The sequence below is a fragment of the Cibotium barometz genome, chromosome 10 (assembly GCF_041138505.1).
Source record: "Cibotium barometz isolate CiBa-2024 chromosome 10, ASM4113850v1, whole genome shotgun sequence".
Classification (NCBI taxonomy): Eukaryota; Viridiplantae; Streptophyta; class Polypodiopsida; order Cyatheales; family Cibotiaceae; genus Cibotium; species Cibotium barometz.
Genome location: NC_141055.1, coordinates 1,306,693 through 1,367,640, shown reverse-complemented (window position 1 = coordinate 1,367,640; position 60,948 = coordinate 1,306,693). Strand labels below are relative to the sequence as shown.

Below are 60,948 nucleotides of genomic sequence, written 5' to 3'. Positions count from 1 at the left end.
ATAGAGAACACACAAGGTGAGAGGCTGAAAATCTTCTTCTTCTCTACTCAACACTCAACACACAATATACAAGATAAGAGTACACATAATATGAAAGGTACTCAACCAATACATACACGGGTTCTCTATAGTGTGAACCCGACTAAATGAGCTGGCGCTATAACTATGCCAGTCTCTAGAATGGCTGTCACACAGCCTGTCATCCCACTGGCCGCATATCTCCCAAGATCTCACCAACCATGCCAGTGGTGTAAGTGTGGGGCCTATCCCCCAGGCGGGTCATCAGTGGCCACCGCCTCACTAGACGAGCTCGATATCTCAACACTCCCCCTCGAGCTCAACTCCATCTCATGTACACCAAGCGAAGCCCTGAATCTGCGGAGCTTCTCTGTACCCAATGCTTTGGTGAAGATGTCAGCTACCTGATCCTCTGTGAGTGCTGACATAAACAAGGTCAAGGTCTCCTGCCAAGACCTTCTCTCTGACGAAGTGGTAGTGGACCTCTATGTGCTTCGTACGAGCATGAAAGACTGGGTTCCTGGCCAACTGTATACTGCTAATGTTGTCACAGAAAATGACAACTTGTCTATCCACTGATAGACCCAAATCTGCAAGTAGCTTCCTCAACCAAGCTACCTCACATGCTGCCATAGCAGCTCCTCTGTACTCGGCCTCTGTACTCGATAGAGCAACCGTAGGCTGCTTCTTGCTGCTCCAAGTCACAGCAGCACTCCCCAAAGAAAACATGAAGCCACTGGTAGATCTTCTATCTAAGATACTACCAGCCCAATCAGCATCTGTGTACCCATGTACACATATCTCTGTCCCAGTCTCATAGAATAGTCCACAATGCAAAAGTAGACCTCACATACCTCAGTATGCGTCTCACTGCATCCAAATGCGGTTTTCGTGGAACCTGCATAAACTGACTCACCAACCCAACAGCATAGCTCAAATCTGGTCTAGTGATCGTCATGTAGATCAAACTTCCTACTATGCTCCTTTACATAGTAGGATCCTCCAAGATCTCTCCTGAATCTGCACTCAACTTGCCATTCTGATCCAATGGCACAAAAATAGGCTTACAGCCTGTCATACCATACTTGGACAACATGTCCAAGCCATACTGTCTCTGCAGTAATCCAATACCATGTGGTGACCTAATCACCTCAATGCCCAAGAAATATCTGAGCTCCCCCAGATCCTTCATCTCAAACTTCTGTCTTAGCAAGATCTTTACATCAAAGATCTCTGCATCATGGTCCCCCGTAATGATCAAGTCATCTACATAGATGACAACAAGCACAACCCCTCTATCACCATGTCTCACATACAATGAGAAGTCTGCATTGGCTACATGAAAGCCAATAGTGACAAGATATTCAGAAATCTTGTCAGACCATGCTCTTGGTGCTTGCTTTAAGCCATACAAGGCTTTCTTCAACCTGCAAACATGCTCGGGGTGACCCACATCCTCATAACCAGGTGGCTGCAACATATACACCTCTTCTTGCAAATCCCCATGCAAGAATGCATTCTGTGCAACCACACTTCCACTCACATCAGCCCCGACAGCTTCTTTTTCAGCAGCATACCAGCTGCTCATCTCATCAAAGACAACATCCCTGCTTACCCTCAACTCACGTGTAGCAGGATTATAACACCTGTATCCCTTTTGCTCAAGGGAGTATCCAATAAACACACATTTTTCAGCTTTCGGATCCAGCTTAGTTCTCAGCTCATCTGGCACATGCACATATGCAATGCATCCAAAAACTTTCAGATGAGACAAATCTGGTTTTCTGCCAGTAAACCTCTCCTCTGGAGTTACATCATGTATGGCTGCAGTTGGAGTCCTGTTCATGATGTATACTAATGTAGAAACAGCCTCAGCCTAATAGCAATGCGGCATATTCTTCTCTTCCATCAATGCTCGCGCAATCTCTGCAATGTGCCTGTTTTTCCGCTCAGCAACTCCATTTTGCTGCGGAGTGTATCTGCATGTAAACTGTCTCCGAATACCATTCTTCTTCAAAAATTCAGAGAACTCATTGGAGAAATATTCTCCCCCTCCATCTGATCTTAGGCACTTGACATATTTCCCTGTTTGCTTTTCAACCAAAACTCTGAAATTCTAAAAGTGAGTGAACACCTCACTCTTCTCTTTCATGAAATATACCCACACTTTCCTTGTGTGGTCATCAATGAAAGTCACATAATACCTACAGCCTCCCATAGATATGGTCTTCGTAGGACCCCATACATCTGAATGCACCACATCTAGTGCATTTCTGCTCACATATCTGTTGCGTGGAAACACATGCTTTGTTTGCTTCCCAAATTGGCATGCTTCACATATTTTCTGCATACCTTCCACTTTAAATTTTGGCAGCCCTGTCACAATTCCTTTTGTCTGCATAGACTTCAATCTCTGCACATTTACATGTCCAATTCTTTTATGCCATATGTCTGTGTCTGCAACAACTCCTGAACCATTTGCAAACATCGCAGCACTCATTTCAGGCATGTCTACATTCAATGTAAACATTCTGCCCACTCTGTTGCCTTTTGCAACCAACCTGCACTTGTCTTTAAAATCTTCAACATAACACCCATCAGGGTTAAACCGAACCTGCAAACCCTGCTCAATCATCTGGCCAACTGAAACCAGATTCTTTGTTATGTTCGGTACATGAAGTACATCTGCAAGGTACTTCACTTTGCCATCCTGCATAGACAATGGCACATCTCCAACGTGGGCAATTGGATGAGCAGTGTCATCCCCTGTTTTCACAAAACCTGGTCTTTCCGGGTTTTTCATCTCCTTGAACCACTCCCCATGACTTGTCATGTGGTTCGAAGCGCCTGAATCCACATACCATACATTATCTTTTTGTGCTACATCAACATTTTCAGACATGGCATTCACAACATGCTGCATAACAAACAACCTTTCATTATCCTCATTATTTCTGCTTGAGGATGCATAGTTGTTTTGCTGCACTTTCCCATTCTGCATGTCAGCCTGCTTCTTATAACATTCTGACTGCACATGTCCAGGCTTACCACAATAATAGCATTCACGTGCATCATTATATTGCCTTTGCCAATTTCCACGGCCTCTTTGACTCCCCCTGCCTCTGAATTTGCCTCTTCCACCTGCGTGTTGTTGTTATTGTTGTTGATTCTGGGACTGTTGTTGCTGCTGCTGCTGACCATAATTCTGATTACCTGTTCGGCCACCTCCTTGACCGCGTCCACGGCCTCCTCTACCTCGTCCTCTTCCTGAACTCGTGTAGAAGGCCTGTTGCTCAGAACTATTTTTGCTTTGTGAAGACTGTTGGTCTTCACCCAAGTTCTTCTCTTCGATAATCAGCATAGACACCAAATCTGTAAAGTTGGGAATGTTTTCCCGAGTCTGAATAGACGTCTTGAACGCCTTGTATTGTGGCCCGAGACCACGTAGACAGACTTCCACCTTGTCATCATCATCTACTGACACACCAATAGATGCAAGGGATTCCACAATACCCTTTATCTTCAATGCATAGTCATTCACAGACATGCACTTTTTCTCCACAGTATGAAGCTCATTCTTCAACTGTATCTTGCGTGCCTTGGTATTTGTTTCATAGAGCTTTACCAAGGTGTCCCACGCCTCCTTGGGGGACTTGGCATCCTGAATATGCCCAATCATGGTGTCCTGTATACTAATGGAAAGCCAATACATAACTTTCCTGGCTCCTTGGTTCCAGTCTTTAAACTCTTTCACATCTGCAGAGCAGTCAGATTTATGTCCGGTATCTCCGGTGCCTCTTCATGCTCACCTTCTATGTAGTCCCAATAGCCTTTTCCCATCAGGAAATTCGTCAACCTGAACCTCCAAGCATGGAAGTTATTCTTATCCAGCTTCTCAGTCACAATCTGTGTTATGCCATCATTAGACATCTTGCCAAACATACAATTTTACCAAAAACTGCACTCTGGTTTTTTCTGCACAACCTGCAGTATTTTCTGCACAGCGGTACTGTAGTACTCTCAAATGTCACAACCAGTGACTTCAATGTGCATACATACACCCAATGGCAACTGTAGATCTCTTTGCAGCACCCACAGTGTCTGCACAGTCAATCTGTCTTCCTACAGTTCTTAAAACAGAGTTCTGCAGAGAATCGATGACTTACCCGCAGTGCTCGAAATCGCCTGCTTTCTGAAAAACGGAGGTCCAGACGCGCCGAAAGGACTGTATAGTTGCCCTATAGCTTTACTCCCGCGAAGAAAGCTCCTCAATCAGAGACCGTTTGTCGATGCCTCCCGTAGAGCTCCCGACAAGGGTGTAGTCACCAACACAATAGGGAAGAGTAGTTGAAGCTCTTACCCTCGTACCGCTTCCTGTGGTTCTCTTGCTTGCAGCTCAGCCCTTAGCACGAACCAGGCTCTGATACCATGAAAAGATGCAGGGGGGAAGAGAGCTTGAGCTCTTGCAAGCACACACACACACTCACAAAACCCTAATAGAGAACACACAAGGTGAGAGGCTGAAAATCTTCTTCTTCTCTACTCAACACTCAACACACAATATACAAGATAAGAGCACACATAATATGAAAGGTACTCAACCAATACATACACGGGTTCTCTATAGTGTGAACCCGACTAAATGAGCTGGCGCTATAACTATGCCAGTCTCTAGAATGGCTGTCACGCAGCCTGTCATCCCACTGGCCGCATATCTCCCAAGATCTCACCAACCATGCCAGTGGTGTAAGTGTGGGGCCTATCCCCCCAAGCGGGTCATCAGTGGCCACCGCCTCACTAGACGAGCTCGATATCTCAACAAAAGGTATCTATGGTGCTCAAAGAGGATCTTGCCCTGCCTTGGGAAAGGGAGAGGGGTGTTCCCTCCATGATATACTTGGCCAAAGAGGTGATCATGCACATCCCTCAAGAAAGGTGTATAGTATACTCGATGAAGATCTCTTTGTTGAAATGGAGGGGTATACTACTCATGAGTACCTTTGGAGTTCGCCATGCACGTCATAAGTGCATCTGGTAAGTCGGAGGACCCGATGGATAGAATATGTCGGAGGGCACCGACATTGATGACAGTGGTTGGAGTGTGGTCACGGAGGTCGAAGGTGATAGTGGGAGGAGTTACTCTTGGTGGAGTGTGGAGGACCTGGCTACCTGTCCACATGTCATCCACTACTACTCAATTCACCGTCTTATGCATGCTATAGAAAAAGAGTGGTTCTCTGGCAAGCTAGATCCTAGGCAAAACATCCGACAGGCAGGCTCCCAGGCATATCCCATACAACTATCTTCCCAGGAAAACCTTTTGGAGAGATACACAAACAAGAAAAGTGATTCAACTAAGCTCTTGGGCATCTTCATCTAGCAAGCTATCCTTGTCTATATTACCACTTCCGCTTGCATCCAGTAAGCTATCTCTGTCTATGTATTACAACTGTCATCGCCCAGGCAAAGCATTCAACACAAAGGTCACTTATACAGCAATAGAAGCACTAAATCAACTAAACAACAATCATTGGCCACTACGTCCGGGAAAACTCCGAGAAAACTTCCGGCACGAAGTCTAGGCTTATAAGAGGATATACTGCAAAATGAAATGTGACCATGGCCAATATATGCCCATAGGCAAACAGAAAAAAGAAAAATACTGAAAGATAAAATCAACCATCCTGAGAGGTGTGGGGGACAAGGCCTCATCCCTAAGCCTTGCACAACTGGTGGTGGATGTGGGGTCAAAAGAACGACGCCGCTCATTGATGAGGTGCTGGAACTCTACAGGGTCATCCTTCGCATGAAGCTTGTTGCGGATGGCTCGAGCTACATATCGGCCCGCTTGCTAATTTGGCGCTACGTGGCATATCAGCCACGCAGGCATCAACAGCCAGCGCACGCTCCAGCCATTAATGCCGCACAGGCTCCAGCCACGCAGGCATCAACAGCCAGCGCACGCTCCAGCCATTAATGCCGCACAGGCTCGAGCGGCGCCAGCCCAGTGGCCCACACACGATACAGGCGCCTTCCAACCCCGTGCATTATTGGCTGGAGCGTGGAGCCCACACCTTGGCGCCTTCTAGCTCCTCCACACGCAGCGGACGAGCAGCAGCTTCAGGCGCCTCTTCCAACCCTACACGCAGCGTGCGCAGTTCAAGCAGCCTGAGACTCCTCTTTGCCCTGATCTTTTGTTATTCTTGTTGCTTTCATTTCCTCTTCGTGGTCAGATCTTCCGATTCCGGTGATGGCCAAACCTGTGCCCCTTCGTCCTGCGCCAATCTTCAGAACGTCTCTTTTCCTTTCGGGGCGTTTGCTCCTTGCGCCGCTTCCCCTAGCTTCCTCTTATCCAACTGCAGCACGTCGCAGGCTCACTGGGATTCTTTCAAGGATGCCTGTCCCGGTGGCTTTGGCACCCTCGGCCCTCCGGCTGTGATGGACATCCACCACGGAGATTTGCATAGCTTCTTCGTGAGCCTCAATTGGCATGCGCAGAAGGGCCCTAGTACGCCAGACGAGCTTTGCACCCCTCCGGCCGCTTCTTACGACGACATAAAATCCTATCTCCCTGGCTCAATCAATCTCACGGCCTTTGCGAGCTCAACCTTCCAAATCTCCCAAAATAAAGTTAGTATTTTTTTCACGGCCTGCCTTTGCAGCATCACAAATGTATTTTTTTCTCATTAGTTTATGCTTTTTATTTAATAATTTTGTAGATTATTTTGTGAAGCATGTATACGTTAGCTTTTTCATGCTTTTGTTCCACCATTTATATAAAGTTGTGGACATGTTTGTTGAAGTCTATTGTAGAATTATTTATATCACTATTAAGGAAATGGAGACATGCCATGCAGTGATGTATGGCATACCTATTTTTCCAAGCCACTAGTCTACATGTTTTCCTCCATTGTGATGGACTCTACATGCTCAGAGTTCTAGTTCCCGTCTACTTGCCATTGGTGTGAAATATCATTGTTGGCATACATATACGATTGCATATGACGGTTTTTTCTTTCTACTTCACCATTTTGTTGCTATGGAATATATGGAGTTCATGGGCACCAATTCTGACAATTCCATGCTTCTTCTATGTGCCAACAATGATACGATTATCCGCTCTTAATCACCTAATCATTGCATTCTACTAAGTATCAAGCTAGGAATGTTTCTTTGATAGTGTCACTCTTTGCATTACCTTTGGTTCAGCAGGTTCAGGTTTTTTAAAGGGTTAATCATGTCTCTCCAAAACTGAAGCTTAGAGAATGCCATGAGTTCTCAAATGCCCCCCATCGGTGTCTTCGATTCGACAGCATTGTGTTGGGTGCACTCATATGACAATCGTTCAAAATACAAATTTGTACGCGAAGCTAACATCCCTTGGAACCGTGTTGTCGATTTTGTAAAAGGAGAAGCCGACAATGCAAAGTTTCCGACTTCTTTCAAAAAATATAGCCACCATCATCGAGATGCCTCCAATCTTACAAAGATTGCACATGAATCATGGATTGAGAAGATAGTGTAAGTGTGTATTTGTTTTAGTTTGTCTAATCCATTCATTAATCATCACACACACACATACAATTAAATGTTTATCGTTACTTCTTTGTTTTGTTTAGCTTTTGGTGTGGTTTTGGTCCTGCTGCTGGCACTGAAGCACCAATGCAATCTAACATTGCGGATGGCAAAGAGGTCGAAACTACCCAGCTCAATGAATGCAAGGACACTGGCAGCGGAGATGTTGAGGTGGAGGAGAATAGTGGTGACGAGTCAAATCGTGAAGATGGTGAGATGGAGGAGCGTAGTGAAGTAAAAGAGTTGCCACAGCCAAGTGCAAAGAAGCCATGTAAGAAAAGGCGTCCTCCCATCACAAAGGGCAAGCGAAAGCGTGGATGTAAATGTCATTTTAGTGTCAAGAGGCTCGCACAAGATCCAGGGGTGGCCATAATCTCTTATATACATCCATACCACACAAATTCAAATGATGAGGTTTGTCATGGTGTAAGATTTGTTGATCCCTCTTTGAAGTTCTCTCCATGGATCTCAATGCAAAAGAAACTATGGGTTTCAAGCATGCTATATCGTGGTTTCTCTCCACATCAAAGTGTTGGAAATGCATGTCCAAGCATTGCATTCAAGCCAAAGTCATGACCCTACAATTACTATGGTTAGGGATGACTTTTTGTCTATTCGTGACATCATGAACATATCTAGCAAGCTGGCTATTGATCAGTACCAGCTACACACAGATGATGCGGAAAGCACCAAGAGATGGTGTCATGAGAATCAATCAAGCACATTTATCTACCAAGAGCAAGATGTGGAACATTCCAAGGAATTTATCCTTGGAATACAATCACCATGGCAAAGGGAGATGTGCAAGAAGTTCGGAAATGGGAACCTTCTTGCGATGGATGCTACCTTTGGCACAAACAAATATAAGGTATGTGGTGTAATGAATTATCATTTTTACTCTTGTTCACATTCTCTTAAGTTATAATAAATGTTCATTTTTTACTCCTTGTTCACATTCTCACTTTCCTTTAAAACACATGAACAGTTTCATTTGTATACAATCCTTGTTTTTGATAGTCATCGCAATGGTGTGCCCATTGCTTGGGTGCTTACATCTTCAGCTACATTTGAGTGTACTTGCACTTGGTTAAGCAAGTTTAGAGATAATATGCTTGACTTTCATAAATCATGGGAGCCCGGAGCCTTTATGGTTGATGATGCCGAAACGGAGATTAATGCGCTCAGGTTAGGACCATATGTTCATATGTCTTGAGTGCAAACTAATGAGAACCGTGTGTTTGAGTTCTATGTGATGTGTCCTTTCTATTTTTCGTAGGGTGGTGTTCAATCAACCCATTTTTCTATGCTTGTGGCATGTCAAACGTTGTTGGCTCTGACACCTTATTAAGAAGGTGAAGGAATGGCCCAAAAGAGCTTCTATGTTTTGGTCTTTGGGAAATATCATGAACATGCAAGGGTCAGTAAATTCTACAGAGCATATAATCAAAGAGGATGCAAAGGCTATGATCTCAACCTTCTACTCCAACTTTAGAGATGAGGGGAGTTTTATTGAGTATTTCAAAACCTATTGGGAGGCTAAACTAGGTAAGGTTGAATTTTAAACTTTATACATACTATTCTTATAGGTAAAATAATGCACACTTGCTCTCCTTCTTGTTCGTACTTCATTTCTTGTTCTTCTAACTTCAATTGTTTTATGTGCAGAAATGTGGGTGCGTGCTTCCCGATTGCTTCCACATTCAGGACAAGACACTAATGGAGCAATAGAGTCATATCATGGGCAGCTCAAATATAAGTTTTCGGGCTCTTCCAAAAGGATGACTTCGAGGCGGGTGGATTGGCTCTTATACAAGTTAACATCATCATGCTTGCCATATTATTGGTATGTTCAGCAGTTGAAGGACAATGGTTTTATGAGAAACAACGCCATTGAAAGAGTAGTGGAGAATTCTTATGAGCGAGCGCTTCAAATACCAGATGCTAATGTCTCATTCCAGGTTGGTGGTGTTGCTATAGTGGAGAGCATGCACACAAAAGCTTCATTTTACACAGTCTACAATTCCGATTGCCAATGGGCATGTTGTACATGTGCATGGGCAGAGCTTGGAAATATTTGTAAGCACCAAATTAAGGTGATGTTATTGCGGGGTGCTTCTAGGTCTACTGTCGATCTTCACTTATGGAGCAATGCCAATATATGTATGAAGCATGGGAAGATGCTTCTAGGTCTACTGTCGATCTTCACTCACATGTTTCTACTATTGATGTGCTTGAACCAAATGGTGATGATGTTGCCGCATTAGGGGGGGGACAATGTATGTAGTGAAGTACTTGAGCCATCGGGAAATGTGAAGACACTTCAATGCTTGTGGCAAGAGTTGTCTTGTTTTGTAGGACAGGACCAGGCTTTGATTGAGGAGGCTTGCAATGGATTGAGGAGAACATTGGGCCATGTGAAGACAATGAAGGCAAGAATGGATGAGCGAACAGAAACACAAGCTAATTTTCAAGTCTTGGAAGATGGATTCGGCAACTCCTTGAAGCGAGCAAAACCATTCTTTGAGAAGGGCAACAAGAAGAAATCAACATCATCAAAGAGTCACCCATTGGCTCACCCCTTCAAGACCCCTGCTCTAAGAAAACCAAAGTGTCAATGCAAAAAAGGCTTGACGAGAAAGCTTCAAAGTAGCCTTTTGAATTTATGTAATGAACTCTCCAATGCTTCAATGGCTTTTTGCATTTCAGTCTTCAACCAATTATTGTGCGTCTTGAGCCGTATTTTATTCGTGTGTTGTCGTGTGTTGTCGTGTTTTGGCTGTCGTTCTAGTTATAGAGCTACGTGTTCGTTTTTCGCACATGGAGGAACGTACAGTTTTTACGTCAACCCGCCAACGATACGTTACTCTCCGGTCACTGTGTCATTTGTGTGACGGAGGAATGGAGGGAATAGCCAGCCAAGGATTGAGTGTGGAGCTTTATTTCACAATTTCTTGTTTCTCAAAATTTTGCATGTGTAAATATATTGCATTTATTGTTTGTGGAACTATAGGTATTGTTAACAATAAAAAGTCGATCATCAAGAGATCTAAGAGTGGAGGTTTGTTTTTATAATTTTGCTGTTGAAAATTTTGGATTTCGTGTAGATATGTTTGATTAGCATTTATTGTTTGTGTAAGTGTAATTATTGTTATAATAAAGACACCACATGGTGGCAGACACCCTTTTGTCCCCTTCTTCCTTTTGCAAAGGGATATTTGCAACTTGTTCGACCAATTAAAATAAAGGATGATGCTTGAAAGTAGTGAGGATTTAGTACTAAAAATAGAGAAAATGCTAGGATTATAACTAAAATGTAGAGATTTCTAGAGAGAGCCACAGTGCACCAAAACATTTTGGCACCATTGCCAGGGAGTGCCATTGTGTTTATGTAGTCTTACTTCTTAATTTGTTCTCTTCTCGAGAAATACATACCCCAGTGTGGTGAGTGGTGTATTCACTTCCCGCATGTGGTTGGTGGGAGAAGAAGAAGATAAAAAGAAAATAAAACTTTTTTCCCCCTATATTTTGCTTTAGATCCTATGTGAATCTATTTCTTTAGTTGCTTTTTTATTTTTAGAGCATGCTAGAAACTAAGAATAGAGATTAGATTTTTTGTTTTTTTCCATTCTTTTTCTTGCAAGGGTAGAGTGGTAGGTTAGCAAGTGATTAAGAAAGGCTAATCAAGCAAAAAGTCATAAGAAACTCTTGGTTTTTGCTAATTTTCACTAATCCCCATTGGTTTTTCAATTAGCACAAGAAAGAGATAAAAAATCCAAAACTTGATTGGGCCTTATTGAGCTTAAAATCATAATCCCCATGATTAGGAAACCCAATCTAGATGCATAGGGCATGAAAAAATCATTTGCAATATCAATAAAAAAACAAATCTATAAGTTGCCTACAATTTCGTGCTCGTAAGTAGAACCTATAATTTCACAATGTGAAAAACATTTTTCATGTCGTGAAAATAATATTGGGATTTTTGTTGGACTGTTGGGTATTATATAGCTAAGAATAAAGCGTTTATATTTATGTCGTGACAAAGAGTTTGCCACGTCAAAATTTTTCAGGGTACGACTAGTCCCCAGTATTGTAGGAGTTTTTCATGTTAAAGTTATGTAGCCATCTTTCACTTCATGAAATACCTCAGCTTTTCACAATATGACCAATTCTATGTATATGAGATTTTCACGTCATGAAAAGCATGATATGGCAAGTTCATGGTGTACGAGTTTTTCATATCATGAAAAACCTAAGACGGATTTAGAAGTGCAAGAGTAAGTGGGGAGAAGCTTTGGAGAACTCTCCACAAGCCTAGAAGATGTGGAGAGGAAAAAGTTGAGACTCAAGTCCCCCCTCAAAGTGGACTTAAAGGTTACCAAAAATCAACTAGTTTTTTTTAAAGACCAATGATAAGAACACTGAATTAATATTCTGCCAAAAATAACGCATTTTACACAACAAAAACTTTAATTCTATAAAAAGAAAAAATAGTACAATAAAAAGAGGACTTCCATTAATGCCAAGGTGTGGGCTGGCGCCGTTCGAGCTGTGCATTACTGGCTGGAGCGTGCGCTGGCTGTTGATGCCTGCGTGGCTGATATGCCACGCAGCGCCAAATCAGCAAGCAGGCCGATTTTTAGCGCGAGCCGTTGTTGCGGATAGCAGCTAACTCAAGCTCATGCTACTAAGATGGAGCTCTGTCAGAGAGGCTCGCGGATAGCAGCTAACTCAAGCTCATGCTACTAAGATGGAGCTCTGTCAGAGAGGGCATATATGCATCCTACAAGATGGTGAGCTCTGTCTCATGCTCCATTTGAAGCACCTGCATCTCAGACTCATGCTGGTGTGCTGGGTCTTTGCCAAAGGGTGCGCTCCTACTATCGACGAATGGCTACCATGGCATCCCATCGAGGATGGGAGATAGATAAAGCTCAAATAGCTCCTTGCGAAGCTCATGGAGCTCTCTATTCTACTGTGTGATGGTCTCCTGTAACTTTTGGTGGGCCTCCTCTGCTCGGACTGTAGCCTCCTGAGCGGCCCTCTCTTCTAGATAAATAAACCGATGCAAGTGCCGGTTGGCATCGCTAAAAGGCAAACAAGATCCGTTGGTGGATGAGACTGATGGAAGTGATCCAACGGGAGGCCTCCATCAACGTGTCAGCGGTCATGAGATAGCACTCAGGAGGAAGCCTTGCCAGATTGCTTGTGGGAGGCTCGGAAAAAGAGACCAACATGGGGGGTGGAGAAAATGGTGGAATGACGCTCGCCCGAACAGTCAGTGTTGCCGAGAGAGAGAGAGAGGGTGGCGGAGGGGATGACGAGGGAGGTAGCACCGAGGAATCATGCCAAGGACTGACCCCTAGAGGTTAAGGAGCTAGTGAGCCTACGAAATCTTGGATTACCCCGTCCCATTGGAGGTGACGCTCACCCGAAGAGTCAGTGTTGCCGAGAGAGAGGGTGGCGAAGGGGATGACGAGGGAGGTAGCACCGAGGAATCATGCCAGGGACTGACACCTAGAGGTTAAGGAGCCAGTGAGCCTACGAAATCTTGGATTACCCCGTCCCATCTGCCTACTATAGGCTTGGGAATGGTGGGAAAATAAAAAATCTCGGCTATGTAGGTGGTGGTGAGGGTGGGGATGCTCTTAGGTCGAATGCGCCCGAGAGAGAGGGTGGGGTGTGTCAGCAAAAGAGAGAGAGAGAGAGAGAGAGAGAGAGTGTGTGTGTGTTTTGTTTGAGAGAGAGAGAGAGGGGGGTGTTGGGTGAGAGAGAGAGAGAGAGAGGGGGGTGTGTCAGCGAGAGAGAGAAAGGGGGAGGGTGGTGGTGGGAGAGAGAGAGAGGGAGAGAGCGAGGGGTGGGAGAGAGACATAGAGAGCACGGGCGGTCAGTGGGGTAGAGAGAGAGAGGGTGTCGGTGGGGGAGAGAGATAGAGAGCGAGGGGATGGGAGAGAGAGAAAGCACAACAGAGGGGTGTCGGTGGGGGGAGAGAGAGAGAGAGAGGGGGGGGTGTCTGGTGAGAGAGAGTGTGGAAGGGGGTCGACGGGCTGGCAGGGAGAGAGAGCAAGCGAGAGAGAGATGAGGGGGGTGTCGACAGGTTGGTGGGGGGGGGAGAGAGAGCAAGCGAGGGAGAGAGATGGGGGAGGTGTCAGTGGGGTGGGTGAGAGAGAGAGAGAGATATAGTGAGGGGTGGGAGAGAGAGGGAGAGCAAAAGGGGGGCGGGGGGTGGTGGTGGTGGCAGTGGGAGAGAGAGAGAGAGTTGTCGGTGGGGGAGAGAGAGTGAGGGGGGGTGGGAGAGAGAGAAAGCACAACAGGGGGTGTAGTGGGGGAGAGAGAGAGAGAGAGAGAGGGGGTGTTGATGAGAGAGAGCATGGGGGGGTCGATGGGTTGGTGAGGAGAGAGAACGAGCGAAAGAGAGAGATGAGGGGGGGTGTCGGTGGGCTGGGAGAGAGAGTGAGCGAGGGAGAGAGATGAGGGTGGATGTCAGTGAGGTGGGTGAGAGAGAGAGAGGGGGGAGGGTGTAGATGGGGTGGGAGAGAGAGAGAGGGGGGGGGGAGGGTGTAGATGGGGTGGGAGAGAGAGAGAGAGAGAGAGAGAGAGATGAGGGGGGGAGGTCAGTGGGAGAGCGCAAGGGGGGTGGGGGAGAGAGAGAGAGCACAGGGGGTGGAAGTGGTGGGAGAGATAGAGAGATGAGGGGGGGGGGTGTCGGGAGAGAGAGAGAGAGAGATTTTTTGTTTTGTTTGTTTTTTTTAAATGTATATACTTAGAGGGGGATTTTTTAATTTTTGTTTAGGTTGTTTTTTGAGTAAAGATTACTTATCAAAGAAAAATCGATACAAGAAATTCTTGTGATTTATAGAGTGCTTAGAAATTAGAAGCGCACACGGGCACTATGAAGGGAGGCGGGGGTTGAGGGTTGATGGGGTGCTTGGTCAGAGAGGAGAGTTAGGATGTCAAGAGAGAGGGGTGAGGGGTGCGTGATGGATGTTGGTTGGTCGGTGAGTGGTAAGAGAAGAGAAGTGAGAGGTGAGGGGGTAGGGTGGTCGACGGAGATGGAAAGCAAAGATGTTACCCAAGAGAAAAAAATGAAATTAGGGTAGCCTAGGAAGAGTCTTCAGACAGGTAAGAGAAAGTTCCTGAGCTAGTTACGACATTAGTGTCGGCTGGTCTATCTCCATTAGCCGAATCAGTATCTGTCAAGACTAGTTGGATTGATGTCAAGGGTTGTTATCATCCTTTTAGATTCAAGGGAAGCTGTTTTGAGTTGAATCTAACAGTTACGAAACTGATAGAAGTCGGCAGTCATCATAGATGCTTAGGTTAGTAGGCTAATTGGTCATTTAGAGTCAACTACGAGATGATTGTGATTAATTGAATGTCTTTAGGGCTGAAATCTTGTGTCTCTTGAGTGTTTAGAGGGACTAGAGTTGTTAGAGGACTAAAAGCTAAGGAAGTTTGATCCAATTGAGTCAGTCAGCAAATCAAAACCAGTAATTAGATCAGTCTCAATAGTAAGTCAGTTGTGGATATCAAAGAGTTTTTGGTATCATATGTCCATAAAATTAGGGAAGCCTAAGGGTTAGGAAGAGTTGGTGGACAAGTAAGAAAAAGTTCCTAAGCCAATTATTACGACATCAGTATCATCTGGTTCTGTCTTCGTTGGCCGAATCACTATCTGTCAAGACCAATCGGATTAATGTCAGTGGAAGATCTATGAAGCATAAGGAAGGTGTTCAATGTGGTTCTAGGATAGAAGGATTGAGGTCAACTTCAGAAACAAGAGGAAAATTAGAGAGCTAGGAGGACCCATTTCGGATCGGATTCTGTGTCAGTCTTCAGAAATAGTTTACAGACAACTAGTTTGTTGACAGGATGTCAGCAAAGGAGGACTGACAGGTTTAGTGTAGTTCTGGGTCAAGTATTTGAGGTTTTCTAACATTGGAAGACTTTTTGGGAGTCAGAAAGACATGTTTCTGACTGGGATATGAGTCTCAGCCATGCTTTCCATATGACGCCTTGCCACCTTCCGTACTCTACCCGATGGTCACCGAATGGTGTGGCTTGTTACCTAGCATTCTCCTATGGTTCTCCTCCATCTCCATGTCATCACCCGCACTTGGTTGTGCCACTACCTCATGAAGACCATATGTCTGGACATGCTCAATTGTTATACAATATTGTCGTATATATTGGCCCTTGCATCGATTATGCATACAATGAGTTTTTCCTCTCATGCCTCAGAACCAACTTCGGACCCTTGATGATCACTGTCAGACATCTTTAACTTGGTCAAAACTAATTTAGGGTTTATATAAAACACACAACATCCAGAACTGTAAATAGAAAATTACCCAGGGTTTCGCTGTTGTTGCACACAGCAAATACATTAGCATTTATTCGCCCGCTGCCCCATGCAGCGAAAATTTGCTACCTAGTAGAGAAATTTTGCTACTCAACAGCAGCAAAGCTCGTAGTGAAATTTAGTTACTGAGCAGTGACCTACAAACTCCCGCCTAAATCGCCCCCCGCCTGACGGGTGTTAATACTTGCCTACTTCCCCTATCCTGCACATGCACAGGCTACACCTACAGCTTGACTATTCCTCCCACCACACCTCTTCTCTCAAAGGTTTTGCATGAATCAACTCTCCCTCTCCAAGGTAAGCCCTCTTTCTTGTTTTCTTCAAGCTTTAATGGAAAGCTTCAATCTTTGCCTTATTCCAAGCTTTCATGGAAAGCTTGTTCATAGCTCAATGTGAGCTTTCTTCCCTTCCTCTCTCTTTCCTTCCCCTTTCTCCCTTCCCCTCTCTTTCCTCTCTTTTGCCCTAACCCTAGCCTAATGCATAGAGCTCTAATAGAGAGCTTTGATGGAGAGCTCTCCATCAAAGCTTTCTATTAAGCACTCTATGCATAGAGCTAGGGTTTAGGCTTAACATAAACTAATTTTTTCATTCACTTATGCATTAAGAGTAGGGTTTAAGGTACTCACATCTTTCTATTCTTGTTCTTCTTTCTTGCTAATGTGTTAATGAGGATTAACTTTTTATTTATTATGTTTCTTTTTTGTAGGTTTATTCAAGTGAACAAGGGAACTTTGGGCATAGCCTCTCATATGGTAAGCCCTCTTTCTTCATTTTGGCTTATGCTTCTTGTCTTTGTGTTTTTACACCCTTGGGTGCCAGGGATTAAGGTTAGGTCAATAGGACTCTTGCAATAGGGTAATGCATATCCCTTATGCATAAGATATATGTAAAAGGTTTATACAATAGGGCTTATGCATAAGCCCTATGCAATAGGTTTATGCATAGGGCTTATGCATAAGCCCTATGCAATAGGTTTATGCATAGTCTTATGCATAGGGCTTATGCATAAGCCCTATTCAATAGGTTTGTGCAGCCTTATACAATAGGGGTTATGCATAAACCTATTGTATAAACCTATATGCATAAGCCCTATTGCATAGGTTTATTGCATAAGACTTATGCATAAACCCTATTACATAATATGTTAAAATGAACAAATTTTATGATAATCTTTTGTAGTTCTATTCAAGCGAACAACCACCAAGGGTTTAGACCACGGGTGACTCATACGGATTCGGCTACAAGAGGTAAGCTCTCTTTTTCCATTCTTTGTTTATGCTTATTCTCTTTGTGTTTTTGCACCCTTGGGTGCCGGGGATTAGGGTATAGTGCCTATGCATACCCTATGTATAGTGCATACCCTATGCATAGGGCTTATGCATAGTGCTTATGCATAGCTTATGCATAGCCTATGCATAGCTTATGCATAGTACTTATGCATAGGTTATGCATAGTGCTTATGCATAGCCTATGCATAATGCTTATGAATAGCCTATGCATAATGCACTATGCATAGCCTTATGCATAGTGCTTATGCATAATGCTTATAAACTAATGAACTAATGTTTTGATTTATTATGATAATTTTTTGTAGATCTATTCAAGAGAGCAATCACCAAGGGTTCTGGCCACGTAGCGGCTTATATGGATTCGGCTAGAAGAGATAAGCCCTCTTTTTCCATTCTTTGTTTATGCTTCTTCTCTTTGTGTTTTTGCACCCTTGGGCAGGGATTAGGTTTAGGTTAAGAGCCTATGGTCCCTATTATGCATAGGCTATGTATAGGGGCTATGCATAAGATTTGCATAGGGTATGCATAGCCTTATGCATAGAGATATGGGGCATTGTTATATGCCATCTAGAATGCTGCTTATGTCAAAGTTAGGAGTGGTTATCCGCGAGTAAGTGGTTATAGTGGAGGGGGGGCCCTCGATCTTCTCACTATCCTTCTCTTGTATAAGAGGAGTTGCCTTTGGATTTAATAGTTGGGGTGCGTGTGGAAAGTCCTCAGAAGGTATCATTCGAAAGTGGCATTGTCCACCTTGCTGGTCTAAGCAGTATTATAGGAGGTGTTAACAATGTTCTAATATCACATGTTGCCTTTATTATCTAAGCTTGTGTTGTTGTTTTCTCTTGGTTGACTTGTCATTGTTGAGATAAGCTCAATTATTCATTCAACCTCATGTTTATTTCACCCTTGGGTGCCGGGTTTAGGATTTAGACTTATGCATAAAGATATGGGGCATTGTTATATACCATCTAGAATGCTGTTTATGTCAAGTTAGGAGTGGTTATCCGCGAGTAGGTGGTTACAGTGAAGGGGGAGCCCTCGATATTCTCACTATATCCTTCTCTTGTAAAAGAGAAGTTTCTTTTGCCTTTAATAGTGTGGAGCGTGTGGAAAGTCCTCATAGGCTATCATCCGAAAGGGACACTATCCACCCTGCTTGTCTAAGCAGTATTGTAGGAGGTCTTAACAATGTTCTAATATCACATGTTGCCTTTAATGTCTAAGCTTGTGTTATTGTTTTCTCTTGGTTGACTTGACATTGTCAAGGTAAGCTCTCTTATTCATTCAACCTCATGTTTATTGCACCCTTGGGTGCCGGGTTTAGGATTTAGACTTATGCATAGAGATATGGGGCATTATTATATGCCATCTAAAATGTTGTTTATGTCAAGTTAGGAGTGGTTATCCGCGCGTAGGTGGTTATAGTGGAGGGGGAGCCCTCGATATTCTCACTATTCTTCTCTTGTAAAAGAGGAGTTGCATTTGCTTTAATAGTGGGGAGCGTGTGGAAAGTCCTTAGAAGCTATCATCCGAAAGGAGCATCGTCCACCCTGCTTGTCTAAGTAGTATTGTAGGAGGTCTTAATAATGTTCTAATATCACATGTTGTATTTTTTGTATAATCTTTAAGCATGGATTTTGTTAGAGAAATTATGTTTTTTTTCCTCATGCATGTATGTATAAGCAATGTCGATCGACCCCTCACAAGACCTTGATGTGGCAAATCTGCTATCTATTATAAATGAATGATATGGGCAGAAAGCTTGGTCTTAGTTTACTCAGACACAAGTATGGTTCCATCAAACCTTTTCACATACACAAAGTTAATCTTTTATGCATTCTATAAGTCTTATTTTTTAATCTTATATGCAGGTGGCGGGCTTACAATCAGGCCAGTCGACGCCATGGGGGCAATCTACCCCACTTGGCTAGTCGACGAGGCAAACCATGCCTTTGATGGGCACGGGGCCGAGTGGTGGTGCAGGCTCATCATGACATGGTTGTGATGAGACTAAACCACCTTCCTCGACTAGACCTACCCTCGCTCCCTCACGTCCATCTTCACACGACGACAACATAGTAGGGAGTCTAGGGAGTAGTAGATGTGCTAGTGGGTGTGGGGAGCATGTTGCTTTTGCTTTGGCAAAAGTAGCACTAGGTCTCCCGACGTATCTCCTCAACAGGGGGCTCTTCATCTACACATTATGAGCCATCCCCCAGGAGACCCATTCCACCATCCATGCACCCTACCATACAAGGTGGATGTGGATGGTGCCCTAGGAAAGCAAGTTATGAACCGCATGCATGTACTTGCAAACCTGGAGTTCATGAACTCCTTCAAAAAGTGAAAAGCACAAGATGAACTTTCAAAGCAATACGTCAGAGTTCCATGTTCCACATGTGGGTCTTTGCTTCTCCGAGGAGTGAATGAAGAGGCGAATCAAGCTTTTGCTCTCTAATAGGAGAGAAAATATTAAGAGAGCAACAAAGAATAACTTGGAGAAGCCCAGCATTTGTACGACCGAGGGGAGTGGAGGAGTGGAGGCACGCATGTAGCTTCTTGAGAAAGCACCCATGTGCTTTTCAACAACAAGTGGCGGTGAGTGCTTTCCGACTACCGAAGCGAGGGGCTTCATACTTTGGCTTTGACGAAAAATCCTCCTTTACTACTCTTTAATTTTGTTTTGAACTATATTGTTTTCCTTAACTAATTATATATTTTCTTAATTGTTTTTTGTAGAGGGAGGTTGTTGGGCATGACCCAACAAAGGAGAAGTACAACTATGGGTACAGAGTCCCTCGTCCGCAATTGTGGGCGCGTGGATGCGTAAGGCGTATGCTTGGATGAGTCTGTTTTGGAAACTTAAGAAGATGAGATAAGTAAGCCTAAACCATTCTCTTTTCTAAGTCTAATTGTATTTTAATGCCCTTGCTTACCTTGCACTTGATGGTATGTTTGTAGGATGAAGAGGAAGATGAAGAGGAGAATCTTGATTATAAGCATAAAGTGATAGAAGCAAGTGAAGAGGATGAGGAAGACAATGATGATAATCACTCGAAATCCAATGAGGATTCTAGTTAGATACCTCTTCATTCGTAAACATTTTATGTATATATGGCCAAAGGCCCAACACTTTGTGAAATATAATAAATTTTGGGCTCAATTGCATTCTCCACAGTCTATGTGTTTCTTATGTTTGTGTTTGTGTCATAAAACAAAACTATGACTCTGTTTTAATAAAAAAAAGACCTGGGACAAACTAGGGAGTCCTATGCAGCCTCCCCAGTATGCCCCAGCTCTTTTTTGATGTGTAGAGCTTTCGCTATGTTGAGTAGCGAACCCGTGGTGTAGCGAAAATAGCAGTATTTCTTGTAGTGAAAATAGCCCGATATCTACCTACCCTTCTAGTTATAAAAACATTGCTATTTTTGCTGCTACACCCTCATTCTGTTGTAGTGTATAAGGCGATTAGAATGGTCACAACCTTGTTGGGGATGTCCCAAATGGCTTTGTAGTGACTTTCTCAAGAAAAGGTGTCATATTACATTATTGAGAACTTATGTGTGAAAATAAAGTAGAATCACTACAAGGAGATTGAATGGTCACAATCTTATTGGATGTCCCAAATCGCTTTGTAGTGACTTTCTCAAGGGTATCAAAGAAATGGTGTCATAGTACATTATGGAGAACTTCTGTGTGAAAATAAAGAAGAATCACTACAAAGAAATTAGATGGTCACAATCTTGTTGGATGTCCCAAATTGCTTTGTAGTGACTTTCTCAAGGGGTGTCAAAGAAATAGTGTTATATTACATTATAGAGAACTTGTGTGAAAATAAAGTAAAATCACTATAAGGCGACTAGATGGTCAAAATCTAGTTGGGGATGTCCCAAATGGCCCTGTATCATATTACATTATTGAGAACTTATGTGTGAAAATAAAGCAGAATCACTTCAAGGCGATTAAATGGTCACAATCTTGTTGGATGTCCTAAGTTGCTTTGTAGTGACTTTCCCAAGGGTGTCAAAGAAATGGTGTCATATTACATTATGGAGAACTTATGTGTAAAAATAAAGCAACATCACTACAAGACACTTAGATGGTCACAATCTTGTTGGATGTCCCAAATCTCTTTGTAGAGACTTTCTCAGGGTGTCAAAAAAATGACCATAACCTTTGATTCGTAACTTGGATTGACGAGCCATAAAAAGCAAAAGTGCATGATTTCTCATGCTCTATTCAAATATGAATCCAAATTCAACTTACTAGGAATAAAAAGTTTGGATGTGTCTCCTCATAAATATATACAATAATGATTTGTCTCCCACATGCCCTGTGTGTGGCTATGACTTAACTGCATGCTATGCATGTATAACAGAGTTAGGTAGGCCGGGGCCTCTATTACAAAATCTCACACACCTCACCAGAAAAACTGCCATGCAATCACATGTCCTTCAACGTAGCCGCTTGGCCTCACTTGCATCCACTGCAACATCTTTAGTTCAGTTCAGTGACCCCTGCATCCACTATATATATATATAGCTGCTGGCACAATTCTCAACCAGCTACCTCCACCAGTAATATACTCCACATGCACTTCGTGCGCTTTACCCACCCCCCCTAGTGACGTAAACCATCCTTGGATGTCTTAAACCATACCTTTCTTTGATCACGTGCATGTCTTGTGAAGGGTTGCACTTGCTACTCCAGCCGATCAGATTAAGAGAAGAGCTGTGAGCGCTTAAGACAAGGAGCTCCGGACTGGACTCCCATCATATGATATTAGTACTACTGTGGTACATACTGCAACTGGAGCAACCAACACCTCATCATTAATTTTAGTACATAATCCTCAACCTGTAGTTGAGAAACTCCAGGCGGCTAGTCTGTAGCAAACAGCCCATTAGCACCCTCGTCCACACTCCCCTACCTCTTCGATGATCTCTCCTTCAAGCTCTCCTTGCACAACCGAGTCAAGCTTCAATAGCGCCCTTGATCTGTTCGTCTTCACAAATCTTTGGCAGCCCACCTCCAGCTACATAACCTCCTCCACTAATGTATTGGCTCACGGCTCTCCTTCAGCCACCATCTTATCGCCCGTCTCCTCTGTGCTCTGCTTCTTCAAGCTTGTTTGTTGCTAGGAGCTGGCTCTTTAATCACGCATCTAAGAGCAGTCCTGCTTTCCTCTAGCACCAATGTCTCACAATAGCCGGCCCAGTTGAGCTCCCCCCACGCATTAGGGCCTACCACGTGGTCGAGCCCCGCTTGGCCACGTGGTAGCCAGTTTCTTAGTGAGTGTCGCACGTGCACGAGCGTGTGTGAGAGAGATATGGTGAGAAGCCCGATGCACACGTGCAGGTGTGTGTGAGATGAGAGAAAGAGAGATGGCGACAAGCCGGATCTGGATACTCATTTCGACTCCTAGTCTCAGGAGCAATCTTCTTGACCCCAACAAGGCCTAAAAAGCTTAAAATTGGTGGGTGTCTTACAATTTCAATTGACATGTAACTTTTATCACTGTTTCATATGAGGTAAAATTTTTAAATGACACTCTTCAAATGACAAGTATTATTTTAAAATGAAAAGTTTTTTTTTTCAATAAAACTATCATAATATATTAACAATATTCAAAGTCAGAGACTTTTTTCACAACAAAATTATCACATAGATTAAAACAAAGTCCAAATATTATCTTAGCTAATGCTACTAATATATTGATTAAAAGAAGCTTTATCCAAGCATGCTATCAAAAAGACCACATTTATTTACTATCATGTACAAATTGAAAAGCATCTTTATTCATCATAGTGTAAATGATAACATAATGATCATCCAAAAATAAATTTTTATACATATGGGAAAAAAATTGAATAGCGAAGTAGATAGGATTCAAGCCTACCTATGATAGGAGAGATGACGTAAGTGGCCTCAAATAAGTACATCTCCAAAATTGTAATCTCCAACGTTGTTGTCAATGGTGAGGGGCCCGCCCCTTTACCACATAAAGAGAGAGAGAGTAGGGGAGTCGAACCCTTCACCACATGGAGTGGATACACCAAGCTCTCTTTGGGAGAAGGGGAGTTGGTTCTCTTCACCATAACCATGGGAGAGAACCAACTCCCCCCCCCCTCCCACACTAGAAAGTTAGTATAAAATAAACAAAAAATCAAACAAAATATAAATATTTAAATTTTGTGATTTAAGATAAAACTTCGGTTTAAACTCTTATGAGCACCTTGAAACTCGCGATACTAAACTAGTCATGATACACATGAATGAATGAGCTTAGAAAAAAGTAGCAACAACACAAGCACCACATGTACATGTTTAAAAGTACTTCCCTTCACAAGCACCACATGTACATACTTCCCTTCATAGATATGCTCGAATGAAATACATGTCGAAGATACTTTTGATACACATGCAATGCTGTAATATACTTTGCTTCATCACCATAAGATAGCCAATACATATGTTAAACATCATGCAATGTTGCAATATACTTTGCTTCACTACCAAAGGATTACCAATGCACCGAGGCACCCCAAACAATGAGCAAGCGTGAGCAAGCCAGAGGAAGACCGAGCAAGTGGAAGGCTGGAGGCCATCATGAAAATTCTATACAATGACAAAACAAATGCTCCTCTCTCTCTCTCTCTCTCTCTCTCTCTCTCTCTCTCACACACACACACACACACACACACACACACACATACACACACACACACACACCCCATGTGCACACACACAAGATTCAAGCCGTGCCCTTGCACGTACTTAAGTATGTCTATTTCCTCTTCGAACACTCATACACACAACAGATAATTATGATGCGCTATGTTATTGGTCTAACTGTAACACAATGACAAAACAAATGCTCCTCTCTCTCTCTCTCTCTCTCTCTCTCTCTCTCTCTCTCTCTCTCTCTCACACACACACACACCCCATGTGCACATACACAAGATCCAAGTCGTGTCATTATGCATACTTAAGTATGTCTATTGTCACTTTGAACACTCATATACACAATAGATAATTATGATCCACTATGACATTGGTCCTTATGCTATACAATGATGAAACAAATGCTTCTCTCTCTCTCTCTCTCTCTCTCTCTCTCTCTCTCTCTCTCTCTCTCTCTCTCTCTCTCACTCACACACACACACACACACACACCCTATGTGCACACAAGCCGTAATACACACAATAGATAATTACGATGCGCTATGACGTTGGTCTATTCGCACAAAGTTACAAAGGTTGTAATGAGGTTCAACTGGTGGCACATCTATATGCGAATGTTAATCAACACAACTTTCATCATCCAAAAATAAGCATCGTCGGTGATGCTCTCCTGTGACCTTGTCATATCGACGATCCCGAGCCATCTCCAAAGCAATCGCCTCAACATAATCTGGCAAGACACTTAACATAGACAAAGAACTTGCTCAACCAATGAAGACCTCGTAATGGCATTACACAAATGTAAACAAAATAGTCACAACCAAATAACAATCTCGGACATAATCTTACTCAATTTGCATCCGCCACATGTGCACACACACCACATATGTGTTCATGCATATAACATCACCAATCAAAGATCTAAAGACGTGAATCTCATCCACTTTAGCATCAACAACTTTTTTGATTACACAACTAAAACATAGTGATAAACGAAACCATAACAAAAGGTAGCAAGCCACAAATAAAATGTTATCTTAAATGCATGAAACCAAATGCCATAGTGTAATTGAAATATGGTGCAACAAAATGAAAAGGCAAGCTACTCACTAGTCATATGTAGAGACCCCTATCGAAACATCCACCTCATCTTCGGCAGTCTCTAATGTGCCTGCCCCAAGACCTAGTTGCCTCTTCTATACATCATCAATGTCAATGGCCACACATAATCGATTGTCCATGCACGCCCAAAGGAGGGTAGCAGTGTCACAACCTAACTCAAGTGCTATCCCATCATGACGACAGAGAAGCTCCAAATAACATGCCACAAAGGTGTGGCTCCTCTCCATGCCCCCTCTTCAATCGCATCCGTCTCTCAGAGGCCCTAGCCCTGCTATCAGAAAGGTAGATGATGGTAGACAATGTTGTCCATAGGGCTCAGCCTCAAACAGAGACTGGCTAGAATCAAGGTAAACAGGAGGATCACAACTGCGTCTTCGAACCAAGAAGATCATAGAAGCTGAACACTACAACAAACACCGAAAGAGTAAAAATTTAGCGATTGGCATTTGGAACAAGTTCAATCATCAAACCGAATAGCATAGGTATTGATTTTCTCTTTGTACCATAGACAAAGAGCCCATACGCTCTATAGAACCATAAGGTGTGTGATGCATGACCACCACACGATGCCAAATGTCCAAGCCACTCACCCTAACATGTCTCTCAATCCAACCAGTGGCTGGCCCTATAGACAAAACAAATGAGGCATCACCATCCAAATGTTGACACTCTAGATGACCTATGAAACTCTACTTGCATACCTGCTTGGGAGCTCATAATCAACAACCATCCACTGTCTGACATGGAGGCAGCAGCCACACATATGCCATAGCGCACATGCTCCTCATCACTGAGAATATCCCACTGTGGGCGAGACACTGGCTTAAAGAGCACTCCACCAAATGGCAAGTCCAAGAAAACAATATCGGCCGCCCAACTGACCGGTCTACCATTGCTGCGGACATACTCTTTACCCTTAGGACAAAATGTCCTGAAGTTATCATGTACCTGAATGAATGTACCTGAAGTTATCATGTACCTGAATGAATGTACATGGAGTTTTTCTATCCACAAAAAAGTCTCTATCTATGGCCACATAGTCCCCCACAATGGCCAGACAATGGTGATCCATGTCTTTTTCCTCGTTGATCCATGTCTTTGGACTGATGCCCTTTGGACAAAACACATAATCCTCAACTAATATGCAAACATTTTAGAATACGACTTAAATGAAACAAAAAGAATTACCATGAATGTTTGAGGTAGAGTCTTTCTCTCTCGTCGGATTCTCCTAAGAGAAAACCACATGCGTCTCTTTCTCTCTCAAGATACTCCCCATGACACATGCGTCTCTTTCTCTCTCTCAAGATACTCCCCATGACACATGTTGATCCACCACGGGGAGTTTTCTAGTTCCCACTTAGAGAAGGGAGTGCATGTCTGGCTATACATGGTAGTAGCGTCATCAAAGATAGAAATCCATGCTCGACAAGCGACTGGAAGAGCGGACATATGACCACCCTCTTTTAAAAACATGAAATATCTGTTACACAAAAAGAATCAAAGAAGACACAACACAAGCAAAAGATGCTTGAGACACAGTAGATAAATACCGCAAGCTATCAAGAAAGAAATCTCCAAGCACATTATACATCTCCAAGCACATTATACGTCCCACAACCTGTAAGCAACCTGTTGTGCAGCCATTTGAATCAAGTCATACTTTCTCAATTTCTTTAACTCCACATTCTTCTCCCTACTCTCTAGTCAGACTATAGTAGGAAAGAGCGGCTTGCGTTTTTCCATCCTAACCTCCTAATAAAATTGTTGCAATGGGTACTCCTTAGCCAAGACTAAACCCCTAGGTCGAAATCTTTGAGCACATCACGTGCTCTTGCAAGAATTCTCTCCAACAACGACTCCCTCTGCATGAAAAGAAGGAAGAAAGAATAATTATATGTTGCAAACAAATTATGACACTCAAAAGAAAGCATTATTATGTATTCACCTTCTGAACTCATGATCCCCTCTTGGAAGACCATAGACTCCGCTGGTTGCTTTATTTGCCTCCAATAGTGACAACCAAAGAACCTTTGTCTCCATTGAAACTTGTGGACAAATAGCTAGTAGATTAATCTTTTCTAGCGTGGCATAGCTTTGTGCATCCCATTTGAGTGAAAGCACTCTTTGCCACCAACCATCACCGAGGTTGGGATCTAAAATATTTAATATCTTTTTGCAAACACACACATGCAATTAATTATACATTAAACAACAAAGTAAACACAACTACGTTGAAGAATTCTCAAGCTTACCTTCCTAATTTTGTCACTATATTTCCTTGTGAGGTCATCAAGCTCTTTTACCTCCTATCTCTTAAACTCTTCTTGAGATAGAGAGGGGCAAAGAGGATCCATCTTTTGATGGAGTTCTTTGTTCATTTGAACCTATGTTATGGCTCACCCTAACCCTCCTCGAAACACATCTAAAAAGAGATTACCTGGTGAACCACAATTGTCGTGAGGATCTTTCCAATGGCCGAGCTCATAACCCTCGAGGTCTCCAAGCTCTGCAACTCCTTGAGATGCAATTCCACTATGCCTCCCACGAGCGTTGTCACACCGTCGTGTTGCACTATGGGTACTCGTCCCTCCTCTCACCTCACTTCACTCACACACACTCACTAGCATGCATTAGGGAGATAGATTAGCAAGAGGGTTAGCAAGAGCAAGACTCAATTGCACAATGGGAGAGTATCTTGTATTATGAGAGATATTCTATTCACTTATATACATGGCCATGTAAGTGTTCACACTCACTTAAACTATGGCCGGTTGGGCACTTTAGGCTCATAAGGGACCTAAAGTGCCGGTTGGACATATACATGGCCATGTAAGTGTTCACACTCACTTAAACTATGGCCGGTTGGGCACTTTAGGCTCATAAGGGGCCGGTTGGGCACTTTAGGCTCATAAGGGGCCTAATGCTATTACAATGACTACTCTCATAATATATCCATAAAGTACATCACTTAGGACTTCATCCTTACTTGCTACCACACGCACTTGAAGCGGGAATCACCATAAATACTCCGTCACACCATTACGGGCGTCTGTCCAAGTTGTAGTTTTGGACACTATTGCTTCATATCTTGAATGTATGACGCTTTGGTATATCTATCGTGACTCCTTGATGCAAGATAATCGCGGTAGATCTTGTTAACCCTAGAATTAGTTTAACATCCCCCCCTTCCTTATGGCGATCGCTTCCTCGTGATCGCGTTAAAGCCCTTTGTGTGGGGAGAATGGACAAGCTTTGTCGATGGCTTTGAAGTTGATTGACGCTCAATGGCCATTTTCCCTCTGGAAGAAATAAGAAAAGCTAGTTAGTGAATGAAAAGGTTAGTGGTTTATTGGGAATTCCTAACGGGGTGGGAGGTGGGGTTTTTTGGCAAATGATTACATATTTGTGTGAGCATGTTTTTTTTAAAGCTTTTTGCAAGCTCACTTTGTTTTTGGCAATCATAAGCAATGTTACATGTGATTTGTGTTTAGTGGGGATGCTAAGAGATGTTAATAAGGGGAGAGAAGAGAGGGAAGGATCCGGAGGAACGTAAACTAAATCATCAAAATGAGATGGTGATTCTTAGTTCCTCAAGTAGTGTACCTAAATTAACCTAGAACTTTAATGTTTTGTTCATTGGCTCCTTTTGCAAGACTATTTCTTGTAGGGATGAGTTTGAGTTGTCCCATTGACACCCAAGTGTCTATTGTCATAATGTTATGACTAGCTCAAGGGCTAATCAATGCGTATTTGCACTTAACATCATTGTCTGTGTAGGGAAATCCAATCATACCACGATAGAATCTTCCAAAGGAACCATGGATGTTTTAGTTTTTATTTCAACTTTAGATCCTGTTTGTGTTTCATATTCCCATTCACTTTCATCCTTTGTTTGGCTCTCAATTTTTTCAAGAGTACCCAATATGTACACTAGCACACTTGGCCCTCTCTGACAATTCTTAATGAGGTTTGTTTGGAAACTTGTGAATCTTGACAACCTTGTTCTATGGAGTTCTTTATGTCTTTGTATAACTTAGGTTGAGCCCTTAATGGTGCAAGCGCGGATGTTATGCTGGCTTCACCATAAGAGAAGAGCATTCCTCCAAATGAGGTTTTGAGAGACTGTCTTAATCTTGTAAGGAAATTATCAAATTCCTCACGTGCTTTCTCAAGCGTATAGTTCGTACAATCTGTTTCAAATGACTCTTCTATAGAGAGTATGTCTTCCTCTTGAAAGGGGAAGCGATACTCCTCTGGGCTTTGTATTTTGGTTGCTTTTTTAGGATTGGCATTATGAGGCTCAATCACAACTGGTGACCCTGTAAGACATTCAACCAAGCTAAGAATGCTCTCCTAAGCTTGCTTTTTGCATTCCGCATATGTCATATGATCATTATTATCCATTTGGGGTGGTTGGGTGGGTTCTATTTTCTTGATTGTTCTATGTGGGTGCACTGAGTGAAGAGTAAGAACTTGTTTCATCCTCACTCAGTGACATACTAGAACTTGTTTCATTTTCTGACTTTCTTTAGTTTATCAGTTTTTCATTATGTTTACCTGTGCAATGAGATCGAATTTTCTTTTGGGATTTTGTATCCTGTGTTGCACGTATGGGCTTTCTAGTTTGTGTGGTGGCTTTGAGGTGGATGCTTCTACATCATGTATAGCTTTTGGCTCTTTTGTATTTACGTCCCCTTTTGGGTTTATGTCCTCTATAGGCTCCTTTTCCCTATCTTTTAATTCGACCTTGGTTTTGATAGTTTGTAGTCCCTTGTTTTTCTTGGGTTTAGAAGGTTTCACTTTTTCTTTTGGGTTCTGCTTTAAAGCATGTTCTTCTACCCATGTTGAGGTATTGTCTTTTGTATTCTTTTTTACTGTTTCTCATGCCTTGGCTTGTAAACGTGTAAGCACATTCAAGGGCACTGTGGACAATTGCCCGTTTTGTACACTTAAGATGTTAAGAGTTGTATTTTGTGAGACGAGTTGCATTGACACAACTCGTCTTGGGTAATCTTGGAATAGTATTCAATGCCACATCGTTCACACATGGGTCGCAAGGGGTCAGTGACTATGGGCATGGAAGTATTCCAAACTGTGCAATATGCCACCTTGTGAGGTCCACGAGACAATAGAAACACTGAAGTGTTCGATTAACTGCTTCTTGAGCAGTTTCTACTTTTTGGACTATTTCTGTTTGGTGCACGAGAGATGGAGGTTTTGAGTCAATTTTGGATGAAGCGGGATACTATTTAGTATCATGGATCAAAGGTCTTACAGTATATGCAGTATAGAAGAACAGGTACCTTGTATGTACAATGGAGATTGGGATGGTCGTAGCGATTGCACTCAACACAAGGCATTTTGTTCCTCACTTGTAGAGGCATTAAGAATGTCTTGTTTTGAAGGTTTTCATCCTCTCTTAGAGATGTCGATTGGAAGGTTGTAAGCAAGGCTGCATAGACTTCGAGGAATGTCAATTATGAGATCAATTTTTCTTTTTCCATTACTTCACTTGGTTTAGATGAGGACCAGCTCATAGCATGATCATGTTCTAGCATGTTATCATCTAAACATATTACTTCTTTATAACATTGATCAAATATTTTCGGATTGGATACAATGATCAAGGTGTGTAAGCTGTTATTCTTCAAGCCTATCATGAAACATCTCTTCAGTTGAACATCGTTTAATTTTTCCCATGACTCACAACCTGAGTCCAAGAGTTTTATCCAAAGGATAAAATCTCTAATGGATTCATCTGGTTGACGCTGAATTGAATAGAGTTCTGTTGCTGCACTCCACCGATCACCTTGTCTGGAAAAGCCATGTATAAAGGTTGATTTCAAGGTTTTGAAGTTGGTCTTGATTGCAGGCATCAATGTAACGCATGTACCGTGGTGGGACAGTTGGGATTTTGATTTCCAAAGGCTTCACATCTCTGTTCAAATATTTGAATGAATTAAACAGGGTTTGTTGTTTCGTCGTATTTGTCCATAATTTTGAAAATTTATACGGCCGTATTTCTGTATGAGTCACTAAGGCCATATGTGAGTGCTCTTGTTTTGGGAGAGACTCATTGAATCCTTGGGCTACCCCCCTTCCTAGAATAGTCAGTATGTCTAGGGTGTGGGCATCTAAGAAAGGGTTGGTACTTATAGGATTTGCGGGAATGTTAGGTAAACGGACCAAAGCCTGGTGGGATCAAAGTGATAGGGGGTGTAAAACCCGATGACATGCTTGTTATAGGCATAGCCAATGGTATCGGGAGGTGCATTTGCGGCATAGATCTCAATGGCTCGAAGATGTCAGCCATTGAGTTCAGTCCTTGTGTAATCCCTGGCAATCCCTCCCTTATTGTGGCCATGTCGAAGTGCCTAAATACTGCTTAATGAGCAAACACAATTTTTTTCTTTTTATATTCTCCCATAGTCCGTTGTAGCCTTAAGAGGCTTAGCGTAATCTTCATTGGGTCAAACGGGTGTCCGTTCATCCTAAATAGCTTAGGTGCTATATGCATATGAACCTCTGAGATAATTTTTCAAAAAAAGCGTATGCTAGTAACTTCCCAGATGAAAGAGGAGGTCCTAAAACCTATTTTCCATCACTATCTCAAGATGGGAAAATTTTTTGAGAATTTTTTTCCCTGTTTCGCAGCATGTTTTTGAGGGTGTTCCAAAAGGAAATTTGAAAAACTCTATTGAGGGAGTTGTAGTATTTTTGGAGTACTACAACTTTGTTTCCCTGAGTCGTCCATGATTTTATCATTTGGACCCTCAAAAAATAGCCCGAATATGGCTCGTCGTCATTTTTGCGCTGTTTTTTGTGATTTTTCATGGTTTTTGGACTATTTTTGCCTCGATTTCCGAGTCAAGTTTTGAGGCTACTGGTTGGAGGCCAAAATGATTGATTTTGACTTCGAACATCCAAGTTCAAAGTTGAAGAGCTCGATGTCAACTTTTCGATGAGCCCTAGAGCGTCTTCATCGGATATACAGTTTAGGCCAAGCAAGGGTGTTTTCCAGAGTCTTGTTGACGGACCCCTGTTCATGCCGTGAAGCAAAATTCATGGGTATAAATGTTAATTGATTTTTTTTTGTTCTCGTGAACGAAGGGTCTCACGTCGTGAACCTTTATCAGTTCACGTCGTCGTGAACCGGACTTCACGAAAATGTTAAATTCATTTTTTTTTTGCACGGTTCTGGAGGGCGTGAACCCTTTGGCCCGTGAAGTTGCAGAAAATGGTTCACGCCCCTGAACCGAACTTCACGAGATTTTTTTTTTTGGAGTCTAGTGGGAAATACGAATTTTTTTTGGGAGAATATTTTTTTAATTTAAAATGAAGGAGATATGGGCATTTTCCCAAAAAGGTAAGTGTGAATTTTAAAAAATAACCTTTTAAATGACACCCCTTACACCCTTCATAAATGACCCCCAAAATGGACAATTTGACAACTCATGAGCATCTACTCATTGAATTCCCATTAGCCTTAATTAGTTATGTAAAAATATGATTAAGAATTAATTTAAGATTAATTCTTACACTAATCTTTCTCTTTTACACTAATTAAGGACTCTAATTAACCACTAATCCCTAATTAATTCACACAATTGAGCACATCATTGGATAGAGCAAGGGGATGCTAATCTTTGTGCATCAACAAATGTGTAAATCAATCTAAAATAGAAGATTAATTAGAATCTTAATTATGGTATCCTCTTTTAAGGTAAAATTAAGCAAAGAGTCAAATTTCTCCAATTAATGAAAAAATTGATGTAATTAGGTGTTTTCATGCATCTAGATGCTCTCAAAACACTCAAAAATACTAATTGCGACTACTCATATGATCAATTTAGATCCCAATTAACACATTTTCTAAAATTTTTTCTCTTTAGCAAGATTAATCACCCTTAATGACAAAAACCAGTCTATTAAGAGAAATTAGTCAAATTCAAGGATTTTTTGATGGTTTTAAGATTTTTTTGAAATATTAAGCTACTACTAATGCTCGCTAACACTCTAATCCAAACAATTTCAACAACAACCACACAATAAAACTAAAATTAATGATCTTAGTTCTATGTTTAACACTAAAGAGAGCTAACATTCACTAAAAAAATGTATTCTATTACATTGTTTGATGCAATGGATGTAAACTAAGTCTAATACAAACTATGTGCAAGCCCTAAGAACATGAAAAACCAAAATAACAACAAATTAAGCTAAAAATTAAGCAAAAGACATTCTTTTCAAAAAAAAAGGAGCTATTCTACACCAAATCTCACACAAATCACCAATCAAATCCATATATTTTTCATAGAAAACCATTTATCAAGATACTGGGCAATGGTTTATACGTAGATTAGAGGAAAAACGAAGGGAAAATACAAGGGATGGCTCCCCCCGGCAGTGGCACCAAAAATGTTATGGCTCACCCTAACCCTCCCTGAAACACATCCAAAAAGAGATTACCTAGTGAACCGTAATTGTCGTGAGGATCTTTCCAATGGCCGAGCTCGTAACGCTAGAGGTCTCCAAGCTCTACAACTCATTGAGAAGCAATTCCATCGCACCTTCCATGAGCGTTGTCACACCGTTGCGTTGCACTACGGGTACTCGTCCCTCCTCTCACCTCACTTCACTCACACTCACTCTCACTAGCATGCATTAGGGAGAGAGATTAGCAAGAGAGTAAGACTCAATTGCACAATGGGAGAGTATCTTGTTTTATGAGAGATATTTACTTATATATATGGCCATAAGTGTTCACACTCACTTAAACTATGGTGGCCGGCCAGGCACTTTAAGCTCATAAAAGGCCTAATACTATTGCAATGACTATTCTCATAATATATCCATGAAGTACATCACTTAGGACTTCATCCTTACTTGCTACCACACGCACTTGAAGCAGGAATCGCCATAAATACTCCATCACACCATTACAAGCGCCTGTCCAAGTTGTAGCTTTGGACACTATTGTTGAAATTTGAGCATAATGATGCGCTATGGTGGATCAAACACTAGAATCAACATCATTAACAAAGTGATTAGTAAATGATTAAGATGAATAATTAACAAATAGATTAATGTAGGCATGGATACTTAAAAACCAGCAAATTCTCATTAGGGCTATGCCTCAATTTATAGAGTTTACATCAAGCATCAAATCCCATTGATTTCTCCATGATTCACTCCCAGAATATCTCCACCTCTTTCTTGATTCTCTCCACCTCTTCTCTTTTCCCTGAATATCTCCCAAAATATCTCCACACTCCTAAATTCTCTCATGCTACCCTTTATTCTCTCCCAGTAGATTCTTCTCACCTTTTCACAGGTTCTTTCACAATTACATCTCCTCTTTTATAGCCTCTATCCAAGAGCTTGTTCCCACACACACCCTATTCACTTGTATATTTCAACACCTTCCCTCAAGTGAATAATCCTAGCACACCTGGACCCTATACCAAGTTTCCCTCTTACTTGATAGTCCGCGACCAGTGCCTCAAGTCCCTAAACTCCATAGTCCTTGACACACTCTCTCTCTATGCGTCCAAGGCTACTATAAGTGCCCGTGACCTTGACTAAAGTGCTCACACATACATCTACCACGTGGCCTACATCATCGGTGGCTCAAAGGTGGTTTTACTTTGTTGGGGCAGGTTACATTGGGTTGTGGGGTCTCTCTCTCTCTCTCTCTCTCTCTCTCTCTCTCTCTCTCTCTCTCTCTCTCTCAGAAAAGATGATCCGACTCCACTTCCTTTAGAGCCTCCATGAAGTTTGCCGATGTCGTTCCTTCTTCACTGGGTTTGCTATAACAGTCTCTCGCCATGTGTCCTGGCTTTCCACATTTGTGGCAAGTGAAGGTCCTCCCTCCTACTCTGCCTCTTCCTCGTCCTCGTCCTCGAGAGAATCCTCCTCGGGTGAAGAATGCTTTTTCCTCTCCTGCTATTTAGTCGAGCCCTTTCTTCTCTTTGCCTCTGCTCTCTTGCTCTAGTAGAGCTGCTTCTATCTCGTGTATCTTCAATTCAGGTACATTCTTTAGTGTTGCTACGATGTTTTCATAATCTCCTTTGTCCACACTCTTCAGAAGTACAGCTAATGCTTCATCATCTTCTACCTTTTTGCCAATAGTAGCTGCCAGCTGTTGCTTAATGCTTTTATATTTATTCAAGTGTGTGATTAAAGGTTCACTTTTCTTCATGTTCAATTTGTAGAATTGCATTAACAGATTTATCTTTGAATTTTTTGCTTGTGTACCAAATAATTTATTGAGTTCATCCCATGCATCTTTTGCCCACTGTATCCCTATGATGTGATGAATTCATCATTTAAACTGAGTGCAATAAGTCCCAATGTTTTTTCATTCGTGCTCTTCCACTCATTTTCCCCTCTCTCTGGGCATTCATCTCTCCCTTCAACTAATCCCCACAGATTTTTCCTCATCAGCAAATACATGGTTTTTGTCTGCCATGTATAAAACTGTTCCCCATTAAATTTGGCTATTTCCTGTGTGCTGAACTCATGGTGATGTGAAGGGGGTCTTACCTCTTGATCCAATTTCAAGATTCAAGGGTAGTGTCTACCCTTTTACAACTCAATCTGGTGTTTAATAGATGATTACAATAATTTTATCAGCATAAAATCACCAGAAATTACATTAAATTAAGGGTAACCAATTTGTACGGGATGGTTGGAGTATCAAACCAACTCTGATTTGCAATCTGAAGCTTTAGGGATCTGTATCAGATACCTAATGGTTAATTTGAACCCTCAATATTGCACCAAAATACAGTGATTAGTACTGATTAATCACTGATTAACAAATTAATGCTCTGTTTTGTGTGCAGAAAATAGAGTATGCGGATCTGGTGCCTTCCACTTCAAATGAGCTCAAATGCTTTCAAAGGCATCAATAGCAATGAGTCTAGTAGAGGATTAAGCCAAGAAACATAAGATTTGACCAAATATTGAAAGCTTAATCTCTATTTTACCAAAGTCACCTGCAGATTTGATGAAGAGCTTGGATCTCACTGTAGACTTGATGAAACTCAATTCTGTCTTCACCAGCTTGTAGAGCATGCTTGATTACCCCTTGGGCTAGGAGGAATTGAAGCAATTTGATTTGAGCAAGGAGAAATCTGCAGTTTACTCAGAAAAAAACGCGCTAGAAAAAACGTCGAATTCTCCTGAATGCGCCGGCGATTTGCTGCGTTTTCTTGATGGGCTTGTAGCCAAAGATGTTAGCTACCATGTGCTAGAAGCTTGTGCCCTAATTCTATGTGTGCAAGGTGCTAGAGATCCTCCACTGGCTAGGGGTGAAGGGGGAAGTGAAAAACTAACTAAAAATTTGATTTTTTGCTAATTATCTACTAATCTAGATTAATTAACTAATGGGCTCATAAACTTGATGGATTCTAGGCATGGCTCTAATACCATGTTGAAATTTGAGCATAATGATGAGCTATGGTGGATCAAACACTAGAATCAACATCATTAACAAAGTGATTAGCAAATGATTAAGACGTAATTAGTGAATAATTAGCAAATAGATTAATGTAGGCATGGATACTCAAAAACCAGAAAATTCTCATTAGGGCTATGCCTCAATTTATAGAGTTTACATCAAGCATCAAATCCCATTGATTTCTCCATGATTCACTCCTAGAATATCTCCACCTCTTGCCTGATTCTCTCCACCTCTTCTCTTTTCCCTGAATATCTCCTAGAATATCTCCACACTCCTAAATTCTCTCATGCTACCCTTTATTCTCTCCCAGTAGATTCTTCTCACCTTTTCACAGGTTCTTTCACAATTACATCTCCTCTTTTACAGCCTCTATCCAAGAGCTTGTTCCCACACACACCCTATTCACTTGTATATTTCAACAACTATTGCTTTATATCTTACATGTATGACCCTTTGGTGTATCTATCATGACTCCTTGATGTAAGATAATGGGGTAGATCTTGTTAACCCTAGAATTGGGTTAACAACCTAGAGGAAAAGTGTGAAGAACATTCAACGTGAAACCCAAAAAACATCCAATGGCTTGTGACAATAGTCTAAAGAACCATACATTATAAACTAGTCGAGCTAGGTATCTCCTTGTTAAGGGAAACCAAGGCTCTGCACCCTTAGTATTCTTTCTCCTAATTCTCATGATCAAATCCACATCTTCGAGAGACAACTCCTTAAGATAATCCTCCGAATTAGCAGTGCATATATTAAACGTATTCACCAACTCATCTCGAAGAGATGCAGCAACCAAAGCATGTGTGCTAAGACTACATGCAAAATCTCAAGTTAGTCCAAATTGCAAAATCAACATAATTTTCAATAATCAACAAGAAAGATTTGAGTAATTAGACACTTATACAAATTCATGCATTGGAAGCAAGAAAGGAGAGCAATCTCGCTCACTTTCCTTGGATCAATGACTGTAGAAAGCACACGCACATGCTTCTCACACGAGACGATGAAGGAACCTCTCCGGAAATGGCCTCCATCCAAGCCACAGTTCAATGATTACCCTCCCAAACATAAAATATCTGATTAGACAAATGTTTCAAGCAAGGTCGCAAGCTCTCAACTCATCTTCAAACTCCATGTTCACATCTAGCTAAATGGGATTCCAAGTAGCCATAATCTCGACAGCCACTAAACTAACCTCACCCTGGTTAGTGCAAATGGAAACTATGAAAACCCCCTTCTCAGGCACATATCCCTCCTTAAGCAGACACAATATTTAACCCAGATAGATCATCCCTAAGTCCTCTCACCTTTGCATAAGGAAGCATGGGACACAATGGAATGGGTGGACACTCAAAGCAACTGAGCACCCTAGTTTTTTAAAGAATATCCTCCCCCTCAACCATGGACATACCACTCTCATCATTCACAACACTATCACTCAAAGCTTTTGGTCACTAAACATACGGTACGATCTAGAGTTGAGCTTCATTCTCATCAACAATGTGGTCATCCTCACCATCTCTACCCAACCCATCGTTACCCTCATGCACCTAAATAGTAGACTCATCATGTGGCTCTTCCATCACTGTCTCAAGTGTTGATCTCCCACCTCTTCTTCCTCTTAGGGAGCTAGTCCCATGGCTTGATGCCACACTAAAATAACATTAGAGATGAGCACACAAGAAAAAAGACAAAGGTCACTTCACATTGCATAAGCATGTCATGAAAGGCATGTAAAAACACTGTTCAAGAGGTTTCACCTCTTTCGGGGGGTTCAAGGCATTTTGCAAAACACGAATCTCCACTGCAAAAACCATAGAATTACATGTTCATCATACAATCCCCAAAACATTCTCTCTCTCACTATGTCCCTCTCTCTTTCTCTCTCTTTCTCTCTCTCACCTGGAATCCAACCTCTCTCTCTATCTCTCACACACATGCTCTCTCCCTCTCTCTCCCTCTCTCTCAGTCTCTCTCTCTCCCTCTCCCTCTCCCTCTTTCAAGCAGGCAAAGAGAGTGAGAGGGAGAGAGAGACAAGGAGAGAGAGAGCATATGTGAGAGATAGAGAGAGATATTGGATGCCAGGTGAGAGAGAGCAGAGGAAGAGGGCTATCTATCTCTTTGCCTGCTCGAAAGAGCCCGCGCCCCGGCATGGAGAGAGATTACTCAGCATTAGTAGACCCGCGCATTGCAAATGAAGCAGATATGGATGAGGTGAAGAGAGCAGTTCAAGTGGCATTTTGGTGTATTCAAGATGATCCTGCGCTCACTAGCCCAAAATGAGCATAGTGGTCATCAAAATAGCCCTTCTCTCTCTCTCTCTCTCTCTCTCTCTCTCTCTCTCTCTCTCTCTCTCTCTCTCTCTCTCTCTCTCTCTCTCTCTCTCTCTCTCTCTGCCTGCTCCTCGAAAGAGCAGTGCCTTGACCGAACCTTAACTCACACATGATGACACACCCACAAGTGCTCATAGAAGTCGTCCTTAGCTAGGAATTACCTGTGATAAAATTCTTATCAATCTTTGAGGGGAAGGTTTCGAGCAGGCAAAGAGAGAGAGAGAGAGAGAGAGAGAGAGAGAGAGAGAGAGAGAGAGAGAGAAGAAAACATAGAGAGATTGAGAGAGATATTGAAAGATCCCATGCAAGCACGGGCTCTTTCGAGCAGGTAGAGAGAGAGAGAGAAGGAGACATAGAGAGATTGAGCGAGAGGAAGAGAGAGAGAGATTGAGAGAGGCTCTTTCGGCGGCTCTTCCATAGCCTCTCTCTCTCTCTCCTCTTCCATAGCCTCTCTCTCTCTCTCTGCCTGTTCGAAAGAGCTTGTGCCGGCATGGGATATTTCGAGTAGGTAGAGAGAGAGAGAGAGAGAGAGAGAGAGAGATAACACAGTAGCACTACAACTTCAGACACCAACAATTACCCGGGACCGACTGAGCTGCAGATGTACAGGTAGAAGACCGACGAATGCAGAGGAGGCGAACCGACAGAGTACAGGTAGAAGACCAACGAATGTAGAGGTGGACCGATAGAGTTCAACGAGCAGAAATGCATGGCACGGACAAGCAGAGTTGGACGAGCAAAGAGGGAGGGAGAATAGAGAGTAGAAGAGTTTCTAGGGTTCCCAATAGAGAGGGAGGGAGAATAGAGAGTAGAAGAGTTTCTAGGGTTCCCAATAGAGAGGGAGGGAGAATAGAGAGTAGAATAGTTGCTAGTGATAGTGCTAGGCATAAAAAATTCAAGTGACCATCACCCTCGGCGGCCAGCCAAGTGTGACATGGCATCAGTTTGATTGAGAACAAAGCATGGTGGTCCACACAAAATGTTGTATTAGGTCACCTTTCCATGAAGAGCACAAGATGTTATGTGGAAAATGGAGAAATGCTTGTTCAGAAGTGGTAGCTTACAAATTGTAAATATGCCTTACAATAGTGGTGGAGGAAGGGACATGCTATTGAGAGCGAATCGGCATCACTTGAAACATGGATTGCTTGGTGGGAGGTCCGAGCAAGCAGCACATTGGAGTTCATGGTTTCTGACTCAGGAACAAAATGGCCTTGCCAAAAACAAATCTTGCAGAGATCAAACACTCGAGCATGAGGGCTGTTGTTGGAAATAGAAAACAATTATCATTGTACGAAGCAACTGCAGGCAGTGGATCTTACTCTATGACTGTGCTTTAGAGTGCCCATAGTAACGCTCACTTGGTGGGAGGGAACACAAGAAGTGGACCTGGATTGCAAGAGATCAAGGATCGATTTCTCTAGAGACAAGCAAGGTCATCCTCTGCAAAAAGAGATTGATTGACTTCACACATGCTGCAATGGATGAAGCTGGTATTCAAGGTGAGAAGGCTATGCAAGAGCAGAGGTTAGTGCGACATAAATGGCCTGCTTTGACAATGATAGCCATAGGCCGGAGTATGTGACATGCATGGTGAACAAAAGACAGAGCATAAGTGTGAATGTGCCAGAAAGCCCAGTAACCATTATCAAGGAGAGAGCAATAGCAAAGACATTGTGGGCTATTCGTAGAGTGGATGCCAAGTCCAAGGTAGTGGGTTTTGGCCTGCTAGAAGAAACAAAACAACAATGTGGTGCATTAATTAATCATTCAGGAGAGCGACTCCTGAGAGAGGTGTACCAGCACTGTGCTTCTCGAGGCGTTGTGTCTACCCTGAATCCACAATTGCACCTGGTGGAGTGTATGATGGGTTTGTATGGTTTTGTGCTTCTACAAGCACACATTGCTAGAATGTGGACACAACATGGGTCATAGCTCTCCCTAGTCCAACACCTAGAGTGTGGCCTATTGCTGAAGGAACAAATCTCTCATTGGTTGAGGTGGTCGGTCTCTTGAAAGGGCTGGATTCTTGTTGGAATCAGATAAAGCCACTACCAAAATGAGTACAAGGGTGACATCGAGCATGGGATAGACACCAAAGGTCCTAAGCTCATTTTAACCTAAGTATCGACGAGTGCAAAGGTGGTGCATTGGCATTCAAAGCTTACTAAAGAATTTCAAGAGAATGTGCAAAAGGGACGCTCACTTGTACCAGTGCAAGAGAAGATATTGTCATATGTAATGAGTTTCACATGTTTCATGTGAGCATTGAGGGGTCCTGTACAGTTGGGGTGTATCATGTGGGTGGTGACACACAAAGTTTCCAGCCTAGCCTGCTCATGTCCTAATTTTCAGAAGAGGGAAGCAAAACATGAGGCGTACCTCCCTTGAAAACACATGTATCATGTGTACTTGAAGGTTTTGAATCTAGATGCATCTGTCCTTGAATTCATGCACCAAGCAGCATTGACAAAGGTAGAGTTATTCTTGTCGTTATCGTGCAAACCTCAGTGCGCCATGAGATATTGTCCCTTGATTGCAAGCTCTGACTAGATTAGGAGATGCCATATAACCTTATGCCTCCATAATTTTCTTCTGCCTGGGCATGGAACGTGGGGGGTGCCTAAAAGTTTCGGTTGGTATTGTTTGCTATCTAGGGTTGCAGCTTTATCGTATGTAAAGCAAATTTTTTTGCGAGCTTTATTTGGCGAGCTTTTTGGAGATAAGATAGTTTTATTGGAGCTTGTAAGAAAAATGATACATTTTGGTGAGCTTTTATATAGTAAGTATTTATGAAAGAGAAATAAATACATTCACATACATACATACATACATACATATATACATGCATATTCTCAAACATACCTACCTACGTACCTTCCTACATATATACATACATATATACATACATACATATATACACACATGTGTACAATACATACATACATACATGCATGCATACTCCCAAACATATACATGCATGCATACATACATACCTACCTGCCTTCCTACATATAAACACACATTTTATGTCAAAGAAACTTAAATATAGGCACAAACATACAATTTATGACAAGGATACTTCAACTTTTCATGCATACTCAAAGACCAATATTTATTTCAACACAGGTAAAAACAAGTATACCCGGTTCATATTTTCTTACAAAAAGATTGAGTTCACATTTTCCTTACAAGAAGATATATGGTTGGTACAACTCCTTTACCATAGCATCGCAAGAAACCTACAATAAGACTTTAGAGTACGTGACAGTATGCTCCATCCCAAAGCAAGACAAAAATATTGGGTTCAAATTTTCTTACAAAAAGATTGACTTCACATTTCCTTACAAGCTTAAGTAGGCACAAACATGAGAGGCTTGATTAAAGCTTACGTATAGGCACAAACATGAGAGGCTTGATTAAAGCTTACGTATAGGCACAAACATCCTTGCTTCGAGGACGTGATAGTATATTGCCCACATCCTCTGGTGATAGTGTCGATTGATGCATTACCATATTCTCATTCTTATGTAATCCCAAAACTCGCAAGAAGACAAAATAGATATGCTTACATGCAACGTAAGACTTTCCTCTAGATTCTCTTTGCATGAAATCAGGACATGTACACCAAGGTTGTACCTTGATGTGTATAAAATAGTCCTCTCCACTCTCACATGCCAAATGAAAAATAGAGTAGGGGGATGGCTGCATTGCACTCTCATTAAGGACGTCGCTGTCATGGCCTCGGCACTACCAATCCTCTTTTCTGCTTCTTTGGAAATCCAATGCCGCCACTTGGTTTATCTCTTTGTATTCTGTGTAGCATCATGTGGCCTCTTGTCACTTTCTTTGTTGCCCGCTGCTTGTGTGGACGTTTCTCCCACCCCTTACACAAAAGGTTCTTCATGAGAGTAACATCTAACTTGAACCGTGCCTTTACTAATTTCTCTAACTCTTGGCTGGTTATGTTGGTCCCAACATCCACTTTGGCTTGTATATTATGTTTGGATCTACATGCCATGTGTGTGAAACATCTGAAGGACAAAACCACATCATTTGAGCCTTTGGCCCTCCCGGACACTAGGATGTCGTCGCTCTGAGTAGTAGAAGCTAGGGGCAACAACTCCAATAGAGCTTCCCTGTATGTATGAGTTGTGCTTAAGTCTTCCATCAATACCTCCCAAACATTTGACTTTTGAGTTCAATGGGGTTCGTCTAATGGCCCACATTGTGCATCCAACATTGTGCGTCCAACGGCCTCTTCCTTTACATGCAGTTGTCCTCCGCTCATTGTGCCATAATGTTGTTTAGGCTCTTCATGTCCTACATCTTTGTTTCCTCCACCCAGTCATTAGACTTTTTGGTCCTCCCCTTGAAGCGTGACTTGCTGCACTATTTGTTCTAGATCTATTTCCAAAACTTACTCTTCTTGTTGTTCCCCGGTTTTGACAATGTCTGCTCTGCATGACATAACCTGGACGATGTGAGCATTGGTCTACTTCCATTATCCTCACCCTCTTCCGTTGAATAGTCTCCTTATCTCCATGTAGAGGCCTTGATTCCTCATACATAGGAGTATTAGCTACTGTTTCATGGACCATGCGAGCCACTTGTGGTGGTGTCGGTCTTGACCTTGCTGCCACCTTGTCTAGCAACTTGCTCAACCTTGGTCCCTCACCTTTGTGCTTCCCGATTTGATATGCATATTGCTTTGCACTTTGTACTAAAGCGTTTGCCATATCTGAAATGCACGCATCATACAAGCTAACCTTTTCCTTATATCCTTCACCAGCAAGCCAACTCCCATGTACACTTTTAGATAAGTTTGTTCGAGGGGTTTGTGCTAAATCCACTGAGCTTAAGACCACCTGCACACAAGAGGTTTCATACATGAATTCGGAAAATTGACTCCAATATGCAAATACATCTATACAACATATCATTTTTCCATAAAATTTCTCACCCCCCTTGACATGAGGTTGCCCCAATGTGCTATTCGTACTTCCCACCAACTCATCCACGTATCTATTACTAATAGTTTTCCCTCATGAACATGTCCATTTATCCACCACTCACGAATCTCTTTACTTTTTAAGAAAGCTGACTCCTTATTGGTTGCCAATCTCCATTCTTCACACAAGTCAATATGGTGTTGTCGACTTTCTGCCTTCACGCATTGTTTAGCATGCTTCATCAAACTTTGTTTCTAATGGAATAAGCACGTTCACTCCCTGTCCTCCATAATGTTGTGCGGACCCCCACCACCATTGAAAACGGTCCTAACTGCACACCAATTTGACCTTGCTTCATCAACCCCATAAACCCATAGAAGTGTGCGGGCGCATAACTGCATTGCTCCATTGTGCTATTCAGCATTTCCCAAAATAGTACTTGGCTTTTTGTATCCTCCTCCTTCATTTCGCATGTGGCAATTGTCAACAACTCTTGAACACTATAGGATTTTGGAGAGATTTTTTTTCAATCAGTAATCATTCAAGGTAAATGAAAGAAAGGAAAAAATAGAAGAGTCTCACCTTGGGTCGTAAACATAACAAGCCATTGTTGACCAACCAAAAACTCGATGAGTGTGATCAAACAAAACCCAGGACTTTGCCAAGTCACCTCCACTATCACACCGCATGCGATTCACCAAGTCCACGCCCTGATGCTGGTCCTCTCTCGCAAAGACATCTTAAAGATAACATTTATCATCAGGGCCACCTTGTCCTGGGAAACGGCTACCTTGTATAAATGAATAGCGAGATCTTCTCTGTATAAGAAGGATGCTATCAAAGCCCTCTCCTGTCGGCATCAATTTTCTTTTCTCCTGGGATACAATGCGTCTAAACCTAAAAAACATAATTTCACAATAAAGAGAGGACCGAATGTAGAAAAATACATCCAAATATAATTAAGTTACAGAATGAATACTCACCTCTGGTTTTCCACAAGAGAACTCAACTCCTCCAAAAAATTACAGAGCTCATGATCCCCAATACTTGTAGGTAGCTCATCATTTTGATTCATCATGGAGGAAAACAGCATATCCTTCACAATATCCATCTGTATTTTTCGAGGACCTGCACTTCTCTGGGCTTTCAACACTTGAGAAACAAACATTTTCACGCGCTCCAACATTGACCTTGAAGTTCCTGGCTGAACTGGATGTTCATGCAGCCCAATGTGGAGCATCATTCTTGTAATAGTTGTGTCATGAGGCATTACGTAATACACAACACATCTACACACTTGCACACAGTGTGCAGTTTTGCGAGACAAAAGTGACAAACTATTTTAGTTTTCTCATCCTCTGTCAGAAGTCCAACTGCAATCTTTTTTGTTAAATGTCCATGAAAGAAGGTGTTGTTGGCACTCCAACGCACCAACACATCCACACTGAGGTCTCCAAATTTCGGACATCTTGGGCAATGTCATTAGCACTAGAATCAAGACTATCAGCAGTATAGAGAGGACTACATTGTAGCATATATGTTTTACTTCGAGTAATATCTACAAGGTAGTTTTTATTGCCCTCCATGTCATATGAGCGATGATTTCCTATAGGCTTCCATTGGTCCTAGACTCTTTCACTCCAGAAAGGGCGTGTGATGAAGGCCAAAACCCTTGTAGATATCCATGACTGACAAGCGTGGTCTAGTGTGGAGAAGTATTAAAGTTTGAGATTTTTTGCTGCAGCCATCAAGCTCCCACAAAGGTCACAGTGTGCTCCATAGGGAAGGCAATACAAAGATGCAGAAAGGACAGGAGAGATGAAAATGTGAAATGAAAATTAAAAAACGAAGGAACAGGTGGACTTTATAAAACAAAAGGGGTGCTAGTAGTGGAAGTAGCACTTCTTGCACAGGGCAGAGCCTCTCACTCGGGGCCTCGCCCACCACGGATATCTGGACAAGAGACTAATCCATCAGTTCTTCCAAAACCGAACCCGAAAAAACTTCCCTCGCCCAGCAAGCATAGGCGATTCCTCCATGATATTTTATTCTAACACATAGGTCAACTAAACTGATCCGACCGAACCTGTAAGTCTCATGGTCAGATAAAGGAAGAGACTTGCACTTGGATCATAGAGTCCAACACTTTTTTCCTCATCAAGAGGCACAGCCGTTGATTCTTTTCCATAGAACAAGGGTTATCCGAGATTTACTTCAACTATCATAACTTGACTGAATTGATCTATCAGTCCAGCCTAACCCCATCAAATCCCATGGGTTAGCCAACCGCCCAACCACTGTAGTGCCAGGATGATCCATTTAGAAATTTGGTTATGTTTTGTCCCGGGTACCAGGGAAAAGAGTTCCCAGGCCCCCTAGCCGACACTTCAAGTAAACTTCAAGATAGTCACACCACTTACACACCCAATATGAATTTGCCTGTTTTCACATATTCAACTATCTTTAAAATAATCTTTTAATGAAACCGTAGTATCACTGATCATAATCCTCCAAAATATCCAGCTTGAATTCTAATTTCTAATCATTCCTTTATCGATGTACCTATGGCATCATTGGCAACGAGAACACTCACCACCTGTTCACTCAGGGCCCTTTTCAATAGTTCCTAGCTCATAGTACCCGGTAATATAATCACATAAGAAAATCCAGATGGACTCTCCATTGAAGATCAGTAAGATCAACCAACAGATCCATATAAAAGAGCCATGGACTCATCCGTTAAGGACAAGCAAGGCCAATTAACCAAATCCATGCCCAAGTTCAGAAAACAACTCTAACTCCTTGTTCCAGTTTTCTTCCTCGATGCACGCGTGGGTATCTTCAACGACCCAAAGCCCAAGCATCGTATGGTTAGCACCCTCTAGGCTCCCTTGCAGGTCACCTAGCACTTCACTCATAGGCCGCTTCCTTGGTCCCTCATCCACCGTACTAGAAGCTCACCATTCAAATCGAACCGAGGCTAGTCAAGACCTCGGTCGACCTTGCTATGCGAGGCTATACGAGACGTCCTCCGTTGACTCTCTGTCAGCCTATCAATTAGGTCTCCACAACCTCATTCACAAGATGGTCAAAATGGTTTCCCAGCATTCTTGACATAAAACAGTCATTTAAAAACAGGTCATAAATACAGTTTCTAACAAACTCTCATCTTTCCACATTATTCCACATCATTTCTCGGTATTCCACATTCTTCTATATCAATCCACATTGCTTATTCCACATCCAATCATATGTATTCCCATCGTCTTCATTCATTCTCATCCAATCACATCATATTACATCTCATCACATCATATTACATCTCATCACATCTATCCACATCTATCCTCATCACATCTCATCCATTCACATCTACCCATATCCACATTACATCACATCGCATCCATTCACATCACATCTCATCCATTCACATCTACCTAGATCCACATCACATCACATCACATCTCATCCATTCACATTTACCTAGATCCACATCACATCACATTCATCCACCTTACATCTCATCCATCCATTCACATTACATCACATTCATTTATATTCATTCAGATCCACATCTCATCACATCACATCTCATCCATTCACGTCACATCATACTCACATCCATTTTCATCTCATCATATCATATTCACATCGCATCACATCCATTTAGATATTATCACATTACATTCACATCCATTCACATCTAATCGCATCCATTCACATCCACTCACATCCATCACACCCATTCACATCCATCCACACCCATTCACATCCATCACATTCATTGCATCCACATCACATCACATTCATTGCATCCACATCACATCACATACATTTCATCTACATTACATCACATCCATATCTCATTCTCATCCATTTACATCATCACATCACACCCTTTCACATATCATCACATCTCAATCTCATCTCATCACATTCACATCCACATCCATTTACATCACATCACATCCCATCCACAACTCTTCACATTTACATTCACATCCATTTACATCACATCACATTCCATCCACATCTCATCACATCCACATCCACATCCATTTACATAACATCACATTCACATCTTATCACATCCACTCACATCTTATGGGAATTCCTCTTTTTTTTAAATTAATTATTTATGCATAAACACTAAAATTTTGTTTCCCATGAATATGATGAAAATCATTCTTTTAGCATAGGATATCCAATCCTAGAATATGGTAGGAAGTCCTCTTTTAGTATTATGCATAAAAATAAGATACATGTTAATTTCTAAAAATTTTGCCATAGCTTTGCTGCCTGCTATTACAGATAATTTTTAAATTTTTAGAAAAGAATAAGACTTTGTAATACATTTATGATAGAAGAACTATCCTTAAACTTAAATCTAATTTATGGAATTAAATCATAAATTTACCATAATTTTATTAACATAAAAGCATAAAAATACTATTTTCTTAACCTCTAGCTTAACAAGCTTAGAGTTTGGTTTTGAATTAAGCATTTATCAAATGAGAAGCATTCTTTTTGGTGATTAATCATTAAAGTTCTTAGAGAAAGCTTGATTTGCATTTAAAAAACAACTAATTAGAAACTTCTCAAGCTTGAGAGAGGTTGAGAAGTGAAATCATTTGAGATTATTAACAAAAACCATGAAATTCCTTCTTACCTCTAGGTTTGGCTTGCTTCTTTATCTAGAAGTGAAGCCCCCAACCAATCAATTGGTTTAGTGAGTTGAGAAGAAAGCTCCAAGAGTTGTTGAAGAGAGAGAGAAGCTCCAATCTCTCTAAAAGTAGAGGATTTTTAAGGGATAATAGAAAATATGATTATTTTAATGTAATGCTGGCATGGTATAGCTCACATATCTTTTTTACAAAAGACTAAGGGTCTATTTATAGGTGAGAAAGGCCACTAACCAAGTCCAACTAGGTTCTAGAATTTTCCAGGTTCAGTTTGACTCAATTTGGACAAGATTTGGACTAGTTTGGCTTCCTTTTTTGATCTAGGAGAGAGGAGAGATAAAAATATCACAATTTTTTTGAATTAAAAGACCTTCCCACACATGTGAAGGAGGCGCCTACCTCAAAGGTCCCCCCTTCCTTACCAAGGTGTCAAAAATTCATCATTTCTCCAAAATATCTTTTTTTTTAGTAATATCTCTTAATTTTTAACTAATCAATCTTGTACTCAGTCAACTCTTCATCTTATGTGAGCATTTACTCATTTTTGGGTATTTTCTTTTATTCTTTGGATTTATGTCATCCCAACACTTGGATTAATCCTATTGGCCCATAGGAACCTTAATTGGACCATAATCCAAAAATTTCTGAAAATCTAGACCCTTAAGCTAAGGTCCCTTATATCATTTTTAATTGATTCCTAAGGCACATTAGGAAGTTCATTTTGAACTTCTGTTTTAGGGAAAACCATTTTAGACACTAAGAGGATTTTTATGTCCAAAGATACCTCAATTTTGGATTCTCTCTCTAGATATTTTCTCTCTCTAGGGTAAAACAAGATCTTTCTTTTATTTTAGAGAGAGGGGAATAATTACAAGAACAGAAGGGGAGGTTCTTACACCTTTACACCTCAAAAGCTAGAGGGAGGAATCTTACATCCTACCCTGCTTAAAAAGCACGAGATGTCCTCCTCTCGTCATCGCAGGTGGAGTATAATCTCTTTCATCTTCTTCTTCTTCAATCACTTCCAGCGTTACTGCCTTGGAAGTGGACAGCCGATTTGGGAACATCTCCCTTTGACTTTCCCTATTCTGAGACGGAGGTCTTGCATTACTTTGGATTGAAACTGAGGGTTGGTTAGAGGGTCTACCTCTGGGATTTCCTTGATTTTGATGAAAAGGAACATGATTACTCTGGAAGGAAGGAGCTGGAGTTTGGAATCTTGGTCCCTGACTTCCCTGCCCCGCAAACCTTGATCCAAAAAGAGTTGGGCAATCCATATCCTTGACAGTTATAGCATTTCACTTCTTTGTTCAAGGGTGGAACTTCTGAAGTTGAATTCCAGGGAATTGAGTTCTGGGAAAAGGACCTTTCTTCCATTCTGGAACTTCCCATATCCTGAGATTGACCTTGTTGTCTCTTAGTCGGTGGGAAGTTCGAATCACCTTTCGAAGCTAGATATCTTTTGAAAGATGATGGTGCTGGCTTTGGCAGGACCTTGACATCAAAGGCCTTGGCGAAATCCTTCGCCATCCGCACTGCTTTGGCCATGAAAACTGGCTTGGCGTTCTTCACTAGGACATTCAAAGGTTCGTTCAGTCCCCGAATGTACCTGGCCATTAGTTGTTCTTCATCCAGCGGTGGCGAGTACTTGAGGAGGAGAGTGAACGCTTGGTGATACACTTCAATAGTTCTGCTCCCCTAGGTTAATTCTAAGAATTCATTCATCTTGGTTTCCAAAAATTCAGGAGGACAGAATATCTTCCTTAAGTAAATCTTGAGATCATTCCATGTCTGGGTGTTCCAATCTAGACGATTCGTCTCGCAGTGGTTTCTCCATGCCACTCTAGCTGTTTCTACTATCTTCAGACTTGCAAGAGCCATTTTACTCTTCTCATTGGCTTGGCATTCTTCACTAGGACATTCAAAGGTTTGTTCAGTCCCTGAATGAACCTGGCCACATCAGCTGTTCTTCATCCAGCGGTGGTGAATACTTGAGGAGGAGAGTGAACGCTTGGTGATACACTTCAATAATTCTGCTCCCCTGGGTTAATTCTAAGAATTCATTCATCTTGGTTTCCAAAAATCCAGGGGAGGACAGAATCTCTTCCTTAGGTAAATCTTGAGATCATTCCATGTTTGTATGTTCCAATCTAGACGATTCGTCTCGCAGTGGTTTCTTCATCCCACTCTAGCTGTTTTTACTATCTTGAGACTTGCAAGAGCCATTTTACTCTTCTCATTGTACCCGGTGACATCGAAGTATTCTTCCATTGCTTCGATCCACTTCCCCACAGCTTTGCCCAAGTTTTCCCCTTCACCCTTGAAAGGTCCAGGCTACGATCTATGAAGAGTTTTACGAACATCCAAGTCGAGCTCTTCCTCATCAAGTTGGGGATTAACATTCCTACCACGACGACCTCGATCCATGATCCTATCAATACAAAAATTCTTGTTAACTCTCTTTTTTCCAAATTAACCGAGATGCTTGGGTGAAGAGATCACTTTATAATTCAATTCCAACTTTAGATCCAACTGAATTCAGGAGTTGCTTATAGTCTAGTCAACCCACGTAGAATCTTGGGATAAAGATCCCTTCTACAAGAAGAACACACAGAACTCATTATCAGGTGAAGAGATCACTTTATAATTCAATTCCAACTTTAGATCCAACTGAATTCAAGAGTTCCTTATAGTCTAGTGTCAACCCACGAAGAATCTTGGGATAAAGATCCCTTCTACAAGAAGAACACACAGAACTCATTATCAGAGAACAGTTCATTCATATCCTTAACACAATAATGGTCCATCATACCAAAAATTTCATCTGAACATTCCTCCACGAGAATTTCAGTTATGCAGGTTCTCAATTTGTCATCCCTTAATTAGATGCACTGGGTCAAAGGTTAACAGCAGCAATCTATCTCAGCACAATCCACTAATCTCATAGTGATTTGCTGAAGTCATAATCATCATTCCAATTACTAACATCATCACTAGGATTCGTCCTATCCATCCTCATTGTGGCTTTGTTCAACTTATCTTCTTTCAACCAGAATTCAAGAATCATCATCTTTCAATCAGAATCCAAATTAACTCATCAATTCTCAACCAAAATTCTAAAATAATATCAACCAGCATTCGAATTCATCATCTGGATAGCATTTTTGCTTATAATTTCAATGTCTTAGATTTACTCGTATATATTGTTAGTAAAGAGCTACAGATATACCCACGGTATATACGGGTAGTCACGGTCCTTGGAGCTATAAGGTAAATACCATCATATCTAGGCCTCAAGCAAGTCAGAGATTCCATCAATTGTGGTACTTCCATCTAAAGACCCAATTTTCAATTTATGAATCTTCATTCTGAATATCAATTTGTATGAATTTCGTCACAATTACAATTTCGTCACAATTACAATATTTTACTCGTACTTCATAAATTTTTGACATTTATGGCTTCTCGATTGTTCCACTCTAGCCAATTCACTTTGATACAAGCTGAAAGATCCCTACCCCCTCCGCGCAACGAATTCAGGGGTGCTAGCAACGGAAGTAGCACTTCTTGCGCACGGCAGAGCCTCTCACTCGGGGCCTCGCCCATGGATATCCGAACAAGAGACTAACCCCTCAGTTCTTCCAAAACCGAACTCGGAAAAACGTCCCTTGCCCAGCAGACATAGGCGATTCCTCTAGGATATTTTATTCTAACATAGTCAAGGTCATCACTTTATAATTCAATTCCAAACTGATTTGACCAAACCCGTAAGTCTCATGGTGGTCAAATCAAGGAAGAGACTTGCACTTGGATCATAGAGTCCAACGCTTTTTTCCTCATCAAGAGGCACAGCTGTTGATTCTTTTCCATAGAACAAGGGTTATCCGAGATTTACTTCAACTATCGTAACTTAACAGAATTGAGTCTCATTTTAGGGATCCATCAGTCCAGCTTAACCCCATCCAATCCCATGGGTTAGCCAAGCTCCCAACCACTATAGTGATAGGAACCATTTAGAAATTTGGTTATGTTTTGTCTCGAGTACCAGGGAAAAGAGTTCCCAGGCCCCCTAGCCGACGCTTCAAGCAAACTTCAAGATAGTCACACCACTTACACACCCAATATGAATTTGCCTGTTTTCACAGATTCAACTGTCTTTAAAACAATCTTTTAATGAAACCGTAGTATCACTGATCATAATCCTCCAAAATATCTAGCTTGAATTCTAATTTCCAATCATTCCTTCATCGGTGTACCTATGGCATCATTGGCAACCAGAATGCTCACCACACCTGTTCACTCAAGGCCCTTTTCAATAGTTCCTAGCTCATAGTACCCGGCAATATAATCACATAAGAAAATCCAGATGGACTCTCCGTTGAAGATCAACAAAATCAACCAACAGATCCATATAAAAGAGTCATAGACTCATCCATTGAGGTCCAGCAAGGCCAATCAACCAGATCCATGCCCGAGTTCAGAAAACAACTCTAACTCCTTGTTCCAGTTTTCTTCCTCGACGCATACGTGGGTATCTTCGGCGACCCCCAGAGCCCGAGCATCGTATGGTTAGCACCCTCTAGGCTCCTTCACAGGTCACCTAGTGCTTCACTCATAGGCTGCTTCCTTGGTCCCTCATCCACCGTACCAGAAGCTCACCATTTAAATCGATGAACCGAGGCTGGTCAAGACCTCGGTCGACGAAAGCTACAGACATACAAACAAATGAACATTTTAGAAAGTTGTTATTTAAGATAACCTTCTCTAATTAAATGATAAGATGAGCATAAGATACAATTTGAGGCTAATATATACTTACAAATGTTAAATTGCAGCAATGTGATGAGCTATGGTGGATTAAATGCAAAGATCAACTTGATTAGAAGAAGGTGATTAGAAGATGAGATTAGTGCACAATTAATCTAATAGCTTAATATAGGCATAGATACTCAAAAACCAGTAATTTCTCATTAGGCCAATGCCTCAATTTATAGGTTTTACATCCACAAGATGCCAAGCATCTAATCCCACTGATTTCTCCTTGATTTGTGGGGGCACCTTTTCCTAGAATCTTTCCACACCCCTATATTCACTCATGCTATCCTTGATTCTCTCATCAATAGATTCTTCTCACCTTTTCACTATGCTACCCACTTAATTATAGACTCCCTTTCACAGTCTCTTGCTAAGGGCTTGTTTCCGCACACACCCATTCACTTGCATATTTCAACACCTCCCCTCAAGTGAATAATTCTAGCACACATGGACCCTATACCAAGTTTTCCTCTTACTTGGTAGCCCGTGACCAGTGCCTCAAGTCCCTAACTCATAGTCCTTGACACACTCTCTCTCTCTCTATGTGTCCAAGGCTACTATAAGTGCCCATGACCTTGACTAAAGTGCTCACACATACATCTACCACATGGCCTACATCATCGGTGGCTCAGAAGTGGTTTTACTCTGTTGGGGCAGGTTACATTGGGTTGTGGGGTTTCTCTCTCTCTTTCTCTCTCAAAAAAGATATTCTGACTCCTCTACCTTAGGAGTGTTAAATTTGCCGCAATGTGATGAGCTATGGTGGTGGATCAAATGCTAGAATCAACATCATTAACAAAGAGATTAGACGATGATTAAGATGTGATTAGTGACCAATTAATTGATAGCTTAATGTAGGCATGGATAATAAAAAACCAACAAATTCTCATTAGGCCAATGCCTCAATTTATAGAGTTTACATCCAAGCATCTAATCCCACTGATCTCTCCTTGATTCACTCCACCTCTTTTGCTTGATTCTCTCCACCTCTTCCCAGAATATCTCCACACATCCTAAATCTTCTCATGCTACCCTTTATTCTCTCCCAGTAGATACTTCTCACCTTTTCACATCTTCTCTCTCATTTACAGATTCTCTTTTATAGCCTCTTGCTAAGGGCTTGTTCCCGCACACACCCTATTCACTTGTATATTTCAACAAGGAGTCTCCATGAATTTTGCCGATGTCGATTCTTATTCATTTGGTTTGCTATAGTAGGCTCTAGCCATGTGTCTTGGCTTCCCACAAGTGAAGGTCCTTCCTCCTCCCTTGCCTCTTCCTCGTCCTCGTCCTCGTGCGAGGCCTACTCAGGTGGTGTAGAATGCTTTCTCCTCTCCAGTTATTGGTTCCAATCCTTTCTTCTCTTTGACCTTGTTCTCTTGCTCTAGTAGAGCTCCTTCTATCTCATGCAGCTTCAAATCTGGTACATTCTTTAAGGTTACCACAATGTTCTCATATTCTCCCTTGTCCACACTCTTCAGAAGCACTGCTAGTGCCTCGTCATCTTCTACCTTCTTCCCAATGGCTGCCAGTTGTTTCTTAATGATTTTGTATTTGTTCAAGTGTGTGGTTAAAGGTTCACTTTCCTTCATGTCAAGTTTGTAGAATTATATTAGCAGATTTATCTTTGAATTCTTTGATTGAGTGCCAAATAATTTGTTAAGTTCATCCCATGCATCTTTAGCTTGTTGTATCCCTGCAATGTGGTGAATGATTTCATCATTTAAGCTAAGTGCAATGAGTCTTAATGCTTTCTCATTTTCGCTCTTCCACTCATCCTTCCCATGCTCCTCGGACATTCATCTCTTCCCTCAACTAGCCCCCACAGATTCTTCCTCATAAGAGCAAATACATGGTCTTTGTTTGCCATGTATGGAACTGCTCCCCTTTTAATTTAGCTATTTCTTGTGGAGTGCTCATGATGATGTGAAGGAGGTCTTACTGGTCTTACCTCGATCCAATCCAAGATTCAAGGGCAGTGGCTACACTTTTACAACTCAAATCTGGTGTTAAATGATGATTACAACAGATTTACAAGCATGAACACACCAAAAATTGCATAAAGCTAAGGGTAACTGATTTATACTGAATGGGGGATATCAAACCAACTCCAAGTTGCAATCTAAAGTGATAGAGATCTATATTAAATAACCAATGGTAAATTTGAACCATCAATTGCACCAAAATGCAGTGATCAATGCTACTGGTCAACCAACGAGATCCAATATCAAAATTCAATTCACAAAAGTCATTCTTTTTTGTTCATCGGTACCTTCCTCGACAACGCATGGGTGTCCTAGCAACCGCGAGACCGTGCATCACCTGGTCAGAACCCTCTAGGGTCCTACTACTTAGGTGTCCTAGCACTTCACTCAGGGACTGCTTCGTCGGTCCTCGCCCATCGTATACCAGAAGCGTACCATTTAAACCATACTGAGGCTGGTCAAGACCTCGGTAGGTTTTGCCGCGAGCGACATCCCTCGACGGCTCCCCGCCAGCTGTTGCAACGAGTCCCTCCATAGTTAAACACATACCAAATGCTTCCTCCAGCATTCTGGTAAAACAGTCCTTTACAAGAAAACACAGGTTCTGTGCAAAGTAGAATTCCTGGTTCGAGATTGGTTCCACAAAACCTTTTTTCCTTAATCCAGATTTTCTTAATGAGAATCATTGATCTCTCATCAAGGTAATCTACCCATCATTTGATTGAATTTCCAACTAGATTCTTGGTGATTTTGGTTAAAAGAAAACTATGCTAATTCACCGGTAGTCTATTCTTTGTGTCAAGAATTGGAATTGGTCACGATATTTTTGCAAGAGGTGGGCAAGTAGTTTATTGGCCACCCCTCTCGCACTCGTGGTCTAACCAAAATTATTCGGTTTACTTCTAGCTTTGATTCCTAAGGATTTTCTACATATAAAATCTACTAAACTTCTAACCGTAAGAAAAATTCCAACTTTATGAATTTCATCCCCCGGCTCTGCCGGGGGCCTAGACTGGCCGGAGCAACGGGGTGCAACGGGGGAGATCACACCTGCCTGGAGGTAGACCCTGGCCACCTCCACCTCCACCTCCATCTCCACCTCCACCGCCGTCGTTGCCTCCTCTCCCTCACCATCGCCGCCGCCCCTCTCAGACCCCCTGAGGGACTCCTCCCATCCCCCTCAAGCAGCTCAGAACAACAGGAGGAAATCTAGAGTGCTTACCTTCTTGGCCTAAGCTCGGAATTGGAGGAGAAGATCAAGATCTACTGCCCCAAGCTTCGCAGAGGTGGTCTCTATAGCCAGAGAAGATGGAGAAAATAGAAACAAAAGCCTAAGAAAAAATAAGCAAGCCCATGCAGGAAAGAAGTGTTCCTTTCTAAGGAGATTGTAAAGTTCGCCACCTCCCTCCACATCCCTCCTTGTCAACAAATCTCTCCACCTCTCTCTAGATTTTGTCTTCCTTTTCTCTCTCTGGTCTCGGTCTCTCTCTCTTTTTCTCTCTTATTCAAACTCAATAAAATAAATAGGCCCTATAGATAGTTACATATTATTTTCATTTTAAAGGTTACTTACATATAAAAAGATACATATAATACTTAGAACCAATAAATGTATAATTTAAAACATATATATAATAAATTAATATAAAAAGATACATATTTATCTTAGAATTTTCATATATATTTGTATATTTTTTATAAAAAAATTTTATCATACCATTCTCAAATCGTGATTGCTCCACCTTGTTTTATCATTTTAGCTGCCTTACCTGACAATGATTGATTCGGCCTAGATACCTGATCTTCTATTTTTGTTTTATAAAGTCCACCTGTTCCTTTGGTTTTTTATTTTCATTTCACATTTTCGTCTCTCCTGTCCTTTCTGTATCTTCGTATTGCCTTCCCTATGTTGAAATATACAAGTGAATAGGGTGTGTGTGGGAACAAGCTCTTGGTTAGAGGCTGTCAAAGAGGAGATGTAATTGTGAAAGAACCTGTGAAAAGGTGAGAAGAATCTACTAGGAGAGAATAAAGGGTAGCATGAGGGAATTTAGGAGTGTGGAGTTATTCTGGGAGATAATCAGGGAAAAGAGAAGAGGTGGAGAGAATCAGGCAAAAGGTGGAGATATTCTGGGAGTGAATCATGGAGAAATCAATGGGATTAGATGCTTGATGTAAACTCTATAAATTGAGGCATAGCCCTAATGAGAATTTGCTAGTTTTTGAGTATCCATGCCTACATTAATCTATTTGCTAATTATTCACTAATTACGTCTTAATCATTTGCTAATCACTTTGTTAATGATGTTGATTCTAGTGTTTGATCCACCATAGCTCATCATTATGCTCAAATTTCAACATGGTATCAGAGCCATGCCTAGAATCAATCAGATTTATGAGCCCATTAGTTAATTAATTAGGATTAGTAGAAGATTAGCAAAAAAATCAATTTTTTAGTGAGTTTTCACTTCTCCCCTTCACCCCCAGCCAGTGGAGGGTCTCTAGCACTTAGCACACATCAAATTAGGTCACAAGCTTTATACACGAGCTAGCTAACATCCCTAGCTTCAAGCCCATCTACTCCACGCAGCAAACCGCCCCGGCGGAAGCAGCGAATTTTTGCTAATTAACAGGCACCATTTTTCTGAAGGAAACTGCAGATCTTGAGCTCATCAGTTCAAATCTTTCTAATTCCTCTTAGCCCAAGGGGTAATCAAGCATGCTCTACAAGCTGGTGAAGACAGAATTGAGTTTCATCAAGTCTACAGTGAGATCCAAGCTCTTCATCAAATCTGCAGGTGACTTTGGTAAAACAGAGATTAAGCTTTCATTATTTGGTCAAATCTTGTGTTTCTTGGCTTAATCCTCTACTAGACTCATTGCTATTGATGCCTTTGAAAGCATTTGAGCTCATTTGAAGTGGAAGGCACAGATCTGGACTCCCCGCATACTCTGTTTTTTACACACAAAACAGAGCATTAATTTGCTAATCAATGATTAATCAATGCTAATCACTATACTTTGGTGCAATTGAGGGTTCAAATTAACCATTAGGTATTTGATACAGATCCCTATAACTTCAGATTTCAAATCGGAGTTGGTTTGATACTCCAACCATCCCGTACAAATTGGTTACCTTTGATTTAATGTAATTTCTGGTAAAATTGTGCTGATAAAATTGTGAAAATCATCATTTTGCATTCAACCCTTGGTTAATGCCTGTAAAGCTCACTCAAATTCAAGATTTTTCACAGCCAGAGTTGCATTTGGAATGTGCATAAGGATGAATGCTATACGCATTATGTAGTATTGGGCACATTACATCAGTGTAAAAATGGGAACAGACACTGCCCTTGTCCAGAATAAGGCAAGAGGTAAGACCTCCCGCATAAATTTGGGTTTGCATTGCATAATGATACAAGATAAACATAAAAAGCCCAAAGGAACTGCCAGCAAAACATTGAAACATGTTGCTCACATGGAGCAAAATGACCTGACGGACGAGCTATGGCCCCAGCCATGGAAGAAGAAGAATATCTCTTCCCAAGAAGAGGATCCACACCGAGAAGAAGATCTGAAGGAAGACATGGACATGAGAAGAGAAGCTACCACGAGAAGAGAAGCTGCCCCGAGAAGACTGAAAGAAGACATGGACGCGTGGAGAGAAGCTGCCACGACAAGAAGACTGAAGAAAAGAGAAGATGTGAGGCTCCAAAGAGTGAGGAGCCATGTGAAAATCTCTGAGAGAGAGAGAGAGAGAGAGAGAGAGAAACCCCACAACCCAATGTAACCTGCCCCAACAAAGTAAAACCACCTCTGAGCCACCGATGATGTAGGCCACGTGGTAGATGTATGTGTGAGCACTTTAGTCAAGGTCGCGGGCAACTATAGTAAGCCTTGGACACATAGAGAGAGAGAGAGTGTCAAGGACTATGAGTTTAGGGATCTGAGGCACTGGTCGCAGGGCTGTCAAGTAAGAGAGAAACTTGATATAGGGTCCAGGTGTGCTGAGATAACTTGAGGGGAGAAGTAGACACTGGTCGCGGACTGCCGAGTAAGGGGAGGCAAACTTGGTATAGGGTCTAGGTGTACTAGGATTATTCACTTGAGAGGAGGTGTTGAAATATACAAGTGAATAGGGTGTGTGTGGGAACAAGCTCTTGGTTAGAGGCTGTAAAAGAGGAGATGTAATTGTGAAAGAACCTGTGAAAAGGTGAGAAGAATCTACTGGGAGAGAATAAAGGGTAGCATGAGGGAATTTAGGAGTGTGGAGTTATTCTGGGAGATAATCAGGGAAAAGAGAAGAGGTGGAGAGAATCAGGCAAAAGGTGGAGATATTCTGGGAGTGAATCATGGAGAAATCAATGGGATTAGATGCTTGATGTAAACTCTATAAATTGAGGCATAGCCCTAATGAGAATTTGCTGGTTTTTGAGTATCCATGCCTACATTAATCTATTTGCTAATTATTCACTAATTACGTCTTAATCATTTGCTAATCACTTTGTTAATGATGTTGATTCTAGTGTTTGATCCACCATAGCTCATCATTATGCTCAAATTTCAACACCCTATGGAGCACACTGTGACCTTTGAGTGGGAGCTTGATGGTTGTAGCAAAAAATCTCAAACTTTAATACTTCTCCACTAGACCACGTTTGTTAGTCATGGATATCTACAAGGGTTTCTGCCTTCATCACACGCCTTTTCTGGAGTGAAAGCTACTAGGACCAATGGAAGCCTACAGGAAATCATCGCTTATTATGACATGGAGGGCAATAAAAACTACCTTGTAGATATTACTCAAAGTAAAACATATATGCTACAATATAGTCCTCTCTATGTTGCTGATAGTCTTGATTCTAGTGCTAATGACATTGCCCAAGATGTCCGACATTTGGAGACCTTAGTGGAGAAAGAATAAGGGACACAAAACACCCATGTTCATATCTCGAGCTCCTCCTCTGAGAGTGACTTGAATGGCTCAGCAACTATTTTGCAACCAGGTGAAGGCACAAGCAATCCAAAAGGTTCTAAGCACAATATCTCTGAAGATGAATGTATTGCTTTTCGGAGAGTATACTTTCAGTTCTTCGTAAGGAGGAGCAACCTTCTCTTCTACGTTCATTGCTATGGAAAAAGTTACTCGAGTCATCCAAGTCTTGGAGGTGCCAAGACATTATGATGGTGATTCCATCCTAGAGTTTCCACTAACATATGGCAAAATAGGAAATATGGATGGAATGGAGCAAAAATATGATGGTCACCTATGGACACGTCCAATAACATCAAACATGTCTATAAGTTGTACCGTGCGTATTAGCTATTGTGTTGGTGCTTTTGAGTGCCATAGGCTCAACTGTCCTTTTTACTTAAACAATAAAAGGTATAACAACACCTTCTTTCATGGACATCTGACAAAAAAGATTGCAGTTGGACTTTTGACAGAGGATGAGAAAACTAAAATAGTTTGTCACTTTTGTCGTAAAACTGCACACTGTGTGCAAGTGTGTAGATGTGTTGTGTATTACGTAATGCCTCGTGACACAACTATTACAAGAATGATGCTCCACACTGGGCTGCATGAACATCCAGTTCAGCCAGGAACTTCAAGGTCAATGTTGGAGCGCGTGAAAATGTTTGTTTCTCAAGTGT

The 60,948-nt window shown here is 41.7% G+C and overlaps 1 protein-coding gene across 1 annotated transcript; it reads left to right on the top strand.

The window, feature by feature from the left end:
* Positions 1-7,288: 7,288 nt before the first annotated feature.
* Positions 7,289-20,325, top strand: LOC147634432 (uncharacterized). The gene is made up of 9 exons (XM_086804447.1): positions 7,289-7,539; positions 7,638-7,912; positions 8,047-8,104; positions 8,191-8,461; positions 8,579-8,778; positions 8,870-8,916; positions 9,010-9,138; positions 9,259-9,551; positions 20,206-20,325. The coding sequence occupies exons 1-9, from the start codon at positions 7,289-7,291 to the stop codon at positions 20,323-20,325; spliced, it is 1,644 nt and encodes a 547-aa protein (XP_086660573.1).
* Positions 20,326-60,948: the final 40,623 nt, after the last annotated feature.

What these genes read in the sequence shown, in the direction of transcription:
- LOC147634432 (XM_086804447.1), top strand. Translation starts at nt 7,289, where the DNA reads ATGAGTTCTCAAATGCCCCCCATCGGTGTCTTCGATTCGACAGCATTG. An exon ending in ACGGAGATTAATGCGCTCAG is followed by an intron (nt 8,779 to 8,869) that starts GTTAGGACCATA and finishes TATTTTTCGTAG; the next exon opens with GGTGGTGTTCAATCAACCCA. An exon ending in CTATTGGGAGGCTAAACTAG is followed by an intron (nt 9,139 to 9,258) that starts GTAAGGTTGAAT and finishes TTTTATGTGCAG; the next exon opens with AAATGTGGGTGCGTGCTTCC.